We start from the raw sequence: 51,741 nt of genomic DNA on the forward strand, positions 1-51,741 counted from the left end.
TCATATTGAGCATTAAGACAATTGAGATACATTTACAAACACAAATGGAGACAATCACTGCAGATTTCATTTTGAAGTAATAGGAGAGTGCAGACAGAGAAAACTCTTAGCCTATATATTTTTATGAGGAACTTTTACTCTTAATTCAGGAACATCAAAATAATTCTGGACTTTTGTCTGTAATGTATACATTATTTTAATAGCATCAGAGTAAACACTATATTTCCAATACTTTTTCAGACGACCAAAGATTTCGTTTTTAATTAAAGGGCAAACCGTTAATTACGCACAGCCTTCCTCAAGCAATATCAAATCAAATCAAACTTTATTTGTCACATGCGCTGAATACAAGTGTAGACTTTACCATGAAATGCTTACTTACAAGCCCTTAAACAACAGTGCAGTTCAAGAAGAGATAAGACAATATTTACCATGTAGACTCAAATAAAAAGTAATAATAAAAAGTAACACAATAAGAATAACAATAACGAGGCTATATACAATAAGATTGATAGAGGACATTTATGAAGACAATTGTTCTTTCAAGTTTGTTTTAAGATAATAACAGTGAATTGTTAAAACACATCCAGTTGTCAGAAGATATGTTATATTAATGGAAATATCTGGAGAGCACCTATGGAACACAGTCGGACAAGATATTTAAAAAAATTTTTTTAAATTTTCATGAAATGGTTAATGTTTCATGTAGCCCACATCCCTAAGAACTAGGCCTACGAATCGCAAAACGAAGTTATAACACCAATAACGAAAAAAACGAATACAAACTTCAGAGTGATGGTTTAGCCTGTGTGTAAAAGTAGCCTAAACGATGATGCAAAATCTTGCAATAACAACCTCGACCATGATAATTACCTTCACAGATACCAAATAGTTTGTTGTTTTCACGACATTATTCCTCATTATGAAACTCTTACTTCATGCGCAATAATTAAAATACAGCATCATTTTCTCATCTCTCTTCATCTTGTGATGTATAGTTAGTGGTCTATTAAAATACAAAATAAAATACTAACGAAAGAAATATATTTGTTTTAATGATCTGAACGCACCACAAATATTGACCATTAATTATTCGTGAAATAATACAACATTATTATAGTCTGTTGAACTGAAAACAATTTTAATGGTGAATGGCGTTTTTTTGTTGTTGATACGTTTAGATTAAATTGCAAATTAAAGCGTGAGTGGCAATTATTTAAAAAAATATTAAATAATTGTTTTCTGTCCAAAGACAGATATGCCTATTTGGGAAATAGCAAACTCACATAAATTGTTTGAATACATTTCGCAGCATTGGTAGACATTAGAAAGATTTAATTAATAAAGAGAAACTGACGTTTTTAATTTAAATATGGTCATTTCCCTGCATCCCAAGAAAGATTGGTGTTGAGGGAGCTCATGGGGCTGATTGAGGGAAAATAATTAGGGAACTCCGCACACAAACTCCCCAAGCAATCCGATGGCCCATTTTTTCCGGAGTAAATGGGTCCGGCTGGAGATGCCTTGGTTGGGGGGTACTCATCCTGGCACCATGTATTGAATGTCGCCGGGTGGGGTACCTGGTGATGCGAGTAAAAATAACTAGCTTGTCGGTTGAGCAAGTTAAAGGAACAAGGGTTAGGGAGAGACAAAGTGCATGGCAACGATGAAGAGGCGAATGTTGTGGCTGCGCTCATTTGGTGATGACGACGGTATTGCGCGCCTGCACCCATGCCAAAATACGATGACTCCTGGTTTGTTTGGAAGAGTCGGTCTGCTCCAGCATTTATGGCACTCATGTGGTGTGACCGTTGAGAAAGAATCGAGGTGGCATAGTTGGAGTGATTGGGCCCTACACATGACCCCATGCCCGGGTGTGAGTTCGCAGGAGGTTGAAGGTTTAGAAACGATGGCACCGGCCAATAAAAGGACCCAGTGAACGCCAGCCCAGCGGCAGTGGTGGAGGTCAAACGGGCACCCCGTTTTATTGCCAGCTTTGTCTGGGTGCCCGCCGTGGAACGGCGCCGGAGTTTACCAGTTGTGCCACCTATGAACACGTCCTCGCTTGAAGGGTCAAGCATCCAGTAGTTGCCTTTGCCTGGGTCATCATAATGGCGAGGTACTTTGACGAAGCACTTGTTCAAACTCAGGTTATGCCGGATTGAATTCTGCCATCCTTGTCTATTTTCTTGATAGTAAGGGAAGTTGCCCATGATGAACTCGTAAATGCCGTTGAGGGTAAGCCTTCGCTCCGGGCTCTGGCGAATAGCCATCATTATCAATGCGTTATAGCTGAAAGGAGGTTTCTCCGGTTTAGCTTTTCCCTCTACTCCTCCAGATGTCTTCACCTCTCCCACTCCATCGGTATCTTCTCCGTCTTCCCTTTCTCCATTTCTGGAGAGTCGTTTGTCTTCTTGGACTGCGTATTCTTTATGACAATTCTTGTCTCCATGAAAATCATATGTTCCATCTTGAGCACAAACTTCTTTAGGCCTAGTAGATGGCCCCGAAGAAATGTGTTTTCTGGAAACATGCCCATCCAGCACGGCACCGTCATCACTCATCACTCCCTCTCGTCGAAACAGCAGGCTGCTGATGCTGAATGAAGACTTGTGGAAAAATCTGACAGGAGCTTTCAAATCCTCCATGTTCACCATCACCCACTTCCCGCGGCGTCTGGCAGTCTGAAGAGAAGGAACGTCTAAATCCACGAAATAATACGCACGTCGTCTTGGGGTGCCAAAGACAAAATGCGCCACTCGTGCTTAAACTCCTGCTCAACAATCCTGATCCAAATATGCATAGTCACACAAGCCGTATACTACAAACTTTGCGATTAGTTTAGTGCGCTGCCAATTTCACTGACTGGCAGATGAACTCCCAGGTTCAATTATAACACTTCCCGAGGAGCGTGAAACTCAAACCTCTCACCTGCGTTTCGCCCTCTGGGAACGCCTCTCTCCACTCCTTTCCGTCTGTTTACACAATAACCTGGCAAACAGTTCATCAAAGCCAAATTAGGTAAAGGTGTGTAAGTAATTTAGGAGTAGGTATACTCGTAAAGTAAGTAAACAAGCGGAGAACTTAAACGAGACATAGTTGCGGGGCAGATTGTGTAGCCTAGACGTCTGGCTGGAGAGCATGCAGCTTCCTGCACAACAGTTGACAGGTATGATGTGTTGCAACATCAAGGCACACAGTATGAAGCAGCATTTATGTTTCACCATCTCTATCTTCTCAATTTGATATGGGGTCCCCTTTAATACTCCATCATGCAATACAAGTGTTCACTTGTTTGGAAATACGCATAGCTTACAATGTTGAAACATCTACAGCTTTTCTACCTTTGATTTGAGAAGCCATTTCAAATAAACCCAAAAGCTTAAACTCATTCAGGACAAAATAGCAAGTTAGGACAAGATATTTTGGCCACACAAAATGGAAATCCCATCCAGTTATGTCAATAGTTTGTACTTGTTCAGCAGCATATTTTTATTTACTCAGTGTAAGTTAGCCTTACACCCTTCTCTGTTCTTATTTCCTAGAACACCTTATAGCAGCACACTCGTAGAAAAAGGAACATAATGGTATGTGGACAATTTTATGTGAATACCCAAATAAATCATGTTTAGCCTAATCTAAACAGACGCATTTTACAACCTTAATATTTTGCCTCTACAATTACACTGAATGGGTGGCGATTTACAACAGATTCCTGAAGCCGCTTGCACATCAATTGCCAAATCAGACAAACTGTACATTGCCCACGTACAGTGAGGGAAAAAAGTATTTGATCCCCTGCTGATTTTGTACATTTGCCCACTGACAAAGAAATTATCAGTCTATAATTTTAATGGTAGGTTTATCTACCATTAACCCTAATCCAGAAAAATGCTTGTCAAAAATGTTATAAATGGATTTGCATTTTAATGAGGGAAATAAGTATTTGACCCCTCTGCAAAACATGACTTAGTACTTGGTGGCAAAACCCTTGTTGGCAATCACAGAGGTCAGATGTTTCTTGTAGTTGGCCACCAGGTTTGCACACATCTCAGGAGGGATTTTGTCCCACTCCTCTTTGCAGATCTTCTCCAAGTCATTAAAGTTGCGAGGCTGACGTTTGGCAACTCGAACCGTCAGCTTCCTCCACAGATTTTCTTTTGGATTAAGGTCTGGAGACTGGCTAGGCCACTCCAGGACCTTAATGTGCTTCTTCTTGAGCCACTCCTTTGATGCCTTGGCCGTGTGTTTTGGGTCATTTTCATGCTGGAATACTCATCCACGACCCATTTTCATGCCCTGGCTGAGGGAAGGAGGTTCTCGCCCAAGATTTGACTGTACATGGCCCCGTCCATCGTCCCTTTGATGCAGTGAAGTTGTCCTGTCCGCTTAGCAGAAAAACACCCCCAAAGCATGTTTCCACCTCCATGTTTGACGGTGGGGATGGTGTTCTTGGGGTCATAGGCAGCATTCCTCCTCCTCCAAACATGGCGAGTTGAGTTGATGCCAAAGAGCTCCATTTGGTCTCATCTGACCACAACACTATCACTCAGTTGTCCTCTGAATCATTCAGATGTTAATTGGCAAACTTCAGACGGGCATGTATATGTGCTTTCTTGAGCAGGGGGACCTTGCGGGCCCTGGAGGATTTCAGTCCTTCACGGCGTAGTGTGTTACCAATTGTTTTCTTGGTGACTATGGTCCCAGCTGCCTTGAGATCATTGACAAGATCCTCCCGTGTAGTTCTGGGCTGATTCCTGACCGTTCCCATGATCATTGCAACTCCACGAGGTGAGATCTTGCATGGAGCCCCAGGCCGAGGGAGATTGACAGTTATTTTGTGTTTCTTCCATTTGCGAATAATCGCACCAACTGTTGTCACCTTCTCACCAAGCTGCTTGGCAATGGTCTTGTAGCCCATTCCACCCTTGTGTAGGTCTACAATCTTGTCCCTGACATCCTTGGAGAGCTCTTTGGTCTTGTCCTTGGTGGAGAGTTTGGAATCTGATTGATTGATTGCTTCTGTGGACAGGTGTCTTTTATACAGGTAACAAACTGAGATTAGGAGCACTTTAAGAGTGTGCTCCTAATCTCAGCTCGTTACCTGTATAAAAGACACCTGGGAGCCAGAAATCTTTCTGATTGAGAGGGGGTCAAATACTTATTTCCCTCATTAAAATGCAAATCATTTTTTACATGCTTTTTTCTGGATTTTTTTGTTGTTATTCTGTCTTTCACCATTCCAATAAACCTACCATTAAAATTATAGACGGATCATTTCTTTGTCAGTGGGAATATGTACAAAATCAGCAGGGGATCAAATACCCCCCCCCCCCCCCCCCTCCCCACTGTATGTCCTCTACAAAACACAGATATATAAAGTGGTCTAATGGTCCACTACACAGCTGATTCAAATAATCAAAGCTTGATGGTGTTGGTCATTTGAATCAGCTGTGTAGTGCTAGGGCAAAAACAAAACGTGCACCCAGGGGGCCCCAGGACTGGGTTTGGGAAACCCCATTATCAAATCAAATTTTATTGGTCACATACAAGTGTTTAGCAGATGTTATTGCGGGTGTAGTGAAATGCTTGTGAAAAAAATAGTATGCATTTTAGGCCATGGCTACGATAAAGCGTCATTGCCCCATCTAGTGGTTTAAAAACACACAAGGAAGTCCCAAAATGTTAAGTGTGCTGTTCAGGGTATTCTCTTTCACCACAGACTCACTTTCTCTGTCGAACCAGTAGCAATTGAGCCTGTGGAAGAGGTTATGTTTAGGGAAATTTTAGATGTTTTAGTGCAGCATATAGTCTCTCCCCAGGACATTCAGTGTCCCCCAAGTCTCTATGCCCAAGCAGGGTAAATCCAGGTTGCAAATGCCCCTGGGAAACCCCACACTGCAGGAGCTGTTTAACAGATGACAAGGCTGCTGGACTGGGGCTCTCATCTGAAACAGAGAAGCGGAACCTATTGGCACCAATGCCTTACACACTGTAATGACTTGGAGATGAAAAGTCCAATATTGTGTTTCTTACTGTTGAAGTTGCCCATGAAGGCAATGCCCAAAGAGTCACGGTTATTGTCCTTGGTATGTGCACCCACAACACCCCAGCCTCGGCCCTCATACACTGTGCAATCTCCCCCAATAAGAAAGCTGCAAATGCAAGAAAAGTTATTTCCATTTAGTATTATCCTGACACAATGAATGATAGAAAACACCAGGAAAGGAGGTCACTCACTTGTATCCAATGTCATCAAAGTTCCTATCCTGCATATGCATTGTCTGTATGTCGATGAGCTGGTCCATACATTCTCGGATGCCCCTGCAGTGCAACAGTGCAGTGTGATGTATGACAACTCTTTGAGCAGGATACTTGAGGGTCTCCCGGCATCGAGGGGCTACTGCTCCCCACTGTTCCCGAGTAACCACCTCTACTGAAATGCATGCATATGGTTAACAAACCACAGTAAATCTGTGGTGTTCCATATCCAAACTATAGACCTAACAATTCACTTTCGTTTACCCATTCATAACAAAGTATCATACCTAGACCTCAAAGCATTATCAGAAAACTTAACCATTACCTGTCGATAGAACTCATAGGTACTTCCTTACCAGTGACTCTTAAATCCATGTATTATATTATCCAGACTTGCTTTTGATTTAGTCGCTAGAGGCCATTTAAAAGAGGAAGTTTCGTTGACGTTCCTTAGAGTAAGTTGTTAAAACATATTGTTAAAGGGGGTGTGGACTGTTTCTCCAGCGGGTTATTACATGTTTTGCGTACTTTCCTTTCACGTGCATGACAATCACATTAGTCATGCGTTTCTCAATGACACCAACTCTCAGTGGGTCTGAAAACAACTGAAAAATACACACATTGGGAAATACACTGCAGTGGCCAAACAGGTAGGCCTAGAAAAAAAAGAGAAGTCGAAGCCACACCACTAAAGAGGAACATTTCATATGCCCAGTTATAAAACACAATACTTTTTTTAACCATCTCTATTTCAGCTCTTTTGGGATGGCAAGTATTGCAACAGAGATTGGTTCACGGGATTGTGTAACCACGGTCATTCAGGAAATATGTAATATAATACAACAGTGGCATTCACAGTTTTAGAGAAGTCTTTTTGAAAGAAATCAGAAGCATTTAACAACATTTTTATTTTTTATTTTATTTCTCCCAGTTCAAAAAAATATATAATAAGACAAATACCTGAAAAAAGTACTAGAGCTAATACATTATTAACACAATGTCCCAACAGTTAGGTGTTCCTCCACAACAAGGTAATACATGGGATTTAAGTGGTCCATACAAATCTTAGCAGTTCCATGACGTACACTCCAACAAGATGATGAAGAACTAACACAAAAAGTTAGTATTCCTGTAAATAAAGTTTCTGATTTGGCTGAGTATTTTAGACCCACATAACGATCAGTCATTCTGATTTAAGCCACAGTGAACCAGTGAGACACAGTAGCCTGTTGGGTGACATCAGACGCTGTGGATGCATACATCTGACCTCTTCTTCACTCCGTCCAGCGGTGTCCACAGTGAGGGGCCGTGCAGACATAGTACAGCCTCATGGCATCCTACATAGAAAATAAAGCAGTTACCTTCATATACACCACATATTAATGTATCCATATGGCTCAGTGGACTCTAGTATTTCTATATTTGGCTAACTCTTTGGGGACAGAGAATGTTCAATGATGAAAAAATAGCAACGCACCTCAGCCTTCATACTGTGGGACTGGAAAAACACTGCCTCCTTGTGACCGCACCTGAAAAGAGAGAAAAGAGATCAATGTTAGATTTATTTGGAAGTTATTTTGAATTGATAGAGATGTTTGTGAATCGAAAAAGTATGGAAAAATTGCCTGATTTCAGAGAGCTAAAGGAGGAAGATAGAGAGAGTGTTTGTTCGAGTGTGTGTGAGTGTTGGCCACTCTCACTTTGGGCAGGGGTGATCCTCTGTCCGGGGTAGCGTTGGATCCTGAGACACATCTGCAATTATCTGCGTCAGCTCACTGAGGAGAGAAGAGAGAGAGAGAAGAGAAAGGGGTGAAAAAGATAAGACAAATTACTTAATTTCCCATGACAGATGTATATTTCAGTGTCTGAGAATAAGTGGTGGAAAATAGGGATCACTTACTCAACTTCATGGGTGATCTTGTTGACATAGATGCAGCTGTTGTCTGCTTCTTGTTGATAGTCACAGTTCCTGCACTGTTGAGATACACAGAGGAGTCAAAAATGGTTACTACATTCATGCATTTACTTGTTTCAACAATTGAAAGCTCAAACACTTCCCAACCAATAAAGGTAGTGCATGAAACTAGCTAACTGCTGTAAGCCATTTGGAGTGGGTATATGAATGTCACCACACTTACTGCATAGAGCAGGATTCGATTCTCCTTGTCTTCTTTGGGATACAACATGTTGTTGCTAAAACAGAATGAAACAATTTTGTTATAACATTCTAGCTTGTGTTAAGATAATGGTCATAATGACAACCCAGAGATAGCGCTAGTGGGGACACCTATCTAGGATAGCTAAACAGGTGCATTATGATTGTCTGATTAGGATGTCGTGACAGGTAACACCTGAGTAAAGGATTATGCTTGCATCTCATCTAACTCTCTGACGAGAGATATTCACATATTAACATGGGGTCAGAGAAATTAACCCAAAGCCAAGCGCTACGAAAAAGAGGATAAGGTATGAGGACATTTAAGACATTTACATTTAAGTCATTTAGCAGACGCTCTTATCCAGAGCGACTTACAAATTGGTGCGTTCACCTTAAGACATCCGCCCGTTTATCGCTGTCGGATAAACGCAAACAAGTGAATCAAATGAGTGAAGATGGAGAGCCTGCAATGTCTCTCAGTCAAATTCCATTGCCTAGCGACATGGACAAGAAAGGCGATTTGTATCAAAACTGGTTATTTTTCCACGGTCAGTGGGAGAAATATGAAATCGCTACGGGCTTAGACAAAAAAAGACCCGCATCAGAGTAGCAACACTGCTTAGTATAGGCTGGACACCTGAAATGTTGTAATAATGCTTTTTTCTGATAACTAGCTCTGTGCATCTCCCAGCTGCTTTCCGTAGTTTTGAAGTATTCACAAAAAAACAGGCCTTATTTAGGTCATTTTTCACCCTGCCAGCTCCTATTTGTTCTATTGAGCACCGTGGCACCAACTCGCCTTCCAAATGTTCTATTCCCAGCTTAATGTTGTACTTCACAATGCCTGCTTTGCTATTGTTGGCAATGAGACCTGCCCACGTTGCTGGTAGTTAACATGTAATTAACAACAAATTACTAATGGAACTCTGAGGTCTTCCCATTGTTTACTATAGGGAAATAGGTATATCTGTCTATTTGGCCAAATATATGACAATGTATATATTTAGATTTTTTTCAATTTGGAACCATTTTAAAACATGAGAATCTCCTCTGTCTAATTGTGTAAGGCTGGGCAGCTTACTCTGTTGTCATCAAACGCTAGCCTCGAAATACCATTTGCCCTTGGAACGCTGCGCTCCCCCCATTGTTTTCCTATGGAGAGGCATGCTGGTCTATTTCGGAAAATATCTCGCAATGTGTATATTTAGATTTGTTTCAAATCGGGCACAATTTTAATCAGGATAATCTCTTCTTTCTAATTGCATAAGGTTGAACAGCGTACTCTGCTGTCATCGATCGCTAGACCAGAAATAGTCAAAAGTTGCAATTTTTCCCTACTTCCACGTTATGCAGGCATAAATACACTTGTCACTATCGAGGTTTACTAATTTACTATTCGAGGATTAGGATTACGAATTATAAGCGTCACACCAGTCAAAACAAACTGTGTGTATGTTTGATTCCATTCATTTGCTATGGGATTGCGCTAGTGTTCCAGTTTAGCCAACGTTCTGTCATTTTTCAGCCTTGGGTGTATTTTGACTCGTTCTATTTTCCAGCCTACTTGGAAGAGTGCCCATATGCTTCAGCGTCACCTAGATCTGGTGGAAGAGGCCAGAAAATGTTCAAAGAAAAACCTTGACGTTTTACAATGACATTTTGAACTCACTCGTAATGTGAATGATGAAATATATATATTTTTAAAACACGAACAAACTGAAGCAGAGACGTCTGGTCTATGTTGTGAGACTGAGTCAATTGTCTAGATTCATGTGATATCAGGTCAATGAGAGACGAAATGATCACAGACTTGTGATTGACCGTAAAGATAACATTGACCGTAATTGATTGACCGCAAAGACCACAACTTACAACAACGTCTATGCAGAGCAAGCACAATTCTTTACTGAGGTATTACAGGTCACGACATCCTAATCAGATACTCATTATGCACCCGTTTATCTATCCTAGATACTACAGGTGCCCCACTATCTCTGGGTTGGCATTATACCCATTATTTTCATATATAACACGTTAATTACCTCGCGCACTTCATACACTTTTAGACTATCCTGGTGCCGTCAGAGAGAATAAGGATTGCGACTCAATTTCATAGCTACTAGTCTTTAGCTAGCTAGCTACAGTGACGTTATGCACTTTGTAAGTGAACTTCTTTATAACCATCTGCTCTTACCATTCTTGACAAAATCGAATCCCAACGAATCCGGGTTCATATGTACCACCCTCTATATCCATTTGAAATGGTTTACAAATAAAAATCAACGAAATAATGAACAACTCAGAATTTCTGGCTAGCTAGCAACGTTGTCTCCCGCTTCCACGATGAAAACAAGACGCACGCGCACAAAATGTTAGAGAATTCGATGGCAGTTTATTAGTTGCAGCGCCAACTGCTGTGGAGGACTAAATGACACCCAACACGCGTGTGTCATTCCGTGTTTATTATTATCAGAATGTAAAAAATGCGTTGTTGTTAACCGATAAAATACATTATCAATTTAATTACACCACTGAGTTGAACACAAGTAAATTGGCACTAAATAAATACATATCAGGACACCCTCTTAGTATGCAATGAAGTTATTATGCCAAAAGAAACCCAACAAACACAGTGTCATTGTCTTCAGTAGCAAAAATGTCATGTCTTGTAGGTCCCCACAGATTAACCCAAACCTGGTCTCCTTCAGTGAGCTCAATCACACTACCAATGCTGACTACCTGGCAACACTTGTCTGGCAGGCTGGTGTGGTATGCTGAGACAACCCGCTGGCCATTCTTTAAGATACTACACTGGGCGCGGCCGTAGGTGGACATATGCAATGTGAAGTGGTACAAGCCAGCCAGTGGGCAGTTGAATTTTCCTGTATGAGTACTATAGCCGCCTCCCTCATTGACCAGGACGTTGGCAAACTTCAGGATACTGCTGTGAGTTGGGTAGCTGTCACAAATGTTTAGTTTGGCTGTGAAGGCTACAATCTTTCCTAGAATGGAAGAATGAACATAGAGAGGGAGAGAGAGAGATCAGTCCAGGCCTAGGGCATTTGATACATGCTCAAAGATTTGCTAATAAGATGTGTACAAATTCTTCCTTTTCACAGAAATTATGAAAATATAGATGCCATAAGATATATGTGAAAAGCACATATTGTGTCAACTTTACAACAGTATACAAAAGAGTTAGAAGGCCTACTTGGTTTGGGACTCTCTGGGCCACCCTCTGTTGAATCAGGATTGGTGGGTTCGGGTTCTGTGTTCCAGAATACAATAGAGTTGTTTAGCTCTGTTTTACTGTAAGGATTTGTCAGTGACATTCATCATATGTCATTTACAAGTGCATTGGACTATTGCATACATACAGAGATCTAGAATCTATTGTAAAAAATATACACAGTGCCTTCAGAAAGTATTCAGACCCCTTGACTTTTTTGATATTTTGTTACATTACAGCCATATTCTAAAATGTATATATAAAATAAAATCCTCACCAATCTACACACAATACCCCATAATGATAAAGTGAAAACAGTTTTATTTGTATTTTTTATAATTTATAAAAATTATAAATACCTTATTTACATAAGTATTCAGACACTTTGCTATGAGACTCAAAATTGAGCTCAAGTGCATCCATTTTCCATCGATCATCCTTGATATGTTTCTACAACTTGATTGGAGTCTACCTGTGGTATATTCAATAGATTGGACATGATTTGGAAAGGCGCACACCTGTATATATAAGGTCTCACAGTTGACAGTGCATATCGGAGCAAAGAACAAGCCATGAGGTCGAAGGAATTGTCCATAGAGCTCAGAGACAGGATTGTGTTGAGGCACAGATCTGGGGAAGAGTACCAAAAGATTTCTGCAGCATTGAAGGTCCCAAAGAACACGGTGGCCATCATCATTCTTAAATGGCGTTTGGAACCCCCAATACTCTTCCTAGAGCTGTCCGCCTGGCCAAACTGAGCAATCTGGGGAAAAGGGCCTTGGTCAGGGAGGTGACCAAGAACCTGATGGTCACTCTGTGGAGATGGGAGAACCTTTCAGAAGGACCACCATCTCTACAGCACTTCACCAATCAGGCCTTTATAGTAGAGTGGCTAGACGGAAGTCACTCCTAGGTAAAAGGCACATGACAGCCCGCTTGGAATGTGCAAAAAGGCACATAAAGAAACAAACCATGAGAAACAAGATTAACTGGTTTGATGAAACCAGGCTTGAACTCTTTGGCCTGAATGCCAAGCGTCATGTCTGGAGGAAACCTGACACCATCCCTACGTTGAAGCATGGTGGTGGCAGCATCATGCTGTAGGGATGTTTTTCAGCGGCAGGGAGTGGGAGACTAGTCAAGATTGTGGTAAAGATTAACGGAGCAAAGTACTGAAAGATCCTTGATGAAAACCTGCTCCAGAGTGCTAAAGACAACAACCTTAAGCACACAGCCAAGACAACGCAAGAGTGGCTTTGGGACATGTCTCTGAATGTCCTTGAGTGGCCCAGCCAGAGCCCGGACTTGAACCTGATTGAACATCTCTGGAGAGACCTGAAAATAGCTGCGCAGCAACTCTCAGCATCCAACCTGACAGCTTGAGAGGATCTGCAGAGAAGAATGGGAGAAACTCCCCAAATATAGGTGTGCAAAGCTTGTAGCATCATACCCAAGAACACTCTAGGATGTAATTGCTGCCAAAGGTGCTTCAACAAAGTGCTGAGTAAAGGGTCTGAATACTTATGTAAATGTGGCATTTCTGTTGATTTGAATAAATTAGCAAACATTTCTAAAAAAACTGTTTTTGCTTTGTCATTATGGGGTATTGTGTGTAGATTGATTAGGAAAAAAACACAAAAAAATAGAATACGGCTGTAACCTAACAAAATGTGTTAAAAGTCAAGGAATCTGAATACTTTCTGAAGGCACTGTATATGCATTTCACATCATAGGCCTCTTAAAATATAACTATGTAGGTGAACAGGATACATGACATTTACAAAGATTATTTGCCAAACCAACCTGTATTTAATTAGAAATAGGTATTTAGGTCACTATTGTGTGAATGTTATTACCAGGCTTAAGGTTTCCATTATTGTCTCCACAGCCAGGTTCAACATCCATGACTATGTACAACTACAGCTGATGAGTTTACTTCTGTAGAAATGGAGTATAGGCATATTGCATGTGAATTAAATATGACTAACTTTTGTTAAAAATATATGAATGTACATTTGGAAATCTATTTTGAATGTATACAACAATAGTTCGTTTTACCTGTGAACGTCTTGCAGAGGTGATGTTCCAAATATTCGGACTGGTTTGACTACTTGGCTGCTTGCAGACAGACATGTAAAGGCGGTGCTCGTTTCCCAGGTGTGCAAGATGTAAGCAAAATGAAAGCTAGTATAAAACTACAAAGCTTTGAGATGATTCGCGTAACTTCCATATTGAGTAGAGGAGAATGTGCTGTGTTTGGGAACTGGACAGTTGTAACAACATTATGCAATCACAACGAGTAAAATAAACAGGATTTGAACTTTTGAAAAATGGTTTATCGTCAAGCAGGTGGAGCACAACGTCATCACCAACATTCTTGATGTACTTTTCAGCACTCTAATAACAATAACAGAATTGTTGTAACATGCTGACCACTCTGCTCGCTTCATGTGCGCAAGCGTTGCAAAATAAATGTACACATACAAGTTATTCAATCATTGCACCCACACTGATCGCGCACATCAACAAGCATCTGCGTAGCCAGGTGCTAAAATATAACTTTGTTCAAATTGTGACCCTTGATGCGCTGCAAGTCCCGCTTCTCCCATATCCTCATTGGTTTTTAGGAACATGATTGATTGAAAAGATGAACTAGGGTCCACACTCCAGTCGGTAGTGGTAATGCATCTACCTTTAAGTTGGTTGCCAACCTCCATATGAAGTCCAAAGAAGAAGAGGCGTGAAGGAGGAGAGATGACTTGAAACACATTTTTGCCCTTTTATCTGTGGATTAATTGTCGTAGTAGAGGACCATGTGCATTTCAGCTAAAATAACAACCCAATGTTTATATCCCAGGACAAATTAGCAAGCAACAGCAATTGGTTCAGAGTTCGTTTTGATATTTCAACCTGCATGGCCTGATCACGTCTGGTCTGGGTGGACAAAATCGACATGCGCACGCGGAGGAGCGGTCTGGTCAGTATGTTAGTGAGGGAGATAAGTCTAGTTGACATTCAGAAAAGGTGTTAGGTCATTTGATGCAGGGATGAAAATGAGATTAGGTTGACATTATACATATTTCTGATAAAAATGTACAATCAATGGCCTTGTCAAAAGTCCAGACCTCAATCCAATTGAGAATCTGTGGTATGTAAAGAAGTGCTATTTCTTATGCAGGTGACCAGCCTACTGCTATTACATTTATATAACTCACAGTAAAGCCTGTGGGGTCCCCTACAGGATAGCTCCCACATTACACACTAACTGCCAAACCAGCGCACACACATAATCTCCTTTCTAGCTGAACATTGTGTGCCCTAAGAGGATTCTACGATGACGGACAGACAACTGAGCCAATGGCGGAAGACTACAGACTACACCCCAGCCTGAACCAATCCAAAGATCCGATCTTCTAGAATCAACCTACTTTCTGTTCCACTTATAAGGATTGTGTAAATTGTTAACGGTCTCTTTTCCTGCTGTTCTGTGCGAGCTAACGGAAGAGCCGTAATTACGCTGTACCAGATATCTTTACTCTGAATAAACTGTCGCTTGTCGTAGAATTTACCACTTTGTCTGAATCGATCCTTGACCGGCTCACCCTTCTACATATCTAATTATCAACAGGTATGATTTAAAGATTGCTGTACACCAGGGGAACCCATCTAACTTGAAGGAGCTGGAGCAGTTTAGCCTTGAATAATGGGCACAAATCCCAGTGGCTAGATATGCCAACCTTATAGAGACATACCCCAAGAGACTTGCAGCTGTAATTGCTGCAAAAGGTGGCTCTACAAAGTATTGACTTGTGGGAGGGGGGTAGTTATGCATGCTCAAGTTTTCAGTTTTTTTGTCTTATGTCTAGTTTGTTTCACAATTAAACATAGTTTGCATCTTAAAAGTGGTAGGCATGTTGTGTAAATGATCCATTTTAATTCCAACATTAGCACAATGTTTTTATGCACTAATAGCACAAACTTATGGCAAAAACATTGTGCTTATTTGTACATATAGTACATACTTAATGAGAGTCTTGGATGCCTGTCTGCATACCCTTCTGTTTTGTTCATCTGCTTCTTCTTATCATTAAACTTACTTTCTGCACCTGCTTCCTGACTCCCAGCATATACGTTACACCACTCAATCTCTAAAACAGATTTGATTCATTTGAACCACTTCCTTTGAACTGTACAATCATAGTGCTTCATAAGCACTAGTCTATACATAATATTGGCTTGCAGTTAAACTTATTTACAGAATAAAAAAACACTTTAACTGAACGCTAACCTGCACTTCACAATTCCAGACTCTTTAACAATGCACAGTCTATTTTCTGAGACTATATCAGATCATTTTACCAGCATTGCGCCGTGTGGTAAAATAGCTTCTAATTTGACTTTATATATACTTGTGATGCCTTTGACACTCATAGCTGTTTTCTCTCATTGACTCCCATGCATTATTTTTCCTGCGTGAACATGCTTGTTTGCGCACATATAAAAAAGGCTCCCGTGTGATTTGGGCTTTACCCATAGTGAATCAGTCAGTCACAGTACACTGCCTGACTCTTTCCCTTGGCCCTAAGCCTTCAATTTGTCTATATGTGAAAGGTGTAAGCAATATGGTGTAAGCTCCACCACTTTCCTGATTATACCTATCCAGACCCTTAAGAAAAATATAAGGGTTAAGTCAGGGCCAAGGAGGAGGGGTAGGGAGTGAATTTGGACCAGCAAATAATGAGTATGTGCCATCTAAGTGTTTCACTACCAATCATGTGGTAGTCAGTATAGTCAATTCCATCATCCAATTGAGTACATTTTTGAATTTAGTAAAAGGTGTTGTAAATTACACAACCACAAAGCAAGTGATTGCAAAAACTATTTTTTATTTTATTCTGTTAATAAAGGGGCAGAGTTAATCAGATGGAAGCCATGCTCCTGGTAAGTAGGCTGCTATGCCAGAGTTCTATCACTATTACTATCTATTGGGACATATGCAATGCTGGACTTGGGTTGAGGCTCACCGCAGCTGAGTACAGGCACCTCAGATGTACTACTGCATGAGCTCCTGTTCCTCTTATAGTATATTAGCTCAAAAGTATTGTGGAGTTCCTGCAACTAAATGTTAACAGTACCAGCACCCAAAATGAGCATCAGCACCTATTTTAGTCCAAATCAAGCACTGCACCTAGGTCCACGATTCGATTCTTGCTGAATCCCAAATGAGTCTCTTCCCTCACCCATCCATCTGTGCATTCACCCCCAACTCTGCCTTATGCACAAGTATCCCAAAACAGAGAAGCATCTAAGTAAGAAAAAAATTCAACCACAAAAGTATTTTTTAAAATTCTTCCATTTCACCTGTCTTGATGTGGTTTGATCATTTTGTTGTTTGTTTCATTGCAGTGGCAGAAAATGGCAGAGCACTAGGGTCCACCTACCTACCATCTCCTAAAGGCTACTCTTGTTCCTATAGATGTGAAGGAGCTCTCTCATTCTTTCTCTATCTACTCCCCCACTTATCTCCATATAATAAATCCTCTTCAGTTTCTTTATGTGCTTTATGAATGAATTTCATTATTAGGATCCAAAATAATCTGAGAGTATTGTTTAATTGCATAAACATCTACATGCTGTATGACAGATCTACAAGTTGTACGATGAATCTGAAAAGCAGCAGATAGGGCAGTTGGAAGAGCCAGGAGGACACAATGGTAGATGGCATGCATACATGTAGCATGTCAATATGTAATGAGACCAGGACAACAAGGGGTGTCTCCATGACACTACAATTATTATAATCTACCCAATTAATATTGTTTTATCAATATTACATGTGTAGGCCTAATATCAAAGTTAGTCTGCAATCAGGGTTAGGCCTAGTAGAATTTAATATTTATATTAACCATTATTTAAACAGGGAGTCACATTGAGATACAAATATTTTACAAGAGAGCCCTGTATACATTTACAAATAAAACCCAGTACATAGATTAAACACAACAGCCCTACATACAGTGGGGCAAAAAAGTATTTGGTCAGCCACCAATTGTGCAAGTTCTCCCACTTAAAAAGATGAGAGAGGCCTGTAATTTTCATCATAGGTACACTTCAACCATGACAGACAAAATGAGGGAAAAAAATCCAGAAAATCACATTGTAGGATTTTTAATGAATTTATTTGCAAATTATGGTGGAAAATAAGTATTTGGTCAATAACAAAAGTTTATCTCAATACTTTGTTATATACCCTTTGTTGGCAATGACAGAGGTCAAACGTTTTCTGTAAGTTTTCACACACTGTTGCTGGTATTTTGGCCCATTCCTCCATGCAGATCTCCTCTAGAGCAGTAATATTTTGGGGCTGTTGCTGGGCAACACGGACTTTCAACTCCCTCCAAAGATTTTCTATGAGGTTGAGATCTGGAGACTGGCTAGGCCACTCCAGGACCTTGAAATGCTTCTTACGAAGCCACTCCTTCGTTGCCCGGGCGGTGTGTTTGGGAACATTGTCATGCTGAAAGACCCAGCCACGTTTCATCTTCAATGGCCTTGCTGATGGAAGGAGGTTTTCACTCAAAATCTCATGATACATGGCCCCCTTCATTCTTTCCTTTACACGGATCAGTCGTCCTGGTCCCTTTGCAGAAAAACAGCCCCAAAGCATGATGTTTACACTCCCATGCTTCACAGTAGGTATGGTGTTCTTTGGATGCAACTCAGCATTCTTTGTCCTCCAAACATGACGAGTTGAGTTTTTACCAAAAAGTTATATTTTGGTTTCATCTGACCATATGACATTCTCCCAATCTTCTTATGGATCATCCAAATGAGGCGAGGGTCGTCACTCTAAAGAGGCCCTTGAAGAGGGCAATGACTATCGTGGAGTTGGGTCCACGTCCCACGCCAGAGCCGCCACCGCGGCCAGATGCCCACCCAGACGATCCCCTATAGGTTTAGGTTTTGCGGCCGGAGTCCGAACCTTAGTGGGGTACTGTCACACTCTGACCATGATTTGCGTTGTTTGTTTCTATGTTTTGTTTGATCAGGGTGTGATATGAGTGGGCATTCTATGTTGTATGTCTAGTTTGTCTATTTCTATGTGTTTTGGCCTGATATGGTTCTCAATCAGTGGCAGGTGTTTGTCGTTGTCTCTGATTCGGAACCATATTTAGGTAGCCTGTTTTGTATTGTGGTTGGTGGGTTATTGTCTATGTTATGTTGCACGTTAGCAGTCACGTTCGTCTAGTTAGTTAGTTAGTTAACTTCATGTTTTTTAAAAATCTTTCATTAAAATCATGCATTCACACCACGCTGCGCTTTGGTCTACTCAATACGACGATCGTGACAGCTTGTTTATTCCCGACTTCCCAGTTGTCTTGAACTCACTGAAGTCAAGTTATTGCAGTTCCGAGTTAACAGATGTTTTGAGTGAGGTACAAATCATGCTTTATTGACAGCATGGCCAACGTTGAATGTTCATCATTTTAAATTGGAAAATAGCCCCTTAATGCTAGATTTGGGGCCACACAGCCACTCCACTGAATAGCAAGCTAGTAACTGTTTTGCAATGCTTGCAGAGTTAGGCACTGTCACTGATTCCTTCCAAACCACTCATTGTTGAATTTGAGATTTCCAACTTGTTGTGTAATATTTATGTCCAATGGCAGATGAGCACTGATACGTTTTATCAATAATTTCTCTTCATTATTTCTCTTCATATGACAATGATTAAAAATAATTTATCAGTAGATTGTCTACTTGATTCATGATGACGGCTAGCTAAGATTTTGAAAGTATGATGTTGACATGTTCAGTCCAATCAAAGCTACTGTGGCCAATGACCTTCAGCCTTCTTGGATGGGCACTTCTAATCTAACTCTATGCCAGCACCCAAGGGGCTAGAATGTTCTACCTCTACCCTTAGACTTGGCTGTGATGTAGTGTCCCCATGAATGACAGAACACTGAGCCAATCATGGCGCAACGCTCCGTATTTTCTGCTCGCTTGCCCCATCACCACAGAAAGCACTCAGCTAGGCTGAAACACCTGCATTTTGGAGCTGCCTTACTCATGAAAAGAAAAAAAGAGACCATGTTTGAATGCAGCTTTAAGAACTCAATGATGTATATATTTTCTAACATTGTTTGCAAACTGATATGTGATACGTATTAATGCCAATATAACATACAAAACATTGCATAAAAATGTGGGGCTCAAAATAGGTGGGGCTCTGCAAATAAAACACACTATAATAAAACACATAATACACATTAAACATATTTAAGAAAAGCAATCACATTCTGTAACAAAGTCTCTAATCAATCATTTAAGGTACCAGAATATCTAATTTCGAGGAATTCTGTGTATTGTTCCACACAAGGGGCCAACAAAAAAAAGATCAGATTTCCCCAATTCTGTGGCGACCAAAATAAACTCCAGAGTTAAATTAATATTTAGTTCAGTAACAACAATTCTCAGGTCAATAAACTGCTAAAATATGTATAGGGCATACATTCATTAGCAGGCGATACATGTCATACTTAATCGGTATGTTCTTGGTCAATATTGAAGTGTTGTTATAGCTTGTACCTCTAACACGATTGCCTATGTAAAGTTGAGCCCTGCTGAACAGGGGCCTGTTGCACAAAACTAGGATAAGGGATTAAGCCAGGATATCTTGGTGATCCTGGCTCAATTGATCCGTAATCCGGTTGCACTAAAGATGGATAGGGGGCAGGAGGATATGTTATGGTATAAATTACCATGGAGATTTATTCTGTGGAGCTAGCCTGCTCCAGACCAGGCTAAATTCCAGGATCTATTTAATCTCATCCCTAATGTCAGTCAGCAGTCACCACAAATGGAAACCAATAGTTATTTCACTGCTCACTATACATTGTTATCACATATAACTAGACCCACTGTTATTATTTAAACGTTTGTGATCATTAATTTCAATGATTTTGGATAAAAAATGATTTTTAGATGATGTTGCTATCATTAGATAATTTACAGTTTCCCATAGACTATAAGGCTATATATAAAATGATAGAATATTAGGGCCACAGAGGGAAAAAAACACAAGTCATAATATTGTAACCAGTTGTTTTAAAGGAGGACAGTTGTTAAAATGACAGATGTGGGGCATTTCGTGAAATTGTACTTCAGTATGGTTTCATAAACAAAGACATGCTGATGTGCCAGAATATTAAGTATCACATTGTCATAAGTATCAAAACTGTAAAAACAATATGTAGCTTTTCTGCAGAAAGAACCAGCCTCATAAATTTATGACTTTATCCTTTTTCTTCAGTGTGGCCCTAGTACTCTGTCATATAAACAAATACACATTCCATATGAATATAAAAACACAATGTGTAACATTATGTTCCTTTATTGAATAAGGACAAAACAAAGCAGGTAAACCATCAGCTCCTTTCGAAACTGAAGTCACAGTGACTCTACAAGATGGAAAGCACAGAATCCAAGCATATTATACATACACATTCAAAGGTCTGTATATAACACACCCTGCATGTCTGCACACTAAAATAAATGCAGGACAAATCCATACACATCAACTGAACAGACAAATGAATGGATGCAGTAGCCTCCCTGCAGCCTTGTATTACACACAGTATACCGCACAAACATCATAAAGAGGCCAAATTCGTCAAAAAACGAACCCAAAAAAACCCAAATTCCTCTGCCACCGCAGGACATATTTAACCAAAATTGAAAGCACACATACTAACTAAAATAATTCAACACATATTGGTCCCTCAGCAGCCGACCACTGTCGTCATCAGGAAGATTGCCGGATTGTCCCAGTCCATGGCTGGTGGCACTCTGGGGCCCTCTCCTTCCTCAGGCAGGCCACATTGTGGAGGACAGCACAAGCCACAGTAATATCACATGCCCTAACAGGGCTGACCCTTAATTTGTGAAGGCAGTGAAAGCGTGCCTTCAGGAGGCCAAAGGTCATTTCAACTCTGGCCCTGGTCCTGGCATGGGCATGGTTGTAGGCCTGCTGTGCTTCCTGGGGTCTGTGAAAGGTGTCAGGAGAAAAGGCTGGCAGCCATACCCCTGTCTCCCAGCAACACACCAGAGAATTCACCTGTCAACACAAAATCTCATCATTACTACCTCATAAACACAGTGATATTCTTGACACAGCCATGATGGTTATAAATAGGGGTTGTGTGGCTTACCTTGTGATAGGCACTGATAGATTTCAGAGGCCCGAAAGATTCTGGAGTCATGGACTGAGCCAGGCCATTTTGCCACAACATTGCTGATCACACAGTCAGCATTGCAGACCATCTGAAATCATAAGATGAGGAATATTACACCAATCAATGCACATCACTGGCAATGCAGAGTGTTCGTCAATGGACAATATCAAAAAGTTATGTTCACCTGAACATTAATGCTGTGAAAGGATTTCCTATTCACAAAATCGGCCTCATGGGCACCTGAGGGGCTTTTATCCTTATGTGTGTGCAGTCCACTGCACCAATGACATTGGGGAAACCTGTCACACAAAGTAATGAGTATCCTACTATGTGTTAACAGTTGTCCTGTAATTTGTAGATCCTCTTACCTGCAATCCTATAGAACTCCTCTTTGATGTCACAGAGTCTTCTGTGGCCAGGGAAGGAGATGAAGACATCTGCTAATGCTTTGATAGCCAGACACACACTCCTTATTGTGCGGCAAATTGGGCCTTGTTCAGCATCCCCCACTGAGTACAGGAAGGCTCCACTAGCAAAAAGCGCAAGGCTACACAAACCATTTGCTCCACACTCAGTGCATGGCTCCGTGCAGTGCGGTGCTTAATCCTGGGACCCAGTAGTCTGCATAGATACCTGATGCCATCTGCAGAAAACCTGTATCTTTCATATAGATGGTCATCAGGGAAGGCCAGTGGGTCCAACCGGTCCCTGAAGACCCTTTCTCGCCTGAAGGCTCTCCTCAGCACAAGTGCTTCTTCATCCACCACATCTCGCACGAATGGGCATGCCATTGTCAGAGCAGAAAGGAACACACAATTTTGGGCCTTCATATAGGCTAGTGGCCACACCTGGTGCTGGGGGGTGGGCAAAAGAGGGCGATGCCTTATAACGATGACTTGGTTGTACTGATTGCTGGGAAAATAAAAAAACCTTAGAAAGATGCCACCGTCCTGTGTGCTCACAATAAGAGCTCATATGTCATGGCTCACTTGACTTTACGAGAATATACCTAATTTTTATTTTGAGCTGTGTCATCTTCTTGGAGCTGGGGGAGGAAAGAAAAATAATGATTAATACATTTGTGTTACAGTTAGCATACAGTGTACATTGAAGGCATATCTCACCTCCCTCTCAAGTTTTTTTATTTCAGGTCCAGTTTCCTAATTGTCCTCTTTTTTATTTCGGACTCCAGTGCAAGATTTTCCATCTTTTTCTTCTTGTACTGAATGTCTATGTCTGCCAGTTCTATTTGGCGCCGGAGGTGGTTGCCATACAACTTTCTGATAGCTTGTGAGCTCTGTGAACACAATACAATTAGCGCAGCTGGAATTTGGCAGGATGTGGTGTCCTTTTACTAATACGCACTATGTTGCCAGGCTGGTTTTCCCACTGTATAGCATCTGGGTCCTGTAAAAGAAATTAGATTTTTTGATTTTGATGAGGACTCCTCACCATTGTAGAGTAAATAGTACTTTCACAGTCTTAACATGATACCTCATGCCTTCTGGAATCCAGAGAGATGGTCTCCTCCTCATCATCGTCTCCATCATGTGCTGTTGCTGCTGCACTGGGGCCTTCACCCTATCACATTTAATCGGATTCATATTGAAGCTAGTAGACAAGACATGCCAGGCCTACAGTATGCCTTTGATGGAGTACTCACTGGATCAGCATCGTCTGGTGCTTGTGCTGGTGGCTCTAACAGGAACACAGTGCTGCCAGGCACTGCAAGGCAATAGGTAAACCAAAGTCAGACAGTCCAAATTGATTCAATATGAATGTGGTTGTATCCCATGTAGAGATGGAAGGACATACCTTGAATGAAGCGGGTGGCATCTTGGGAGGAACCTATGCTCGTCTCTTTCCCCCCAGGGATCCCCTCTAAGACGGGCCTGCCTTTATTTAGCTCCAAGGCCATGTCCTCTGCTGGGGTAAGGTCAGCCTTTGGTGACCCACCACCCGTGCCTTGTCTGTGGGTATTCTTTTTCACTGCTAAAACAGTACAGACAATGTGTGAGCAGGCACCTTCTGGGTACAATATATGATTGTGCTTTGTTAAATATTAGTCAGGGACCATACCATTCTGCAGAATGTTCTTGTATTTGATTTTGACCTGCTGCCATGTCCGTTTTGGCCCGTTCATGTTTAATCTACACACACACACACACACACACACACACATTTAATGGAGTCACACTGCAAAAAATTACTTGGTATTTTTGTCTTGTTTTCAGTAAAAATATCAAAAAATGTATCATAGCTTTATACAGTGTGATGGAGTTACTTTACACAATTTCACTCATATCTGCAGTGTATTTCAATTAAAATTTAACTGTTTCATAATTACAGTACAACTGCATTTTTGGAGATGTGAATTAAATATTTGAATTGTAATTGTGATGTTTCAGCGGAGCGGTGAGTGTGTAATTGTGCACTACTTACGCATTCAGGCGGTCTGCAATACTTTGCCACGCTTTTTCTCTTTGCTTTATCACTGTGGCGGTGTTGCCTTTCTTCTTAATTATATCTTTTACCTCCTCGTATGCCTCCATGAGGATTTGTGCTTCCGACGGGGAAAAGTACGCGGCTCTAGTTGCCATGGTAAATCAGTTAATCTGTGATCTGTGGCGGGGTCTATTTGAGTGAGCCGTGAGCGCGCACCTATCCAGGATTGGTTTCACCTGGCTTAATGAATCCGTGTCTGCTCATCCTGGCTTGGTCTTTGTGCAACCAATTAAGCCTGGACGCACATGTTTTGGCTTCATTGAGCTCAGCTGAGTCATTTATCCCGGATGTCTTAATTCTACTTTTGTGCAACAGGCCCCAGGTCCCGTATTTATGGCAACAGCGACGTTTGCTAGTAAAGCTCGCAATTGTTTGTATTATTACAATTAGAGGAAATAACTTGTAAAAGAGGGAGAATGGGAAACATGCACTTCAAAGTTCGAACAGACATCTCTCTCTCTCTCCGTATTTTGGGTCACTGCTGGGTTTTTCCGGCACGGTTACGTCGCCTGACGTTGATACTCCTTTGTAGGAAGGTTATCATGTGATCCTCTGAACAAGTCTTTGTTCTTTCCTAAGTAGTTCGAAATACATATTATATTTGTGCTTGATTTATTTGATAAAGAAGGAAATATACTCTCTTATAGAAAGTTCTTAGAAACATATAACTTCCCAATACACTGTAAAGAATTTAATTCTATATTCAAAGCAATACCTTCAGGATTTACTCAATTCATGAAATCTCATTTGTGTTTTGGCGAACATGTCACGATAGATGCACAATTTATGTTAGAAGGGTTCCCCCTGCTGGATAAGAAATGTAATAAACATTCATAAGTTAACTTTTTCACTCCAAGAACAAGATCTTTCCTAGAGGGAAATTCTTCTGGAACGCTCATATTACTGAAATTGAATGGAAGAATGCTTGGTTGCTCTCTCACAAATTGTGTATATCAAATAAAGTAAAAAAAATGCACTTTAAAATCTTGCACAAAATATACCCTTGCAATAACTTGGAATTCATGGATTTAGAGGACATATGCCTTTTCTGTGATAAAGAAGGATAAACTATTATACACATTTTTCATGAGTTTGACTGTGAAGTTAGTTTGGAGCAAGTAAAATTTTTACATTTGTAATCTAATCAATAAGACCCATGTATTTACAATGAAAGATCTAATGTCATCATTTAAATGAAAACAAAATCACTGAGTTAGTCGTTCGTTTCTTAATTCTCTCTGGTAAATTGTATATACACAAAAACAAATATTAGAAATCTGTCCCTAAATGCAATATAATTTTACTCAATAAAAAAACCCACTGTGTTCTTACAACTCTATCATAAGTTTATGCAACTGTAAACCCTTTACTGTTACTGTTTTTGTAACAGTGGTTTTGGCTTTATTTGCATCTGTGTTTAGGGCTTCACCCATGTTTGGACCTGTTACGTTGTAGAGGACATTAAAGCTTGTTTTCCCGTTTACTTTTGCTCTCTGCGTCTGACTCCACACCCATCACTCACTACACGTTACACTTAGCCTATTATAGGCCTGTAATTAACTGCTCAAAGAAGATGGCCTCATTATCGCATAGGCCTATAATAGCCCTGTATTGCGTAGACTATTTGAAGGTCAGTTGGCAATATAATAAGCTATAACCCAATAAGTTGTTCCCTGTTAAAAATGGTAACAGGAGCCCTGCTCGGCCTAAATAGTGAAACACAGTAGCAGCCCTTTCAAAACGCTCTGTTTCTTCATGACACCCCTCACGCAGGTCCACTGATGTGGGAACTTGCCTACATATTCAATTATAATGATTTGATTTTCAAAATGCAATATTCCCATCACTTTTGATGATTGTTTTCTCATTCCTCACAATAAAATCACTAGGGCTACTAAAGTGTCCTTCATCAGGCAGTAAGCTTAAACAGGACACGTGACCTACCATTTGAAATGATGGTGTATGGTACAATGTACTGCTGAAGTATATGGATTGGGCAACAGTACATTCCACTCAATATCAGATTTTCATTGATACACCGTTAACTGATATAAAGTCAAACATAAACACGATTGATAGGCTATAGTTAGATTTGGCAAGTGACATTTTAGAAAGGTGATGTTGTACTTACAATGCTGCAAGGGGCAGCAATAGCTTACAGCATGCGGCACCAACACTTTTTATTACGTCAAAACAATTCATTCATACTGTGTCATAAACTGACACACACACACACACACACCCACAGCTGTTAGTGCTTAATGCATTTATTTATCAAGACCTTTACTTTCTTTATTTATTTTAGCAGACCCATTGAGACCTAGGACTCTTTTGCAACTCAAAACACAAAAAAATCATAATCCCAGCAGCATAGAAAATATATAGATATTTTTAATCATGAAGAACAACCACATTCCTCAGTAAAGGGATCCTCAACCAACATTCTGAGTTGCTGATGATGTCGCCATAGTCTAGGACCGGAAGGGGAGGAGGTGAGGAGAGGAAACATGGCAACAAATCTCCACTAGACCATCATCAGGCAAAATACATTTCCCTGGATGCGTTCAGAAGACAAGGGGTCAGGGGTCAATGTTGGAACCCTGGCTGCTCATGAGGGAGGTGGTGGCAGCCTTCCCCCTCTCCTGCGGGAGAGAGAGAGTCCGAGAGAACGAGGGCGGGGTGGTGTATGAATTCAGAAAGCATAGCAGTCACCATCTGAGCTCTCAGCAATAGGACTTCTATCTTCATCTGAGTTTTCATTTGCATCAGAGTCATTAAAAATAGCCCCTTCTCCCAGAATCAGCTTTTGATAGGTGTTCCTGGTGTTGTCTTGGTCTTGTGTCAGTTCACTCAATCTTCTCTTCAGGAGGAAGATTCCTCCCTCTGACAACTCCACTGCATTGCCTGAAAATCATATGTAAAAAGCAGTACATTATTTACAATTCCACTACACAAAATAATGTGGAGGGTATATGTAAAAGCAAGACAAAAAGTTCAGTCCAAAAATAGTATAAACCTCAACTCACTCTGATCTTGCAGCTGTATGGACAGTGCCTCCAGAGTTCCCGCTGCTCTTTGTAGGCTCCCCAGTGCCTCTTCATCTCCTGCACCAGGATCCTCTCTTCCTCCTGCAGTCCGTTCACCAACATCAGTCTGTCGAAGATGGCCTTTTTGATGGCAAGATGGCTGTTGCCTGTGAGATGTAAACTCGCAGAGGTATATAGTAGAACAACAGCAATGATTGCAGCCTACACTGAAGGTAAAATTTCAGTCACAATAGATACTGTACCTTCTGTAATCATAAACTTACTGGTGCGAGGTCTCACCCGTGGCCACAAAAAGTTGTCAGTATTGAGCAGCTCATCCACTGTGGGGAGCCTAAACTCTGCCTACTGTGTGGGAAGTTGAACAATGGCAGTTGTCAAGGCTGCCTTGTCCTCAACAATTTTTCTCAGAATCTGATGCCTTCTCTTGTTGCCGTCTGAATAAAAAGGGCTGATTAGACTGACTGTAGATTTAGATATATTACATGACAATACGTTACAGAGCTACTTTAGAGGCACTGATTTGTGAATGACTAATGCATCTTCTTTCACAAATCAGTTTTACTGCTTGATTTCTAATGTGTTTGAGGTCATATTGTTGTTGGGGCTTACCTGTTAAATGGTAGAGGTAGTGTTTCCTCTGTTTCACAATGAGGTAATGCCCCTCAATCTTCTTCTGGAGATGCCCTGTCTGACTATCCTGAAGGTTGGCTGTCAAACATAGGACAAGTTACAAACATGACTCCACTGACATCAATACAATTATGAAGTTGAGAGACAGAGAAACATTCACTTTTCTACATGTTGGATTCTGGCTTGAAATATAGTTATTCCTGTCATCATATTAGAATGTATTGATGACTTTACATGTATAAGAAATGTATATGTTAGGGGACAATTGAGAGTTAATAGGAACTGTGTGCATGGAAAGTTACTGAGTGAGGCAAGGGGATGTGAAGAATTTTCATTTTCTGTTCAAATATTAATATTCTGCTGAATATTGATATTTCTAAGGAAGGAGACAAAGGGGAGCAGTCTAGTTTCACTTCCTGATAAGGCACGCCAGTTGCTGAGAAACTAGGGCAATGAGGGAAGTGGAACTCAACTCGAGATAAAGTTAGCAGTTGAAGAGAGAAGACACTGCTTAAAGTCAAATATTTTAGTATGATTCACTTGAAAAATTAGAACCTGTTGGTAACATAGTATGGGATAGGACTGTAGTCAGATGGTTTTCGGGGTGGGCCATATGCTCTATTTGTTCAGAACCGAACATACTTTCAGGTCACTGCTGGACCTCAGCAACCCACTCCTGAAGCACAGCTTCGTTTATGTCCAGCTTTTCCTACATCAAGATGACTTGTACAAATATTAAAAAGCTGAGCCAGGATTGCAGAAAGAATATTAGACATGTATAAATAGATAAACAATAATGAGAAAGCAGGTCAAATATATATTTTTTATGAAAGCCCCCCCCCCCCCAATACCTTCATATATATCTTTACCAACATGCAATCCATGTTGGCAAACGTCCTCTTATTCTAGCCCATTGCCAGTTGTGTGATAAAATATGTGCGCACTGTTGGAAAAACATCTTCAGTCAGTTATTCTAATAAATTACTACTGTGTGCCTAACCAATCAACATAAAAACTGCCATTTCAGTCAAGTGTAAGATTTTAAAAAACAACAACAATAACATCATTAACATAGCATAACATAATATCGTCATAGCATCATCAAGTAAGCCCAAAAGTAAATGTCCTTCACTGTAAGCTTCTCCCTTCAGCAGTAACATGTGTCCAAGAAAATGTTCTGCTTTGGGGCAGTTTATTTGGTTTCCATATGTCAATGTTTCAGTTTTTCCGGGGTGGGGTAGTTAGCCCCAAGCCCAACCTCCGACATGGAGGACCATGGACTGCTTTGTCTGCCTCCTACCCTTTAACCTGGCCGGCTTGGTTGCACCTGCCGGGGCTATAAACCCCCTTCCGGCTTAGCACTCAGGGTAATTGAGGTACACAAGTCTCTCCACCGTGGCATGGAGAGGGGCAATTAGTTTGATCTTCTTAATTGAAGTGTGCTGGAGCTAAAATATGAAGACCACTTAATAGTTAAACATTATTAAGGGAATTATGTTGCAATCTTTAACCTTCTTCAGCATTTGTTATGTTATAATAATACACTTATCAGCCTTGGACATGCACTTTGTCGTGACAGCAGCTCTGATTATAAAACTACTCACCTGCTCGACTATAATATAATGCCAAAATGAACAAATATATAAATATTTTAATGTTACATTCATTCTATTCTTTTAAAAAGCATTACAGTGTCCTTTCTACATAACACAAAAACCGTCATGAAGGAAAACAATTACCTCACAAGCCCGTTCATGCGCCTTCGCATGCATAATATTATTTGACCCTGCTGGTCATCTGTGAAAATTTGAACATCTTGGCCATGTTCTGTTATAATCTCCACCCACCTGGCCACCCCTCATAGCCTGGTTCCTCTCTAGGTTTCTTCCTAGGTTCTGGCCTTTCTAGGGAGTTTTTCCTAGCCACTGTGCTTCTACACCTGCATTGCTTGCTGTTTGGGGTTTTAGGCTGGGTTTCTGTACAGCACTTTGTGACATCAGCTGACATAAGAAGGGCTTTATAAATACATTTGATTGATTGATGGATAACAGATAGGAGAGGGTGCATTTTTAGAAGCTCCCCCGACTCTGGACAAGCCTGCACAACTTTCTGCAAATATGGCCAGTATTTGCATGCTACATCGCAGCAGAAAAAGCCCACCATGCCAGGAGAAGACAACTCCTTCTGCAAGTACATTGCGTAGGCATACAGTATATCTTGCCTCTGTACATGTTGAGGGCCTTGAGGAGCACACTGTGTTGGCAAACTGCTATCTCAATGCCCTCCTCATCTACTTTGGCAGATGATTTTCCTGACGTCTCTTTGGCCGCTGTCCAGTCTGACGTGCCACACACTCCTTTGCCTGGCGTATACAACATGAAAATCACGGTGAAGTGCCGAGATTAACTGAAAACAAACAACATCTAAACTGGGTGACATTAAAGCTATGTTATAGAAGCTGTGAGAATAATTACATGGTTGGTCTTTGTATGGACATGTTTGATGAAGGATGACATCATCGTCTTTCGCCTGGAAGATACCATAAGACATTCCTAGTTAAATAAAGGTTAAATAGAAACTTTAAAAATAGTATAAGCCCTTCTCAATACAAAATAGAAAGTGAGACTGCAAGATTACATGACAAAATTATACATCAAACCAAAACATTGAGGTATGGCAAGTAGCCTAGAGGTTAGAGAGGTGGGTTGCTTGTTCAAATCCCAGACATCTGACGTGTTTCTCCAACCTCTGTGTGTGTGTGTGTGTGTGTGTGTGTGTCTCAGAGGGGATTGGATACAGCAAAAAGACAAATTACTGTCCCACAATCTTTTTTTTCATAGAAAATGACATTCTAGTTTAAACCATCTGCAATTTAACATCACAAAAATCGGCAACCTAAGGCACGAGTGCCAGCATTGGTGAAGTGAAATGACAATAATAACCTGTTTTAAAAACATTCTAAAAAATGTAAACGGAAAGTGGTGTGCGCATTTATATTCCCCCTTTGCTATGAAGCCCCTAAATAAGATCTGGTGCAACCAATTACATTCAGAGGCCACATAATTAGTTAAATGAAGTCCATCTGTGTGCAATCTAAGTGTCACATGATATGTCACATGATCTCAGTATATTTACAACTGTTCTGAAAGGCCCCAGAGTCTGCAACACCACTAAGCAAGGGGCTCTCCAAACAGGTCAGGGAAAATATTGTGGAGAAGTACAGATCAGGGTTGGGTAATAAAAAAATATCAGAAACTTTGAACATCCCACGGAGCACCATTAAATCCATTATTAAAACATGGAAAGAATATGGCACCACATCAAACCTGCCAAGAGAGGGCCACCCACCAAAACTCATGGACCAGGCAAGGAGGGCATTAATCAGAGAGGCAACAAAGAGACCTAAGATAACCCTGAAGGACATGCAAAGCTCCACAGCGGAGATTGGAGTACACTCCACAGAGCTGGGCTTTATGGAATAGTGGCCAGAAAAAAAGCCATTGCTTTAAGATAAAAATAAGCAAATATGTTTGGTGTTTGCCAAAGGCAGGTGGGACACTCCCCAAACATATGGAAGAAGGTACTCTGGTCAGATGAGACTAAAATTGAGCTTTTTGGCCATCAAGGAAAATGCTATGTCTGGCGCAAACCCAACACTTATCGCCCTGAGAACATATCCCATGGTGGTGGCAGAAAATTCTTGAGGGGAAACCTGTTTCAGAGGTTCACCTTCCAGCAGGACAATGACCCTGAACATACTGCTAAGGCAGTGGTGGTTTAAGGGGAAACATTTTTAAATGTTTTGGAATGGCCTAGTCAAAGACCTCAATCCAATTGAGAATCTGTGGTATGACTTAAAGATTGCTGTACACCAGTGGAACCCTTCCAACTTCAAGGAGCTGGAGCAGTTTAGCCTTTTTTTTTTTAACCTTTATTTAACTAGGCAAGTCAGTTAAGAACAAATTCTTATTTTCAATGACGGCCTAGGAACAGTGGGTTAACTGCCTTGTTCAGGGGCAGAACGACAGATTTTTTACCTTGTCAGCTCGGGGTTTGATCTTGCAACCTTTCGGTTACTAGTCCAACACTCTAACCAGTGGCTAGATGTACCAAGCTTAGAGAGACATACCCCAAGAGACTTGCAGCTGTAATTGCTGCAAAAGGTAGCTCTACAAAGTATTGACTTTGGGGCGGGGGGGTGAATAGTTATGCATGCTCAATTCTTCTGTTTTTTTGTCTTATTTTTGTCTTAAATGTTGTGTAAATCAAATGACACAACCCCCCCCAAAAATAAATTTTAATTCCAGATTGTAAGGCAACAAAAAGGAAAGATGCCAAGGAGGGTGAATATTTCGCAAGCCACGGTGTGCATAACTATGTGGTTTTAATTCAAATTATCTTTGGTTCTTCTTATTTTGGAACTAATATAACGTGTATTTGTTTTCAACACATGAAACCTAAGAGTTCATGCATGCAAGACAGAGGCTTAGGTTACAGTCAATTGGTCTGAGGATTTGAAAGCTTTATAGCACTACTTTGTATTTAATCCCACATTGAAATGAAAGCCAGAGAGCCAGCTAAACTTTGTCAGTATATTGCAACTGCATTTGGTACTAGCTAGAAATGTCATAACAAGGTAGTCATATGCTGCCTGACAAGTTGAATGACTCTAGCCTTGATAAGGATCTTACTTATTTGGGTTGTTGTGTTTAGCATGATTTCCTTAGGGTCAAACGATCTGGCTTCAAGTCCACCTCTGGTTAATACCCCCTCCTACCATTTGCTACTCTAATGAGCAGTAGGATAGTGTATGAGGGTCAAAAGCATGTCCTGTTAAGGCATGAGGGATTTGAGATAGAGAAGCACAGGTTGTGTTTTCTGAACCGAGGAAGTAGTGTTACGATCCTAGCCTTGATAAGTCTGTTAAGAAATTCCCCAAGGGAGATCTCAGTCTTGGCATCTCCCTTGGAGTTCCTTTAGGGCAGGGTTTCCCAAACCTCTCCTCGGGCCACTCCAGATGTTGAACATTTTTGTTTTAACCCTTAACTGGCACACATGGTTAAATTAGTCGACTAATTAAATCAGCTGTGGCAGTTTAGGATTAAAACAAAATGTCTCCCTAGTGGTGCAGTGGTCTAATGCAGTGCTAGCTGCGTTACTACAGATCAAAATCAAATTTTATTTGTCACATACGTGTTTAGCAAGTTTTATTGTGGGTGTAGCGAAAAACGTGTGTTTTTAGCTTAAACAGTGCAGTAATATCTAACAAGTAATATCTAAGAATTTCAGAAAATTACACACAATACAAACAAATATAAAATAAAGGAATGTAATTATGAAAACAAATATTTACGCGAGCAATGTCAGAGTGGCATAGACTAAGATACAGTAGAATAGGATAGAATACAGTTGAAGTCGGAAGTTTACTGTCACGAAAGTCGTCTTGAAAATGACCGGACCAAGGTACAGCGTGGTGAGCGTACATTTTCCTTTATTTTTAAATATCGCCAACAAAACAACAAAAACGACCATGAAGCTACGTAAGGCTATACATGCATTAAACGAAGACAACAATCCACAAATGAGAAAAGGAACACAGGCTGCCTAAGTATGATTCCCAATCAGAGACAATGATAGACAGCTGTCCCTGATTGAGAATCATACCCGGCCAAAAACAAAGAATCAGAAAGCATAGACTTTCCCACCCGAGTCACACCCTGACCAAACAAACATAGAAAATAAAAGGATCTCTACGGTCAGGGCGTGACATTCACATACACTTAGGTTGGAGTCATTAAAATGCACACATTTATTGTCAACAAACTATAAATATAAATAAAAAATATAAAACTATACATTTGGCTATAAATTTGTCTTTTGGGACATCTACTTTGTGCATGACACAAGTAATTATTCCAAAAATTGTTTACAGACAGATTATTTTACTTATAATTCACTGTATCACAAGTCCAGTGGGTCAGAAGTTTACATACACTAAGTTGACTGTGACTTTAAACTACTTCGAAAATTCCTGAAAATGATGTCAAGGCTTTAGAAGCTTCTGATAGGCTAATTGACACAATTTGAGTCAATTGGAGGTGTACCTGTGTATGTATTTCAAGGCCTATTTTCAAACTCAGTGCCTCTTTGCTTGACATCATGGGAAAATCAAAAGAAATCAGCCAAGGCCTCAGAAAAAACAATTGTAGACCTCCAAGTCTGGTTCATCCTTGGGAAATGCCTGAAGGTACTGCGTTCATCTTTACAAACAATAGTATGTTAGTATGAACGCCATGGGACGACGCAGTCGTCATACCGCTCATGAAGGAGACTCGTTCTGTCTCCTAGAGATGAACGTATTTGGTGCGAAAAGTGCAAATCAATCCCAGAACAACAACAAAGGACCTTATGAAGATGCTGGAGGAAACAGGTACAAAAGTATATAAATCCACAGTAAAACAAGTTTTATATCGACATAACCTGAAAGGCCGCTCAGCAAGAAAGAAGCCACTGCTCCAAAACCGCCATAAAAAAAGACTTTGCAACTGGATATGTGGACAAAGATCATACTTTTTGGAGAAATGTCTTCTGGTCTGATGAAACAAGAACAGAACTGTTTGGCCATAACGATCATCGTTATGTTTGGAGAATTAAGGGGGATGCTTGCAAGCCGAAGAACACCATCCCAACCGTGAAGCACGGGGGTGGCAGCATCATGTTGGGGGGGTGCTTTGCTGCAGGAGGGACAGGTGCACTTCACAAAATAGATGGCATCATGAGGAAGGAAAATGATGTGGATATTTTGAAGCAACATCTCAAGACATCAGTCTGGAAGTTAAAGCTTGTTCACAAATGTGTCTTCCAAATGGACAATGACCCCAAGCATACTTCCAAAGTTGTGGCAAAATGGCGTAAGGACAACAAAGTCAAGGTATTGGAGTGGCCATCACAAAGCCCTGACCTCAATCCTATAGAAAATTTGTGGGCAGAACTGAAAAAGTGTGTGCGAGCAAGGAGGACTACAAACCTGACCCAGTTACACCAGCTCTGTCAGGAGGAATGGGCCAAAATTCACCCAACGTATTATGGGAAGCTTGTGGAAGGCTACGCAAAATGTTTGACCCAATTTGAACAATTTCAAGGCAATGCTACCAAATACTAATTGAGTGTAGGTAAACTTCTGACCCACTGTGAATGTGATGAAAGAAATAAAAGCTGAAATAAATAATGCTCTCTACTATTATTCTGACATTTCACATTCTTAAAATAAAGTGGTGATCCTAACTGACCTAAAACATGGAATTCTTACTCGGATTAAATGTCAGGAATTGCAAAAAAAAGTTTAAATGTATTTGGCTAAGGTATATGTAAACTTCTGACTTCAACTGTACATATGAGATGAGTAATGCAACACATGTAAATGTTATTAAAGGATGCTCTCAATTTTGCATCTGTTAAAGTTTGAGGGTTTTAGGTGCCTCCTGAGGTTGAAGAGATCCTGGTTTGATCTCAGGCTGTGTCGCAGTCGGCCACGACCGAGATACCCATGAGACAGCGTACAATTGGCCCAGCGTCGTCCGGGTTAGGGGAGGGTTTGGCCGGCCTTGTTTTCTTTGTCACATCGCGCTCTAGCGACTCCTTTGGTGGGCCAGGAGTCGCCATGTGTGTGAAATTGCCTCTGAAACACTGGTGCGGCTGGCTTCCGGGTTAAGCGAGCATTGTGTCAAGAAGCAATGCGGCTTGGCGTGGTCGTGTTTTGTAGGACGCACGGCTCTCGACCTTTGCCTCTCCCGAGTCTGTACGGGAGTTGCAGCGATGAGACAAGATTGTAACTACCAATTGGATATCACGAAAAAGGTGTAAAAAAAAGTTAAACTTCTCAGGTGGCCGGTGGAGAAAGCCTGTTTTAGGGTCAGATGGCCCAGGGTAAAGCTCTATTTCGGGTGATACTCATCCCCGCCATTAGCTGCAATTTGGTCACCTCTTCCGGGAAGGTCCATGTCCATGACTTTGATGACAATAATATACAATTAACATGAGGCAGCCAAGACTGGCATATGTTATCTATTTAGAAAAAATAGTTACACTTTTCATGCGTAAACAGACACACAACTAAATAGGTACATAACACTTACCATGTCTTGAGGCCTTAGACCTTTTGTCACGTTCTGACCTTTATTTCCTTTGTTTTGTCTTTATTTAGTATGGTCAGGGCGTGAGTTGGGGTGGGTAGTCTATGTTTTTGTTTCTATGTTTGGTTTCTGTTTCGGCCTAGTATGGTTCTCAATCAGAGGCAGGTGTCGTTAGTTGTCTCTGATTGAGAATCATACTTAGGTAGCCTGGGTTTCACTGATGGTTTGTGGGTGTTTGTTTTCTGTGTCAGTGTTTGTGCCACACGGGACTGTTTTGGTTCGTTTATATTCACTTTATTGTTTTTGTATTTCATAGTGTTCAGTCTTTTCTATTAAAACATGGACAGTTACCACGCTGCATATTGGTCCGATCCTTGCTACACCTCTTTAGACAATGAGGAGGAAATCTACCGTTACACCTTTTATGTCCGGGTCTTTGGTGAATTATGTTTCCTTTGCTGTCCCTCTCTATCCATTGCGACCTGTACGCTCTCGTTGGCTGGCCCTCGCTTCATACTCGTCGCCAAACCCACTGGCTCCATGTCATCTACAAGACCCTGCTAGGTAAAGTCCCCCCTTATCTCAGCTCGCTGGTCACCATAGCATCTCCCACCTGTAGCACACGCTCCAGCAGGTATATCTCTCTAGTCACCCCCAAAACCAATTCTTTTTTTGGCCGCCTCTCCTTCCAGTTCTCTGCTGCCAATGACTGGAACGAACTACAAAAATCTCTTAAATTGGAAACACTTATCTCCCTCACTAGCTTTAAGCACCAACTGTCAGAGCATCTTACAGATTACTGCACCTGTACATAGCCCACCTATAATTTAGCCCAAACAACTACCTCTTTCCCAACTGTATTTAATTTATTTATTTATTTTGCTCCTTTGCACCCCATTATTTTTATTTCTACTTTGCACATTCTTCCATTGCAAAACTACCATTCCAGTGTTTTACTTGCTATATTGTATTTACTTTGCCACCATGGCCTTTTTTGCCTTTACCTCCCTTCTCACCTAATTTGCTCACATTGTATATAGACTTGTTTTTTTTTTTTTTTTTTTTTTTGTATTATTGACTGTATGTTTGTTTTACTCCATGTGTAACTCTGTGTCGTTGTATGTGTCGAACTGCTTTGCTTTATCTTGGCCAGGTCGCAATTGTAAATGAGAACTTGTTCTCAACTTGCTTACCTGGTTAAATAAAGGTGAAATAAAAATAAAATAAAAATCCATTGGACAGTGGCAGGAGCAGGTGACTGTCGCTTTGCAGCTCGCTCCTTCTGATCCTAAAGTATTTATTAAAATCAAACACAGAATGGGAATCTGTCTGTGATTAAAATTACAACACAACAACATTGTGGTATGTACCCACAATTCCACGGCCCTAAAAATACACTGGGGAAATGTGAAGAAATATCACTTACAGCAAGCTACATGTTGAAATTGTAATGCTGTTTTCATGTTGAAATTGTAATGCAGTGTTCTCGAAGTGCCTCCTCAAATTTCACCTCTGCCTCATCCTGCTCTTTGCTCAAGCTCATTTCTCTATTTGTTTGAACATAAACAATAGTGCATGTTAACGTAAGAAAAACAAGTACCAAAATGTGTGATCATATACTGTGAGACACAATTACAAATTCTTATTTTCAATGACGGCCTAGGAACAGTGGTTTAACTGCCTTGTTAAGGGGCAGAATGACAGATATCTTTTTTTTTCAGCTTGGGGATTTGATCTTCCAACCTCCCAGTAACTAGTCCAATGCTCTAACCACTAGGCTACTCTGCCACCCAAATTATATGCACTGTGTATGTATATTCTTTCCAGTGCGTCCGGAAAGTATTCAGACCCCTTAAATATTTCCACATTGTGTTACGTTACAGCCTTATTCTAAAATGTATTTAAAAAATGTTTCCTCATCAATCTACACATTATACCCCATGATGACAAATCCAAAACAGGTTTTTAGACATCAATCTCAGAGGATGGGACAATTTGCTTTGTCCTCTAGTTGTAAAATGAGTATAGCAGGTGTCTACAAAGGGGTGAGGAACACATTGATGCAGACAGGTGGCGCTAGTTTGTTCTGACCCTAATAAACCGGTCAACATTAGGACATGGCAGGTCCTCTCCACTATGGTGACTGTGTAGATATCACATAGACGGTACAGAAAATCATCTTTGTAGATACCATTCTGACTGTATAACCTCATGGCTCATGATCTCTCGTGTCATATCTCAACACATCTGCGTCAGAGGCTTGACATCATCATTTTGATTGTGACCATCGGGAGGGGTTACATCAGAGAAATTGGGATTGCTATAGATGCAATCCCTGGGGAACCAGTTCATATGAGTCATACCAAACTGTCAGTACTTATTGTGACATCGACATACACAGCTGAGCTGTTCTTGTCTCTAATTACTCTGTATTATGTCATCCTTCATGTTTTGTGTGGACCCCAGGAGGAGTAGCTACTGCTTTTGCATCAGCTAGGATCCTAATAAAATAACATAACCATTGACGTGAATAAGATGAGGTCCTATAGATCACAGAGATAAATCAATCATGGAACAAGGTTAATACTATTAAGCGTTAACATATCAATCAGTGGCTTCGGCACAGGTGCATGAGTGGAAAATCAATCAGTGAGGCCATTAAACAGGTTGACTGGCAGTGGCCGGTCGTCTCTCTGCTTGAACCACAGGATGTGTACTATGGGGATTACAGTGACTGATGCTGCGTTTGAGTGGACATGGCTTTCCTGCTGCCTGCTGCTATATATATCTCCACCACACCCCTGAGACTTTGATCCCAAGGCTAATTCCCTTGAATTGTCCAAATCCACTCTGACGAAAGTGACAGCACACACCAGGAGAGAGAGACAGAGAAATAGAGAGAGAGAGAGAGCTGGTGGGGGCACAGCCTGCTTAGTCTTGACTGAAGGAGTGAAACGTCTCCTCGGCAGACTGCGCGTGAGCAGCTGCACACTTACAGAGCCAATGTAACAGTGCACACCGCTGGATGGTGTGCATGTTTCATGTTCCACAGATTTCCTGCACTGTGTGTCCACTTGGCAGAGGGACAGGCTGATGTCACCCACCCAACCTCCATAATCAAATGAGACGCTAATCCCACAATCCCACTTCTGCAAAGCCCTACCCGTAGAGAGAGGGGGGAGAGAGAAAAAGAGAGGTAGAGGGGGTAGGGAGAGAGAGAGACAGAGAGGGGGAAGCTGGTAGACAGAGAAGCCCAGAGGCTGTGGACTAGTGGACCACGTTTATTTTTTATGTCAGTCCCATGTTGACCCACAGAAGGAGCGACCTTACAGATCACAGTCTCCACCCTCAGAACCCCTCCCACGTGGACCCCGTCACAGCCCATCCAGGCGTCACCCTGGAGACCAGCTGCTCCCCTGAGGGGCCAGCGGAGGGAGAGTGCTGTAGGAGCTGCACCCCTCCGTCTGCACCCCCTCCTCGGCCCCCTATGCCCACCATGGGAGTGACCACCTTGGAAGGCGTGGAGGTCTGCCAGGATGGGGAGGACTTCTGCCTGACCACAGAAGGGTAAGACTCCTCTCTGATTGTGTGTGTGGATCACACAGGTGTGCAGTGATGCTCTAGTTACAATTGATAATGACTGTTATGGAGATGTTGACCTGTGTCAGGACCTCATAGTAGAGTGTAGAAATTATACTAAGAAAGCACCAGTGGCAAAGTGTAAAGAAAGTGTGGGTTTGGGGAAGTAGAGAGTCAAATGGGTGTATGGGTGAGTGAATCAGTGGTGGAGCTGAACATATTTGTGTTATCTGTGGTCTGTCATCAGTTTACACATTGTGATTTGTCCCCGTTTCCTGCCCACAATCCTCCTGCGCTACCATGAAGTGAGTGACCATGTTAGCTTCTTACTGACAGGCTGGCAGAGGAATGTTCAGGAGCGAGGGAGGAGATTACATCTAGGCTTAGCCAGCTGAACATTTTCCATCACAGATGACACACAAACAGCTTATCCATGCACACAGCACAGTCAATAACATATGATAAAATAAATTGGGTCAAAAACATGCTATTTTATAAGCTGAAACAAATTTCACAGAAAACTGGACATGAATGTAAAAGTGGTTTACACAGTTGTTCTGCCGCTTTGAGACTCTTACAGCCCAGCCTCATTAAAACAAAAGGCATGTCAACAGGAGTGAGTGATGGCCACTGTGACAGAAGGCCATAATACCAGACTTTCACTGGGAGGAGCGGTGAGAATGGGGAGACAGAACTTCAGTTCCTGTTAATCCTCGGGGGGCTTTTCTGGAAAACATAAACAGATTTAAAGTGGAAATAACTCAGGCTCACGCAGTGGAAATAATTCTGGCTCATACAGTGAATGGGAAACTACGTTTCTCCGTTTTAGCATGGAGGCTTGGCTTTGGACGCAGCGATATGATGACCACATTCTGCCAATACATCACATAATGAAAAACAAAAAGATGGACAAGGACATATTACATTTTTATATGATAAAATCCATAAGCAATCTAATCTGAAGCTCAGTGCTAAATGTGTGTGCTTGTGTGTGTGTGCGCGCACATGCATGACTGTGTGGGTTGAGGGGCCATGTGAACATGGTGATTAGGCTCACCACAACTGGGATTCACTCTGCTACCTCACAGACCAGTCCCAGCCACTCAGCTATAGCACTGACCCCTCTGACCAATGAAGGGCCTGTTTCAAAGTGATGCGGGACACGCAATGTGGCCTGCATTCATGGGCATGAGGGACTAGAGAGAATTATCAGGCAATATCAGGCAGTGATGCAACCAGAAGGGATGCTCTCGATGGTGCAGCTTTAGAACCTTTTGAGGATCTGAGTACCCATGCCAAATCTTTTCAGGGGGAATAGGTTTTGTCGTGCCCTCTTCACGACTGTCTTGGTGTGCTTGGACCATGTTATTTTGTTGGTGATGTGGACACCAAGGAACTTGAAGCTCTCAACCTGCTCCACTACAGCCCCGTCGATTTCCTGTAGTCCACGATCATCTCCTTTGTCTTGAACACTTAGAGGGAGAGGTTGTTGTCCTGGCACCACACAGTCAGGTATCTGACCTCCTCCCTGTAGGCTGTCTCGTCGTATTCGGTGATCAGTCCTACCACTGTGTCATTGGCAAACTTAATGATGGTGTTGGAGTCGTGCCTGGCTGTGCAGTCATGAGTGAACAGGGAGTACAGGAGGGAACTGATCACGCACCCCTGAGGGGCCCCTGTGTTGAGGATCAGCATGGCTGATGTGTTGTTACCTACCCTTACCACCTGGGGGCAGCCCATCAGGAAGTCCAGGATCCAGTTGCAGAGGGAGGTGTTTAGTACCAGGGTCCTTGGCTTATTTATTAGCTTTGAGGGAATTATGGTGTTGAATGCTAAGCTGTAGTCAATGAATAGCATTTTCACATAGGTGTTAATTTTGTCCAGGTGGGAAAGGGCGGTGTGGAGTGCAATAGAGATTGCATCATGTGAATGTTGACCTGTTTAAAGGTCTTACATCGGCTGTGGAAAGCGTGATCACACAGTCATTTGGAACAGCTGGTGCTCTCATGCATGTTTCAATCTTATTTGCCTCGAAGCTAGCATAGAAGTAGTTTAGCTTGTCTGGTAGGCTCGTGTCACTGGGCAACTCACGGCTTTTTTCATTTTGTAGTCTGTAATGGTTTTCAAGCCCTGCCACATCCGTGTAGTACTACACAGCCAGTGTAGTACGATTCGATCTTAGTCCTGTATTGACACTTTGCCTGTTTGATGGTTCGTTGGAGGGCATAGCAGGATTTCTTATAAGCTTCCGGGTTAGAGTCCCGCTCTTTGAAAGCGGCAGCTCTAGCCTTTATCTCAGTGTGGATGTTGCCTGTAATCCATGGATTCTGGTTGGGGTTATCCCCAGGTCACTCTGGGGACAACGACGTCGATGCACTTATTGATGAAGCCAATGATTGATGTGGTGTACTGCTCAAATGCCATAGGAAGAATCCCGGAACATATTCCAATCTAGGGTCTACTCTGGTGCCAGGATTGCCAGCGCTAACAAGGGTTACATCAATACCACCCGATCCAAGGTTTTGTGTAGCTCAATAGCATATATTCCTTCTGAGACACTTGTGCATGCAGAATTGTGTATGTGTACAGTGTAGTATGAGTAAGATGTGTCTTTTTGTTTCTGTCTACTAAGCCATGTAAAGTGTTAAATCAATGCTGAGTGTGAATGTGTTTCTGTCTAAGTGTACTGCTTTCCTGTAGTTCATCCCAGTGGCTTTGTACAGTATATACTTTGTGTGTGATATCAGTTAGTTCTGCTATCTTTTACACACAGAGGGATGGAGGCGCTTGGTGCCCAGGAGTCATCGATGGGCGAGATGTCACCGCAGAGGAATAATGAGAACAGGTTACCTTTCCAGGTACATATTCACCCAACCTCTGCATCTATGTTCAATATCACATGTATGTTTCTCGTTCCAAATACCATTCATAAATGGCATGCTAATCAATAGATTATGATGGGTCTTCTAATAAGGTTTATAATACAGGTGTCTATACTAGTGAATTAATGTCACCATCCATGTCAGCCTACATTCAATCACCCACCTGTGGACCCTCCCTCTGCCTCCAGATCTTCCCAGAACCAGTGGAGGTGTCTCTGAGTCCAGAAGGCTCTCCCAATCACCTGCAGCAGTTCAGTCCCTCAGAGAAGGAGCGGCTTCCCTCCATCATGGTGGAGCCCACGGACATGAGCGAAGTGGAGAGTGGCGAGTTACGGTGGCCCCCGGAAGACATGGAATTCTGTTCTGAGGAGGATGATCTGTTCCTGGAGCAGTGTATCCCCCCAGCCAACATTGCAGACTGGGGAGAGGAGGAGGAAGAGAAGTCTGTTGTCATCAACCACCAGCAGAACACATCACTCATTGGTATGTTGTGTGTATCTCTGTATCTCTCTCTATAAATGCGTGTTCATTCTCTTTTCAGACTCTCTTACTTTAATTCATGCTTCTTTGCTTGCGTAGATGAAAGACCAATAGGATCATCAGTCATTCTTTCTAACTCTCTGATAATGTATTATTATGTCTGTCTTACAGACCTCCAGTCAGATGCGTTCAGGGATGAAACACCTATTCTACCACCTAGCAGCTCACCTGCCCTGAACTGAGTCACCAACCTCACCCCTAAACCCCTGCTATCTTCCAGAGGAAACCACTCACAGACCATGGGTCACAGGTCAATAGGAAACAGAGTCCTGGACAGAATGGTACCACAGTTCAAATATTGTCCAACAATGAAAGGAGATAACTTATTTACATAACATTGAAGATTAAGTTAGGCAGTAGTGTAATGTTCTATGCAAAATGTCATAAATAAAACCAAGGACAGCTCTGAGAGAGAAGGGTTATCTGAAGGAGTTGTGTGAAGAAGAATATCTAACACTATCTATCAAGAGTGCTTATTTTAAGAAAAGTACTAACACTCATCTGTGGAAAGAAGGAAATAACACTTTGCTGACATTTGTCATTTTTTCATGAAGTCATTACTTCATTTATTATTTTCCCCTACATCCAAGGGCCCAACAGTGGTTTTGGAGTACATTGTAGTCCATACTAGAGTTAGTAATTGTATAATGTTTACATATGTTTATTGCATTGTTTAAATTATGTGATTGCCAAGGGATATGTAGTAGAGGTCGACCGATTATGATTTTTCAACACCGATACCAATTATTGGAGGACCAAAAAAGCCGATACCGATTAATTGGCCATTTTCTTTTATTCGTAATAATGACAATTACAACAATACTGAATTAACACTTATTTTAACTTAATAAAATACATCAATGAAATGAATTTAGCCTCAAGGAAATAATGAAACATGTTCAATTTGGTTTAAATAATGCAAAAACAAAGTGTTGGAGAAGAAAGTAAAAGTGCAATATGTGCTATGTAAGAAAGCTAACATTTAAGTTCCTTGCTCAGAACATGAGAACATATGAAAGCTGGTGGTTCCTTTTAACATGGGTCTTCAATATTCCCAGGTAAGAAGTTTTAGGTTGTAGTTATTATAGGAATTATAGGACTATTTCCCTCTATACCATTTGTATTTCATTAACCTTTGACTATTGGATGTTCTTATAGGCACTTTAGTATTGCCAGTGTAACAGTATAGCTTCCGTCCCTCTCCTCGCTCCTCCCTGGGCTCGAACCAGGAACACAACGACAACAGCCACCATCGAAGCAGCGTTACTCATGCAGAGCAAGGGGAACAACTACTAGAAGGCTCAGAGCGAGTGACGTTTGAAACGCTATTACCGCGCGCTAACTAGCCAGCCATTTCACTTCAGTTACACCAGCCTCATCTCGGGAGTTGATAGGCTTGAAGTCATAAACAGGGCAATGCTTGACGCACAACGAAGAGCTGCTGGCAAAACGCACGAAAGTGCTGTTTGAATGAATGTTTACGTGCCTGCTTCTGCCTACCACCGCTCAGTCAGATACTTAGATACTTGTATGCTCAGTCAGATTATATGCAACGCAGGACACACTAGATAATATCTAGTAATATCATCAACCATGTGTTGACTAGTGATTATGATTGATTGTTTTTTTATAAGATAGGTTTAATGCTAGCTAACAACCTACCTTGGCTTACTGCATTCGCGTAACCGGCAGTCACCTTGTGGAATGTAATGAGAGAGAGGCAGGTCGTTATAGCGCTGGACTAGTTAACTGTAAAGTGTGCAAGATTGGATCACCCGAGCTGACAAGGTGAAAATCTGTCATTCTGCCCCTGTACAAGGCAGTTAACCCACTGTTCCTAGGCTGTCATTGAAAATAAGAATGTGTTCTTAATTGACTTGCCTAGTTAAATAAAGGCAATCGGTCGACCTCTAATATGTAGCCTGGTACGCCACCCCACGTGTTCCAAAGAGTTGTCAGCCAGGTTAGGGGATATGGCACTCCACCCATAAGGGTTAGACATACCAACCTGGCTGTGGGCTTTCCCACAAGCGATACATTTATCAGTGTTGGCCTAAACCAAGAATGGGCAACTCCAGTCCTCAGGGGCCTGATTGGTGTCACAATTTTGGGCCAGCCCCAGCTAGCACACGTGACTCCAATAATTAACTAATCAATTCATTAATTATGTTCTTCAGTTTAGAATGAAATTAGTTTAATCGGCTGTGTTTGCGAGGGATGGGGATAAAGTGTGACACCACTCCAGGCGCCGAGGACTAGAGTTACCCATCCCTGGCCTAAACCTTTCAAACTAAACTCTGGACCTCAAAGCCAGTTCCACTGCTTTTTAAAAATGGTTCCCCTCTAATCACTGGCTGATTTAAACCTGGAACACCAGGTGGGTTCAATTAATTATCAGGTAGAATAGAAAACCAGCAGGCTCCGGACCTCATAGTGTAAGAGTTGAATACCTATAGACCAGGGTTTCCAAAATTCAGTCCTGGGCACCCCCCGGGTGCACGTTTTGGGATTTGCCCTAGCACTACACACACAGTGGTGGAAAAAGTACCCAAATGTCATACTTGAGTAAAAGTAAAGATTCCTTAATAGAAAATTACTAAAGAAAAAGTGAAAGTCATCCAGTAAAATTCTACTTGAGTAAAAGTCTAAAAGTATTTGGTTTTAAATGTACTTAAGTATCAAAAGTAAATGTAATTGCTAAAATATACTTGAGTATTATAAGTAATAGCAAGGGGCACACTTCAATACTCAGACATAATTTACAAACAAAGCATTTGTGTTTAGTGAGTCCAACAGATCAGAGGCAATAGGGATGACCGGGGATGTTCTCTTGATAAGTGCATGTATTTGACCATTTTCCTGTCCTGCTAGCCATTAAAAATATACTTTTGGGTGTCAGGGAAAATGTATGGAGTAAAAAGTACATTATTTTCTTCAGGAATGTAGTGAAGTATAAGCAAAAGTATAAATAGTAAAGTAAAGTACTGATACCCCAAAAAACTACTTAGGTAAAATACTTTAAAGTACTACTTAAGTACTTTACACCACTGACTACACAGCTGATTCAAATAATCAAAGCTTTATAATGAGTTGGTTATTTGAATCAGCTGTGTAGTGCTAGGGAAAAAAACGAAATGTGCACCCGGGGGGGGGGACCGAGTTAGGAAAACCTGGGCCTAGACCACACTTTTATAGGCACCCGATAGTGGTTGCTAGATCTGCACTATTGTCTAGGATTGATGTGCATTCCCGGTAATACACTTCTGCCCATCCGTGGACCAACTTGTGCATGAAGCATCCACCATTCAGGCTGTAAAGGCATCATTTTCCTACTTAACCAACTTTAATGGCAAGCCGCTGGAAAAAAACTGGAAAACTATGCTCTGGCTGAACGCGGTGTGCAACATTCTAAGTTGTCAAAAATAGTTATGGAATTGTTTTCTTTATTTAGACAGTACACATATTTTTCAGGGCGGCTAACCATTAAAGCTAGTTGGTTACTTAGGCTAGGGCACCCACAAGAGTAAACACATGCAAACCCTGAAGGTACTTGTTGATATCAAAAGGGAACAACACAGTTATTGTGTCTGCCTTTGGCAGTTTAATATGGAGATACAGCTATATATTAAACATATGTGCAGTACAGGTGCTGTCATCATTCTCAACATGTGTGTATAGCTTTGGCCTCCCAACAAATTGTAAATATGAAAAATGTCACGTTTTTTTAATGTAACAGTACTGTAATAAGCATAAGGACTAACAATAAAGTTGTGAAATTCAGATTTAGTATTGTAGTTAGACAAGGATTCTGTAAGGCTTGCTGTGTAAATGAACAATGATGACACTAATAGCTGCTAACATTAGCAATGTAGCTCAGGGGAAACACCTTTTTGAAAAAAACATGATAAGCTATGCACAAAAGTATATATACAGTACATCACGACTCAATTTACCTTTCAAATGTTTGTGAAAAGTAGAATAGTTTCTACCTGATTAGAAGTAGGCCTGGGCTACAATATACATTGCATTCGGAAAGTATTTAGATCTTTTCACTTTTTCCATATTTTGTTATGTTACAGCCTTATTTGAAAATGTATGAAAAAAAATCCCCTCAATACACACAACATCCCAGACTGACAAAGCAAAAGTTTCAGCCCCCTTTACTCAAGACTTTATTGAAGCACCTTTGGCAGCGATTACAGCCTCGACACTTCTTGGGTATGATGCTACAAGCTTGGCACACATGTATTTGGGAAGATTCTCCCATTCTTCTCTGCAGATCCTCTCAAGATCTGCCAGGTTGAATGGGGAGCGTCGCTGCACAACTATTTTCAGGTCTCTCCAGAGATGTCGATCAAGTTCAAGCCCGGGCTCTGGCTGGGCCACTCAAGGACATTCAGAGACTTGTTCCGAAGCCCCTCTTGCGTTGGCTGTGTATTGGCTGTGTATTGTCGTGTCTTTGGCTCTGCCGGATTAAGTGATATGACATGCTATTCTATAAAATAATTTCTCTGTAATTAATATTACCTGATTAAGCTAAACAGGTTCATGTAATTAACTAGAAAGTCGGGGCACCACGAAATAATGTTTATAGAGCTGTTATCTTCCAAATAAACTCTTAAAGACCTGGTAATCTTTTACCTCAATAGCAGTCAATATTTAATCGTCACTTTATTTTGTCTCATCTTAAAGTTGAAAATTCTTGGTTATCTTCACGAACCCTGGCTAACAAGTTGAATCAGCAATACAAAATTGGATTTAATTATGTATTTACTAAATACCCAAATAATCACACGGAATTATATATACACAGAATGTGTCATACATTGATGACAAATTATGTCATAAAGGAAAACATCCCTAGCGGACAGAACTGATACGACGGCTGGTTACACAAAGAGAGTGGGTTGTGTTTGAGTGAAAGAGTGGGAAGACTGAGGAGCAAAACAGGTTTTGTGTCTCTATCGGGCCATAGACAGCTATGCTATCGTAAATACAGTATCTTATGCATTCTAAATAACCGCCCATTTGAAAAAGGAGAATGCAAAAACATATTTATTCTGAGCTGCACTTCGGTAGATTGTTCGTAGATGGGAGGCCGGGTGGACCAGCATGGATCTCTGGTCCTCTGAAGACTGGCTAGTGGTGAACTGGAGTGTGGTAGAATGGATACTCTGTCCGTCCTCTCCTAGCCCACGTTTAGCAGACGGAGGGGGTCTTCAATAGTCAATAGTAACAAAGGGATCTTCAATAGTCACATTTATAGAGTAGAGAGAGGAAAAAGGGGAAAGGTATTTATGAGGGTCATAAACATCCCCCCTCAGGCCAACTTCATGACAGTACTTAGGGTCGTTGTCCTGTTGGAAGGTGAACCTTCGCCCCAGTCTGAGGTCCTGAGCGCTCTGGGACAGGTTTCCATCAAGGATCTCTCTGTACTTTACACCGTTCATCTTTTCTCAATTCTGACTAGTCTCCCAGTCCCTGCAGCTGAAAAACATCCCCACAGCATGATGCTGCCATCACCATGCTTCACCGAAGGGATGCTATTGGCCAGGTGATGAGGGGTGCCTGGTTTCCTCCAGACGTAACGCTTGGCATTCAGGCCAAAGAGTTCAGTATTGGTTTCATCAGACCAGAGAATCTTGTTTCTCATGGTCTGAGAGTCCTTTAGGTGCCTTTTGGCAAACTCCAACCGGGCTGTGATGTGCCTTTTACTGAGGAGTGGCTTCCATCTGGCCACTCTACCATAGAGGCCTGATTGGTGGAGTGCTGCAGAGATGGATGTCCTTCTGGAAGGTTTCTCCCATCTCCACAGAGGAACTCTGGAGCTCTGTCAGAGGGACCATTGTGTTCTTGGTCACCTCCCTGAACAAGGCCCTTCTCCCCGATTGTTCAGTTTGGCCGGGTGGCCAGCTCTAGGAAGAATCTTTCTCGTTCCAAACTTCTTCCATTTTTTAAGAATGATGGAGGCCACTGTGTTCTTGGGGATCTTCAATGCTGCAGACATTTTTTGGTACCCTTCCCCAGATCTGTGCCTCGACACAATCCTGTCTCGGAGCTCTATGGACAATTCCTTTGAACTCATGGCTTGGGTTTTGCTCTGACATGCACTGTTAACTGTGATACCTTATATAGATGGGTGTGTGCCTTTCCAAATCATGTCCAATCAATTGAATTTACCACAGGTGGATTCTAATCAAGTTGAAGAAACATCTCAAGGATGATCAGTTGAAACAGGATGCACTTGAGCTCAATTTCGAGACTCATAGCAAAGTGTCTGAATACATATGTAAGTTTTATATATTATATACATTTGCAAGAAATTCTAAAAACTGTTTGTCATTATGGGCTATTGTGTGTAGATTGATGAGGAAAATTTATTTAATTTATTTTAGAATAAGGCAGTAACGTAACAAAATGTGGAAGTGAAGGGGTCTGAATACTTTCCGAATGCACCGTAAGGGGATTAATACAGTTGTATCCAGCAACTGGTGTTTTACTTGGGTGAAGCCCATGGGAAATGAAGAAGAAAAGTTTAAGTACACTGGGGTAGAGGAAGAAAAACAAACATAAAAGGCTGTAAACTGCTGTTACACAATGCTAACATGATTAAAATTATATTAAACGGTACCTTTCACGTCAGAGTTTATATTTTAAGCTCATAGAAACGGTAACAAATTTGGAGGCACTGTTGAGATTTATTTTTATGTGAGCACCGGCCCATATTCCTTGAACGGACAACGAGTGAGAGACATTGGGAGAGTAGCCAGCTAGCTAACGTTACCGGGCTAACCACCAAACCAATTTTAGCTATCTTGCCATTGCCTGCATTGTCGTTGTTGCCAAGTGAGTAGGACAATATGAGTCAAGAGAGGGAAACATTGGATGAAATCTAACAGAGTTTTTGGACTTTAACTGAGGACAATTTACGGCACCTGTCTGTATATTGTGGAATAGGAGGTGTAGATGACTTTGAAGTAAAAGGAAAGAGCCATTGCGCCACACCCTGATTGAAGGTTACTGCGAGAAGAAGGAAGAAGGCTTCAACTAAAAGATTAAATCAAAGGAATATCGAACTTGGAGGACGCTGTGAAAAGTCTGCCTACATGTCCCAGTCAGTCGGCGCCAACGACGCAAGTGGACAGCGAACCCAGCGGAGAGACAGGAGCTGCGGCAGGACGAAAAGAGGGAGAGGCTCCTCAGCCCAGCAGAGAGGTGGGCCCAGCTCCTGCAAGGCACACACCACAGAGAGAGTGGAGTATGCCCAGTCATAAAGTCTTTAAAATCCATGGATAGATCAGAATCAGAAAGATAAGCTCAGCTTCAGCAGCCAAGAATATCAGATTGAAAATGGACTGAGAAAAGGATACAGTGAATTAGACATCATAGAAGCAGTAATCAGAGCTGTGAGCCCAGGGCTTATGATGAGAAGTTATCTGGAGGGAAAACAGACATATGACACTCTACACACTAAGGCAAATCTTGAGGACACATTATGCAGAGAAGGATGCTACTGAACTGTATCACAAGTTGACTAAGGTAACACATGAGCCGGGAGAGTCCGCTTTGGACTTACTAGTCCCAGAAAGTGTTATCAGCCTCAGCTCGTTCCCAATCAGGACTGAAATATGGCACAGAGTTAGTCAAGAACCATTGTTACTGGATTAACAACGATAACGTCAGGGCGGAGATGAGTGCGGCGGAGATGAGGGGGCATCTCCAGAAAATGAACACCAGTGATGAACTGTTGCTTGAGAAAATGCAAATTATCCAGGGAAACCACCCCAGCATAGAGGTCTGTGGAGAAAAGAACCACCCCAGCATAGAAGTCTGTGTAGAAAAGAACCACCCCAGCATAGAAGTCTGTGGAGAAAAGAACCACCCCAGCATAGAGGTCTGTGGAGAAAAGAACCACCCCAGCATAGAGGTCTGTGGAGAAAAGAACCACCCCAGCATAGAGGTCTGTGGAGAAAAGAACCACCCCAGCATAGAGGTCTGTGGAGAAAAGAACCACCCCAGCATAGAGGTCTGTGGAGAAAAGAACCACCCCAGCATAGAGGTCTGTGGAGAAAATAACCACCCCAGCATAGAGGTCTGTGGAGAAAAGAACCACCCCAGCATAGAGGTCTGTGGAGAAAAGTACCACCCCATAATAGAGGTCTGTGGAGAAAAGAACCACCCCAGCATAGAGGTATGTGGAAAAAAGAACCACCCCAGCATAGAGGTCTGTGGAGAAAAGAACCACCCCAGCATAGAGGTCTGTGGAGAAAAGAACCACCCCAGCATAGAGGTCTGTGGAGAAAAGAACCACCCCAGCATAGAGTGTGGAGAAAAGAACCACCCCAGCATAGAGGTATGTGGAGAAAAGAACCACCCCAGCATAGAGGTATGTGGAGAAAAGAACCACTCCAGCATAGAGGTATGTGGAGAAAAGAACCACCCCAGCAAAAGCAGCAAAATGTTGAGAGCACTGAGTCTGAGAGCTCAGATGAGGATTCTTATCCAGTATTCATCAACAAGCCATGTAGGGTTGAATAGAG

General features: G+C 41.5%; 5 protein-coding genes and 2 long non-coding RNA genes across 13 annotated transcripts; 1 reads left to right on the forward strand and 6 right to left on the reverse strand.

The window, feature by feature from the left end:
• Nucleotides 1-308: 308 nt before the first annotated feature.
• Nucleotides 309-5,322, reverse strand: foxg1c (forkhead box G1c). Its single transcript, XM_029681648.2, has one exon. The coding sequence runs from the start codon at nt 2,655-2,657 to the stop codon at nt 1,377-1,379; it is 1,281 nt and encodes a 426-aa protein (XP_029537508.1). The 5' UTR covers nt 2,658-5,322; the 3' UTR covers nt 309-1,376.
• Nucleotides 5,323-5,520: 198 nt separating this feature from the next.
• pglyrp5 (peptidoglycan recognition protein 5) lies at nt 5,521-6,755 on the reverse strand. Of its 3 annotated transcripts, none has more exons than XM_029681651.2 (4): nt 6,618-6,755; nt 6,241-6,433; nt 6,037-6,155; nt 5,521-5,948 (listed from the first exon to the last, which is right to left on the reverse strand). In XM_029681651.2, exons 1-4 carry the CDS (start codon nt 6,634-6,636, stop codon nt 5,776-5,778), a joined length of 504 nt encoding a protein of 167 aa, XP_029537511.1. In that variant the 5' UTR covers nt 6,637-6,755; the 3' UTR covers nt 5,521-5,775. The 3 variants fall into 3 exon arrangements, with proteins under 3 accessions (XP_029537511.1, XP_029537510.1, XP_029537512.1); XM_029681650.2 differs by having other exon boundaries at nt 6,241-6,436; XM_029681652.2 differs by having other exon boundaries at nt 6,587-6,747.
• Nucleotides 6,756-7,154: 399 nt separating this feature from the next.
• polr2i (RNA polymerase II subunit I) lies at nt 7,155-10,781 on the reverse strand. Of its 2 annotated transcripts, none has more exons than XM_029681264.2 (6): nt 10,614-10,781; nt 8,400-8,454; nt 8,162-8,235; nt 7,962-8,036; nt 7,739-7,790; nt 7,155-7,598 (listed from the first exon to the last, which is right to left on the reverse strand). In XM_029681264.2, exons 1-6 carry the CDS (start codon nt 10,673-10,675, stop codon nt 7,536-7,538), a joined length of 381 nt encoding a protein of 126 aa, XP_029537124.1. In that variant the 5' UTR covers nt 10,676-10,781; the 3' UTR covers nt 7,155-7,535. The 2 variants fall into 2 exon arrangements, with proteins under 2 accessions (XP_029537124.1, XP_064856497.1); XM_065000425.1 differs by lacking the exon at nt 10,614-10,781 and adding an exon at nt 10,462-10,566.
• An 11,086-nt stretch (nt 10,782-21,867) lies between these two features.
• LOC135575010 (uncharacterized) lies at nt 21,868-24,710 on the reverse strand. Of its 2 annotated transcripts, XM_065027142.1 has the most exons (10): nt 24,329-24,710; nt 23,966-24,036; nt 23,702-23,878; nt 23,550-23,611; nt 23,381-23,467; nt 23,252-23,293; nt 23,011-23,183; nt 22,896-22,931; nt 22,255-22,798; nt 21,868-21,974 (listed from the first exon to the last, which is right to left on the reverse strand). In XM_065027142.1, exons 1-7 carry the CDS (start codon nt 24,484-24,486, stop codon nt 23,028-23,030), a joined length of 753 nt encoding a protein of 250 aa, XP_064883214.1. In that variant the 5' UTR covers nt 24,487-24,710; the 3' UTR covers nt 21,868-21,974; nt 22,255-22,798; nt 22,896-22,931; nt 23,011-23,027. The 2 variants fall into 2 exon arrangements, with proteins under 2 accessions (XP_064883214.1, XP_064883213.1); XM_065027141.1 differs by having other exon boundaries at nt 22,255-22,931.
• A 1,932-nt stretch (nt 24,711-26,642) lies between these two features.
• LOC115142190 (uncharacterized) lies at nt 26,643-30,258 on the reverse strand. 3 transcript variants are annotated; one of them, XR_003865481.2, is made up of 4 exons: nt 28,048-30,246; nt 27,702-27,872; nt 27,418-27,584; nt 26,643-27,295 (listed from the first exon to the last, which is right to left on the reverse strand). It is a non-coding gene; the product is annotated as an uncharacterized LOC115142190 (long non-coding RNA). The 3 variants fall into 3 exon arrangements; XR_003865480.2 differs by having other exon boundaries at nt 27,418-27,872; nt 28,048-30,258; XR_003865482.2 differs by having other exon boundaries at nt 27,418-27,783; nt 28,048-30,252.
• Nucleotides 30,259-39,379: 9,121 nt separating this feature from the next.
• Nucleotides 39,380-46,987, forward strand: LOC115141897 (uncharacterized). The gene is made up of 4 exons (XM_029681265.2): nt 39,380-39,767; nt 42,553-42,637; nt 42,850-43,144; nt 43,313-46,987. Exons 1-4 carry the CDS (start codon nt 39,502-39,504, stop codon nt 43,381-43,383), a joined length of 717 nt encoding a protein of 238 aa, XP_029537125.1. The 5' UTR covers nt 39,380-39,501; the 3' UTR covers nt 43,384-46,987.
• LOC115141898 (uncharacterized) lies at nt 40,251-42,912 on the reverse strand. The gene is made up of 2 exons (XR_003865419.2): nt 42,825-42,912; nt 40,251-40,505 (listed from the first exon to the last, which is right to left on the reverse strand). It is a non-coding gene; the product is annotated as an uncharacterized LOC115141898 (long non-coding RNA).
• Nucleotides 46,988-51,741: the final 4,754 nt, after the last annotated feature.

The sequence above is a fragment of the Oncorhynchus nerka genome, linkage group LG14, assembly GCF_034236695.1.
Source record: "Oncorhynchus nerka isolate Pitt River linkage group LG14, Oner_Uvic_2.0, whole genome shotgun sequence".
In the NCBI taxonomy this organism is placed as follows: Eukaryota; Metazoa; Chordata; class Actinopteri; order Salmoniformes; family Salmonidae; genus Oncorhynchus; species Oncorhynchus nerka.

Bases quoted from the DNA above. Each gene is read 5' to 3' on its own strand.
- LOC135575010 (XM_065027142.1), bottom strand. From the start codon at position 24,486: ATGGCAACTAGAGCCGCGTACTTTTCCCCGTCGGAAGCACAAATCCTC. The intron at 23,468-23,549 runs GTGAGTACTCCA...TAAATGTGATAG, and splicing joins CACCAGACGATGCTGATCCA to GGTGAAGGCCCCAGTGCAGC. The intron at 23,184-23,251 runs GTGCGTATTAGT...TTGTGTTCACAG, and splicing joins AAAACCAGCCTGGCAACATA to AGCTCACAAGCTATCAGAAA.
- LOC115141897 (XM_029681265.2), top strand. From the start codon at position 39,502: ATGTTGACCCACAGAAGGAGCGACCTTACAGATCACAGTCTCCACCCT. The intron at 42,638-42,849 runs GTACATATTCAC...CTCTGCCTCCAG, and splicing joins AGAACAGGTTACCTTTCCAG to ATCTTCCCAGAACCAGTGGA. The intron at 43,145-43,312 runs GTATGTTGTGTG...TCTGTCTTACAG, and splicing joins GCAGAACACATCACTCATTG to ACCTCCAGTCAGATGCGTTC.
- foxg1c (XM_029681648.2), bottom strand. From the start codon at position 2,657: ATGGTGAACATGGAGGATTTGAAAGCTCCTGTCAGATTTTTCCACAAG.
- pglyrp5 (XM_029681650.2), bottom strand. The intron at 6,156-6,240 runs GTGAGTGACCTC...TTGCATTTGCAG, and splicing joins TTTGATGACATTGGATACAA to CTTTCTTATTGGGGGAGATT. The intron at 5,949-6,036 runs GTAAGAAACACA...TCTCTGTTTCAG, and splicing joins CTTCATGGGCAACTTCAACA to ATGAGAGCCCCAGTCCAGCA.
- polr2i (XM_029681264.2), bottom strand. From the start codon at position 10,675: ATGGATATAGAGGGTGGTACATATGAACCCGGATTCGTTGGGATTCGA. The intron at 8,455-10,613 runs GTAAGAGCAGAT...ATTCTGTTTTAG, and splicing joins ATTCGATTTTGTCAAGAATG to CAACAACATGTTGTATCCCA. The intron at 7,791-7,961 runs GTGAGAGTGGCC...CTCTCTTTTCAG, and splicing joins GAGGATCACCCCTGCCCAAA to GTGCGGTCACAAGGAGGCAG.